This window comes from Leguminivora glycinivorella, chromosome 17 (genome assembly GCF_023078275.1).
Source record: "Leguminivora glycinivorella isolate SPB_JAAS2020 chromosome 17, LegGlyc_1.1, whole genome shotgun sequence".
In the NCBI taxonomy this organism is placed as follows: Eukaryota; Metazoa; Arthropoda; class Insecta; order Lepidoptera; family Tortricidae; genus Leguminivora; species Leguminivora glycinivorella.
This window is the reverse complement of record NC_062987.1, coordinates 9091496-9163584: the sequence shown is the minus strand read 5'-3', so window position 1 is coordinate 9163584 and position 72089 is coordinate 9091496. Positions and strand designations below refer to the sequence as shown.

The window sequence follows — 72089 nt, the reverse complement described above, 5'->3', positions numbered from 1 at the left end:
GGCGTAAGAATTTGTTAAAGATAAATATTGTTTGCATTTGTAATATAATGTGGGCTAATTACCATGGCCAATTAAATTGCTCGAGTGATTTCATAAAATAAGTCTAAATTTATCAACGCGCCATCAATTTACCTCAGTTTAACTAGTAATAATATTATTGACTACTCGGTGTTTGCGTGTTATGTATATTGATTGGTGAAGTTTTAGTGCTCCGGTGCATATACTATACTGAAATATTAAAAATAATGCCTAGAAAACCAATAAAGTTGTTAAAATATGGATTAAGACGGTAATATTCCATGTAAAAAACAGTCGCCAAACGGTCACCAAACGGTCGCCAAACGGTCACCAAACGGTCGACAAACGGTCGCAAAATGGTCGCAGCGTACACGCGTGACCGAAAGCTATTTTCAAAATGGCTTAATTCTTGTATTAATTTTTTCCAGGTATCCTCAAACTTTATAAACAATTAAATATGCCGTCGTACTCAGTTGCCCTCACTAAAGAAGATTAAAAAAAAAATGTAACGTGCGTACCGAGCTGCTGGGTTGTAAAGGATCGGGGATCATATTATTATGGTCTTCTATAGAGCAACTAGTATTTTGCGGCATTTCACAATTGACACTTGTTGAAGTAGTCGTCAATAATATTACTATCAACATTAATTTCAGCGATCTGTACTTCTTTTGTCAAGATTTTTGTATAGATAAGTGTCTACAAATTTGTAATGTTAAAGAGACATAAATAAAACGTAGTAGAGTAAATAATGTGTTTTTTTTTGTAACCCAAACAAAATACTTGTAGATACGAGTGCGGAAAAGAGGAAAATCGATACGAGTAGCGATAAATTAATACACGAACGAAGGGAGTGTTTTAAATCGACACGAGTTGTGAATGTCCTTTTCGCACGTGTATCGTATGACGATTTTCAGTACCTAAATCTAAGCTAAGAGTTTCGACCAGACAAGAAATGAATCATTGCTTGATTTGCTCGCACTACTGCGTGTAAAAAGCAGCATCTGTACTGAAAAAAACTATCATTGCGCAACAGAAATTCTATTAATATCACAGTAAATACTCTATTTCATTTGATTCCTACTTTTATTGTGTAAAGCAACACTGCACTTCATTTTTATCAATAAGAATTAAAAATTATATATTTAATACATTAAGTAACTATAAAGTGCTTATCTATTTGTATTATCATTCTGCACTTTTCTTAACTTTCCCACATTTCTATAAAATGTCGAAGAGTGCTTAAATGGTCGTCGTCGTTAATTATTATTTAATTCGCTCATATTTAAATGATTCAAAGCAACCAGTCCACAACTTCACAAGAAAGTTTGAGAAACCTTCGTATTTCAGATTGTCATTTGCGGTTACAGTGGTTTAGGAGCAGTTCGGTAATCAGACCTACACATGTGTGTACAAATTCTGTCAATGTCACTGTCAGAAACCGTTCTGACAGTGACAATGACAGCCACAAATTCGTCCACATGTTGTTACCGTTATGTGTGCAAACGTCGACTAATAAAGTGTCGTTAAAAGTCATTCTGACAGTGACATTGACAGCCACAAATTCGTACACATTTTGTTACCGTAACGAGTGCACACGACGACTACACTTTGTTATTGTAACAATACGGTCGCATTGTTTGCACGACGTTACCACGCGTTAAGTCACATTTGACAGTTAGTTACTGATTTGAAGATTTTGCGACTGAAATGGTTGTATGGGAAGTATCTTACTAAAATAGATAAGCTAGCATATTGTGTGTAAACTTTATTATTCCTTTTAATACGTACCTACACGTCCCACTAAAGTACAACGTAATACCTATTCATAATTCGCTTACAGACCGGGCTCTCCATCATGCCTCTTTAAAATCCACTTAAATCACTAAACGACCTGTATCATATCGGAATCTCAAGCATTACGCATTCAGAGAAAGCGCGTATCAAAAAAGTAGGTGTGTGAGCTTGAACGAAAAAAGTCAATTGATTGCCTCCCCGCGTACGTAAATATGTCCGCGCGATCTCATAAACTGTAAGCGGATATTTTAACAGCGTCGATATTTAATATTTATTATTTTATTCAATATTTATTGTGACACCGACACCCAATATTATGATCGTGTGATTTGTATTTTAGTCGTGCTATAGTGTTTATTCACTTCTCGTGTAAGCTCATTGCTCACGATCTAAGGTGTTTAATGCACTTTAATTATTACGAATTGATTTAATGGCGCGTGCTTGTTATGTTATATTGAATTGAATGGTGTAGGTATTTCCTCATTTGTTCCTGATTTTTAACAGCTAGTTTTAAATATAAATACCAATTATTTTAAATATACCAATCACAAAGAAACCCGATTCAGCTAAGGACACATTCAGTTAATTAGGAATTATTGATTGATAATTTCGCGATATCTTTGGTTCATTGTTTGTCATGGTATTCATAATATATTTTCAGTAAAATGATTTTGAAGTAAAATGGCGCAGTTGCATGTTTAATACAATAAAGTGTAAAAATCATGCGATTCCTAATATATTGGTAGATATCAAGATAAGTAAATTCTACGACAGAGTAGTCGGACCATACAGTTTTCCCTTTCGTATTTGGGATATGTGTTGCACGTTCTTATGTTATGGTGCTCCCAGACCGGGCTGTTATAAATGTTATGTAACACCGTGTTATATAAATATAACATTTATAACAGCCAGTGTGGGAGCACCATTATTGCAAAGTTTGAAAAATGGTTAGGTACAGTCACCGGCATAAATAAGTGATGATTTTTGTACTTTGTCGCTTTAAATCGTTTGACAATTTCGTATGACATTTCAGTCACGACGTTAAAGTGACAAGGTACAGAAATCATCACTTATTTATGCCGGTGTCTGTACACTACCTTTGCTCGAAGTTTGAAAGTCCAGCGAGCTTCGGGCATCGTCCGACCGGATTCTCTGTTTGTTGACGCACTTATTTCAATCCCTCGATAGCCTAATTGTGGCGCGTAACTCGGTGGACGACCCGGGACATTTACGACAGCACAAACAATACCAGACTTAATAAATCTTACAATACTTGATTCCATTCAACAACCATCTAAATTAGACTTTAAAACTATAAATATACGAGCGTTAGGAGCGATCTAATCAAACCCAACTATACCAACATTTGATTTCCGGAAAGCTATCGAATCAAAGCTATTCCTATTCTTACGCGAACACAGACCACTTCCTAGACGCAGCATTCAATCCAACTCAAAGTCACCACACATGTTCTCCCGTAGTAATTTAGTAAGTATGGGAACTTGAGTCAAAGTTGTGTCAAAGTTACCAAGTACAACCAGTTAGTAAAGTACAACCAGAAATCGTATAAATTTGGAATAAATAGTTATTTATAAAAAAATGTGTTTTAGGGTTGAACCTGAGCGGTTATACATACTATGTAATGGTGCAGGATTCTACTCAAATGCACTGTTTAAATCGTGGATTCGTGGCATACCATCAGTAAAATTATACACATGTTCACTGTTGAGTGTTGACCACACATTCTTTGTAAACGCTTTCATGACGCGGTGTCTGCGCAGTCTGGTACGCGAATGAGGAAGCCGAGGATTTCAGGATTGTGATAAACTGTTGTAATTGATGGATCTTTAAGTTTTAAATGTCTATCACCGTTTAGTGGGTAGTTAAGTGGAGATTTGTTGGTGGCTCTTGTCACGTATGCATTTGGTGATTAGATTGATCGTTGTTTAGGTATGTGTGTAGGTACAACGCAGTGTCTAGGGCTGAATAATAAAATATAAAAATTTTATTACCAATATCTAATACTGCAGAATTAAGTAACCGGAGTTACCCCTCCTGAATATGTTCGCAAATGGGTTCATTTAACCATGTAGTATGTAGTACCTTCATCTATTCAGTTATGTAGCTTTTGAACAGCAATCTTGTGTTTTATGTTATGATGCAGGTGTATAAATAGTAAAATATCACAGCAAGAGAAATTCCAAATTTCAACTTAAACGACACAAAAGAGAATAAGTAAAACAAAACTTAGAATTATTTTTAAATAGCTATTGCCCGCGGCTTCCCTCGCGTTAACCCTTAAATGCTTAGTGATGTAGGTATATATGCATCATGTGTTTTTGACTCTATTGAGTCTATTGACAAGATGTCGAAATACAAATTAGAACAAATTATCGTCAAGGTCATGCATTTAAGGATTAAATTCGAATTTTTTTTAGGGCAGTGGGGGGTTAGAAAGAGACAAAAAGTAGCCTGATGTCACTCTCCACCCCTTCAACTATCTCCACTTAAAAAATCACGACAATTCGTCGCTCCGTTTTGCATTGAAAGACGGACAAACAAACAGACACACACACTTTCCCATTTATAATATTTAGTATGGATTTAGGATGGACACGTGTTCTTGTACCATACGAAATATTAAATAGTTTGCATGAAACAAATGCTAATTTACGATAATTAAATGAGCATACCGACTTACAGAGCCAGCTGCTTTCAACGCTAAACAGAACAGCGGGTAGCACCAATATAAGACCCGCTACGGCCAATCATTTATTCTAATTTAATAGTCATTGCTGCAATACTACTAATTGCATAGTGATTCTAATTCTCTATTAGGTGAGTCTGACGTTTATGGCACTCATAAGGTTTAATAGAAAATTAGCGACGTTAATAAACTTGTGGGCAATGAAAATCGTTGATGAGAGAAGCATTCATTTTAGAGCATTTCTTTTTTTTTGCCATTAAAAAAATTTTGATTGTTTAGGGAATTTCAGGTCAATTGTACTCAGAATCACGAGTACTTTCAATCTCACTGGGAGACAAAAAGTGTCCCAGAATTTCCATAAGTACATTTTTGTTACTTTCCTCTTTTGTTATAATAAGAAAATAAGAAAAAATCGTATGGGACATTTTTTTTAACTACTAGGATTGAAAAAGCTAGTAATTCTGAGTAGAAATAGCATATTTTTTTTCAAAAATATCACACTTCATAAGAGTGGCAAAAAAAAAAAGAAATGCTCTTTAAAGGATCATTTAACGAGTTGAGGACGAATAGAAGGAATGCATTGGCGCTTGTCGCAGAAAATGATGACAGTTAACAATATTAAGATTTAAAACGACCTGGCCCCGTAGCCGAATGGCATTTCTAGGACGCGAAACGAAAACGAAACGCCGCGAAAGGTAGTCTGGCTCTGTCGCGCCAATACGCAAGAGCGATAGAGATAGATATCTACGAGCGTTTCGTTTCGTGAGCGTTTGTGCATTCGGCTACGCACGCTGGTTCGGAAGATACCTAACCTAACGTATGCAGAACCAACCCTGCGCATCAAACAGCAAACTCACCAGTTGAAGTGGTCAAGAAAAATCTCCGGCAAGGGATGCGGAGGACAAGATAGAGGGATGCAGTGCTTAAAGATTACGTAGGACGTAGTACGTACATAATTACATATTTAGTGTCCGAAAATGACGTCAAGGATAGGGCGAAGTGGAAGCAAAAGATATGGACAGCTGCCCCAACACCGTGGGATTCATAGAGACATTATATACCTATATTACCCCAAGAGCTATCCGGTCTTGCTACTACTGGGAAAATAACTTAATTCTATAACAGTACTTTTTATCTCACCAAAAATTAAGTTTGGTAATTTGGTACAGTTTTTTTAGTTAAGCCACCAAAATTTGTGACAAGAAACGTATAATATAATAAAAAAAAGATTATTTTAATTCACTAAAAATCAGGCGAAAATGGTATCAGGACTTTTGTTTTAAATTCGACTATTTTAATTTATGTTCTTTATAACACATTAAGAAACCACCTATTTTTGTGAATGATACTTCGTAGTAGCAAAAAGCGGAGTAATTAAATTAGTTATGACGCAAGCAATAATAGGACAAGTGAAGTTATGGTTGTTTTGTATCTACATTATGTGTTGAAACACTATTTCTACTGAAACCACCCTAAAAACAAAACGGAAGTTTAGTATTTTACTAGCTCAGAATAACATTCAGGGCAAAAATTATATCAGCAAAAAAATTGGAACAGACTTTTCGTTAAGATCAAAATAAAGAAGTATAAAAAATAATCCACCTTTAAATGCACGCCAAGAAGCGCTAAAATCTGTACTGAAAGAAGTATTTTCATATTTTTCATTTACCTACAAACTCTACTATTGACGATGTCATTTTCTGCATTATTTCAAAAGTTAGTTATTCATTCGTATTTTCATTACATCGCGGTATAATAATATATTTCGCCACCTTCACTATCGCTTAAATAGCTCAGTTATAGTAGCGTAAGACGATGGGCGCGCTCCTGACCTGACGTCGTGGGTTCGATCCTCGGCAGTGGAAATCTTTTTTCTTGTTATTTTTTTATCTTTTACACCCTTTTAAACCCTCTCTTTTTAAATATTTATTTTTTAGTATTAGATTTACAACCCATTTCATTGAAATTTTGTTAGACACATGTAATGCAATAAGTTTAAAAATTGTCTTTCAGTATTAGTATTGATTGAAGGTAACCTAAGGTTCAACATCGTGCGTCGTTCCTACTAACCGCAATACTCTGTCTTAGCTAACCATCGCTAGACGTTATGCCCTTGTAATAAGGATTACAACTGTACAGTGACAGTTGTCCGGTATGACTAATAGATTTATATATCATTAAGCTAGATTGAGTTGTTAGGCCAAAAAGTGTGTCCACATGAGAGGGTAAAGTTGGGGCTGGTGATCTCGCACTTATTGCCACTGTCAAAATTATTTGAATGACGTCATCACTGTCATTATTTGGGGATACCAGTCAATATTCAAAGTTACTACCAAATCTACTAATACCGAATTAAAGGTTTTTTTTAATTGCGCAAATCTTTGGTTTTATGGCTTCATAATAATGACTTACCAATTCATTACAAGGTATTAATATCCTTGCCTCGATATAATACAAAAATAATTTAAGAAGTTTATAAACTTAGTTATCATACATACATACATACATACAATCACGCCTGTATCCCATAAAGGGGTAGGCAGAGCACATGAACCACTCAAGTTTCAGTGCCACTCTTGGCAAAAATGGGATGGAATAAAACGAAATTGTGACATTGCAGTGACTTAGTTATCATACAGGTAAAAATACTACTACTGTAGTAATCTCTTTAACACTGGTCACAGGTGCGAGAGGGACACCAGCCCCAACTTTGACCCTCTCATGTGGACACACTTTTACTAGTCTGATAAGAACGCCTTTCTGCACCGGTGATAAAGTTCAATTTAGTATGGCAAAAAAAGTGTGAGCTCAGTCCCTATTGAAAGTCCATGGTATGAGTCAATGAAAAATTGGCTAAATAGTAATCAGAAAACAAGCAAAAAGGGTAGAATATATTTCTTATAAGTTATTTCTTTGGATTACATTACAAAATGAATGTATTATACATTATATTATAATACTCGTTGTAATTGTATAGATTTCAATGAATAATTTTATTTGTTCAAATTAATGACTTTCAAGGAACAAAAACTATTGAGTCGCTATTAGACCGTTTTCACATTATCCGATCCGATAACGGATGTCGGAAGGATATCAATAGAAGAATCCAAGATTCCGCCTGTAATGTATGGAATATCGGTCCGACATCCGATATCGGATCGGATAATGGAAAAACGTACTACATTTTACTCTTTTTAATACCAAGATTAATTAGAGTCAGTTGTATGGTCGGTACGTAGTGTAAATAAAAAGTCGAAAAGTAGGTCCTTTCTATACTTTTTGCTATGTATTTTATATTTCAATAGGCAGGCTTTTGTACCCATATTACAGTACTTTCAATATGTGCTATCCTATAATTAAATTCGAACACTCGCGTATTAGACACTTCTAATATTATTTGAATGGCATTACCAACATTAAATCTCCTTTTGAAAATAAATTTTAAAGAATATCCCACACTATCAGATCAGAACCACTGGTATTTAATTTAAAACAAATGCCTATAATAAATAAATCCGATAAACCTTTGGGTTGTCTGCTGTCGAATTTAATTGTTTTCATAGAAAATATTTTAATTTGTATGCTTCCAGCTCGAGATTCTTGGAAGCCTTGTACATTTTTCTTTGTGACAACAAGATATGACATTTATTTCAGGAAATTTACACATACATACATTACATACATTTATTGTAATAAACGGAGTACAAGTGACCAAGATAAAGATGATACAGTAGGGTATTTTTAAAGTTTATGTAATGAAGAAGTAAAATTGCGGCCTTTTTTAGGTATTTATATTTATGGAATAAATTGGAAATATCTAATACCTACATACTTATTATATATTGGTAGCGGCTCCATTCGTTCAATATTCGTTCGCAATTCATTTTGACATATAAGTCATTTGAGCATATTATGACAAAAGGTATTTTGATAAAGAGTTTTTCCCCTCACTAGCTCGGAAACACGTGTTTTGTCCTTTAATACCAGCGGGTAAAAACGCATTTTATCCACTAGTGGGTAAAGTAATTTGACCTTGAATAAAGTCAAATTAACTGCTGTAAAATTGATATAAGTAGGTGAATCTAGTAATAAAGATGATTTACCACCTGTGGAACTACTGGAAGCAGTGATAAACGCATTTATTGCGTTGTAGTTTCCTCACTATAGTGAGAGGAAAAGTTTTGTGTTACACTCGGGTGCAAATGTATTTTACTTCTCGTGTGTTAAAAAACTAGCAAGTTCAGGATTCTATTCTCGAACCACTCGCTTCGCTCGTGGTTCAACTATAGAATCCTTTCACTTGCTCGTTTTTCAATTCCACACTCGGCGTTAAAATACAACTTTGCCCCCTTGTATAACAAATAACTATTAGTGTGTGGCAGTTCCATTTGCAATTTTGATACTTAGGTCTTTATACACTATGTTGGTTATGACATGAACGATCTTTTTCCTAAGCAGATAAGAAGTTAACGTTATTAGCATCAACAAGAATGTTATAAATGCAATTTAGACCCAGATTTTTAAAACATTTTTGTTATGAATTGTGCGTCCTTGTATTTAATGTCATTGCAGTAGCTTGTACTCATCAACTTATAATATAAATAAAACCTTAAAAAATTAATTAAAAAAGCTGTAAAAACGTATGCGACGACTGAGATTTGAACTTGTGACCTGTGGCTTGTAAGTTTAACGATAATCGCCGGGGCTATACCTGGCCGTGACATATGGGTCGAAATTAGACTTTGAATAGCTTTCGCGTGTTTGTAACAAGCGTTGCTTCAACGATTCTGAAGAATGGAAGAATACATTTCACAAGATGACGGAGATCTGTCAAATGGTAGAAGAGAAAAACGTGAGATAGATGTATGTACTGACAAGTATATACTCTTTTCGACGACTGTCAAATCGCATGCCTAAAATAAATGTGTAATTTTTTTAATTACTTTGGACTTTATTATCGGTGGGAAACGTCTGTTTTTAATCTACTTAAAATATTACTTATGTAGAAACAGGCATGTAATGAGGAGGAACACTCAAAGGATATGACAGATGGCGCCACCCTATTAGTCCGTGAGACGTGAGAGCGAGAAGCTGATAATTATGTTTTTTCTCTCTCTCACATATGAATGACAGTGACATGCATAGGCGCCGCCTGGCGGGGTAAAATGTCAGTGTGCCTCCTCATTTACGTTAATGTGTAATAGAAGAACAGAATAAAAAGCATGCGACACGGCTCATCACCTACCCTCGGCTCAGCTCCACCGGCGTGGTGGTTTGCCATATGGATTCCTAAATGTAAGACACTAAGGTCCAAACCAAACCACGCAAAAAATGTAAATATATTAAATAAATTAAAGTATTAAATAAAGGTCAAACTTATTGGGTGGATTATCATGCTGTTAATATTGTTAAATAGGGACAATAAAAGTCAACCTCGTACTATTATCTGTTTCGAATTTGCCCGGTCAAATATTTAGATTTTTTTATTTCCATATAAATATATTGGTGGTTTTTATATGTTAAATATCTGAAAAATTATGTGCTATTGATTTCTGGTTAAAAATATCTGTTATTATATCAGCTCTAGAGCACGTTAGACAAAATTCAAAAATTCTATATCAATAAAAATAGTCTTATTTCCCGTCATATATTTAGGTGGCTTCGGGTTGTAAACCTTAAAACTGATTTTTTTCTACATGTTTCCACCATTAAATTACTGTGAGGTATTTTGCTGAAAGAAAACGCTTATTTTCTAGGCGTAGTTTTTTTTAATATCTTCCATTCCAAACTATTGGTGGATTCGAAAATATAGGTTTTTTAAATTGCGATTAAGCGCTGTATATGAAATAAAACTACTGTTATAGAATTATTTTCAAAAATATCGTACCGGTCTTAGGCTATATAGAGAGAGAGCGATGTAAGTAATCATTTTGTGAGGAAAACGGCATACTTTTCAATTATACTAATATTATTAATTTATTTATTATATTTTTAAACGAAATCCATAGTTCTAAAATCGGCTCCCAGATAGCTGAAATATACAAAGTAGGTTTTAAATTCCTCCAGGCTCCAGGATCAAAGGCTGTAATAGTTAAATAGATATAATAAATCGCATTAAACTTAACCATTATGTCCTAGCAATGTAAGTTCCATGCAATTGGAATAGAGTATAAAATAAATACAATTTGACCACGAGTTCAGTTCTTTTGGTTTTTGACTAACCTGCGCGTGAGCACACGTGCAATGGATGAAGGCACAGCTGCCCCTAAATCATTATTAGTGTGAACACGAATATGTTGTGATAATTGACGTAAGTAGCCATAAATGATTACTTTACGTAAAACCTATTCAATAATATGCTGATTTGTAATACCTACTTCAATACTTTATAGATTGGATTTTAAGGAGCTTTCGCGCAGCTTTAAGACGCTACGATACCCCTCATTTCTCCATACAAACGCTCTCGCCTGTTTCCTCTCTGGTTTTTGAAGCTAGATCAATGGTTTTTTCAACACAGACTTTTATTATCAATATCTGTGTCGGACCGTTTTGCTTTTTTTGATATTTTTGTTTTAAAAGGAATTAGAGCCTCTCAAAGTTGGCCAAAACGGCTTAATTGAATTTGCCAGAAAGAAAGGCGTGGTATTCAAAACTGAGATCAATTATCCAAAAAAACGAAACGGTCCGACACAGATAATTTCCTTGTAATTCTGATTTCCAAATTTCGTAACGATTGGTTAAGTTTTGGAGGAGGAAACAGTCGAGAGCGGAACCTCGATTTTTGCAGTTTTTACGCGGGATTTCGCGCCTGAGCTGCAGTTGTCCCTATCGCACCAAATTTAGGGGCGGAGCTAAGTTTTTATATACGTACACTGAAATAAAGTGATGGGAAATACTCGACATCTAATGTCGATAATATAGTGATGTGAAAAGTTATCGATATACTACGTCGAAATATCGACATACCGTGTTTGACGAACTTTTTAGTTAGAAATACGTACTATTATATGTTCATATTTAAAATTGGTGATCCAAAAAAGACCAGTCTGCTCCGAGACCACGGGGACAATGCCGTCCTTGAAACGTCGGAGGTTAGCGTTTAAAACATAGTAAATACGCGATTAAGTCCCGTTTGCAATTTTAAATATGTGTAAAAATCGTGAAAGTTTGAATCTGGTAAGATGGTTGACAGTGGATCACTCAATTTTTCGGAGGCCATATCTCAGGAAAGGTTTGACATATTTACATTTTGTTTGGACTCTTATATACATCATTTATTTAAGATTTATTGGGTTGTGGTTTAAAAGCTATATTATGAGACATGTATGGTCACTAACGCTTTTAAAAAAAAATGGAATTTGATCCACTGTGCAACAGGGGGCGTGAACAATGGATATACCAGTGGTCCACAGTGGACCAAAGAGAATCATATCAGAAAGATCAGGGGAAAAAGAATGAAACAGAACATGTATTAATTTTTATTAAAATATTCAATACTAAATATCAAAACCTAGTAAAATAGGTGTACTGATCATCTAACTAAAAGATCCAATTTGTAAGAATTTCCACTTTCGGCCATACAAGCTTAGTAAACAGCCATACAATAAAACAAAAATAAATATTTCTTGTTATCTAACTTAAACTTTATAATGTAAGAAAATTAGACCAATAATTATTATGCGTATATAAATAATTAACTACTCAAAATGCTTTTATGGGATCAATATTTCTGAAATGAACATTTCTGACCATACAACATAAGTAAGAGCCACATAAAAATAGTCTTCCAAGATTTTTTTATGGCAGCCTATGCTTTTTCCACTCGTTCGTTTGGTATTCCTCCTTCATTTCTACAGGTGTGACCCTTTTTCGAGGCAGTCTGTAACATAGGAATGTGTACTAAATCTGACCCACTGTGTACTTGACCCATATGACCCAATGTCAACCTACACGCCAAAAAAATTAAATAATTAAAAACAAATACAAAAAAAATATTTATAGCGGAAAAAGTTAAAACACACAATAGCTTTTTAATCAAGGTAGTAATAAAAACGATAACAAGACATTCAATGGCATATAATTCGAAATTATACGATAAATTCCAACTTACGTAAATATGCTACCCGCGGAGTGATATCACGTTCACACCTGCACACAACGTTCTGTTCGCGCGGTCCCCTGGGCACTGAGCTAGTAGGTACGTGTTGGCCAGAGGTATCCACGGCGCGTAGTAAATTAATAATAGTGTATTTGAATTCGTCGTAGTGTGCGTGACCTATTGTGCACCAGCGACCCACTGTCAACCACCTTACCCTATTATATATTCTGTGAAAATACTAAGTCCATATTTTTATAAGTATAGGTACATAACAATTGCATACAGGTATAGGTTTATTTTATACATGCATAACTTTTCTCGTCATTGGTTTACTAGTAACAATTATAAAGTTATGCTGTATTTTACGATAGATTCCACGAATATTAGGCAACTATTTGGTATTCGGTCTTTTCAGCCATTTTGCCGAAAATTTGGTATTCGGTCATCATTGTTTATTTATTACTATTCTGCCGAACACCAATTAGGTAAGTACTTATATTAGTCATATTATATGTACTTATTTACACACAATAAAAACAGACATAATATTAATAATTTAAGTCATGTTTTAAAATATTTAAAAAAAAAACGATGGGCCTTATTTAGTAATACCAAAGACCTATATAGCTTCTAGACGTACAAGGTCTAAGAAAAAAACGTACCCCGGTTAAAAGCTACGCTCAACCAGAGGGCGCCACACCCTTTGGGGTGGGCTCACCTAGATGGCGACTCTGATTGAGACTTAAAACATGTCAGTTTAAGGCCATGGGTTTGACCTAAATTTTTAGGTTACATACCGTGCTAAAAGTTATAACCCCGTGTCAATAGATGGCAGTAAATTGTATTAATGCACAACTCTGTCGTGGTAATTATTAAGATGTCGATAGATGGCAATAAAATCAATCAGTATATTATAGGTATATAACCTGTTTCTTGTCGTGGTCTTTAAAAAGTATGAAAACAGAAAAAGGTTAGCGATGTAATTAGAATTTTTGAGTGGTGAGAGTAAGTGCGTTTTTACATTATCCGATCCGATATCGGATGTAGGAAGGTTTTCGAAGGAAAAAAAATCAAAGATAAATATATGGGATATTGGTCCGACATCCAATATTGAAACGGATAATGTGAAAACGCACTAAGACAAGGGACAAACTATCATAGCTCTACTTAAATGTAGCTGTTTTTTTAACGTTTATAAATTTAACTACCGATAATTTTTTTGAAGATAGGCAAATAATATATTTTTAACGTTATAACGATCACGAAAAGGTGGCTCTTTTATTAAATTATTATTTCGTATCATTTATTTATTATCTTATTACATGACCGAAATGACCTTTGCGAAATTTAATAGCAGATGAGGTGACCAATGCCTTTTTTGCGTGTGCTCAATATTATATGAAATTAGAAAAAAAAGCGATGTCAATTGTCAGTGTCACTTAGAGCTAAGTATCACCACATCACTGACAGCTTTGTCACTAGTGTTTTTTTTTCTAATTTCTTACAATTCAACACGAGCAAAGGCATTCACGCATTTTCACCTCAACTGCTATTAAGTTTTATTTCAGTTACTTAAAAAAGATAATAAATAAATAATACGAAATATAAGAGCCACCTTTGCGTAATCGTTATAACGTATTATATCAGAAATAAATATTATTTACCTATCTTCAAAAATCTTTAGGTTTAGCCAATGAGGAGGCACACTCAAAGGTTATGACAGATAGCGCCACCGTATTAGCACATCTCGGACACTGGCGATCAAATATATGAAAGAAGCGCGTTCCTAGCACACATTCTAAGCTCGTGCAGGTGAACGCGTACCATGCTTGTATGAGTGAGATATGACAGGTCGATTGTTCGCGTTTTTGACAGGCGGTAACTGTCAGGTAACTGAGAGGGGGTGGGCGGCACTTTCAGCGGGGAGCGGGAGTGGCCATACTGTACGATAGTACTCTTTATTATACTGTGGTATTAGTCCGAAAATAATAGAATAATCCTTAGTCTATGTCTGTCTCTGTCTAATATACCACCATAGTACATACGAGAGAGCGATAAGATGATATATTATGTTTTTTCTCTCTTACACATATGAATGACAGTGACATGCCTACACTTGCACAGGCGCCGCCTGGCGGGATAAAATGTCAGTGTGCCTCCTCATTATGTTCCATAACACCTATTTCGTTTTAATACCTGCATTTTTTTAATACTTACAAAAAATCTTGCACTATTCAATTAATTTACTTTACCTTATAATTTTATTACCGTCGTCCTCACTCTCCACGCTTAGAGAACGTGCAAGTTTCATTCATGAAAAAAAACCGACAAACAACAACAAACACATTCCACACGTTCGTGTTTGTTGCTTGTGTTCGCTGTTTGTTGAAAATGAGGGCCTTTATTTTATTGTATTTATTACCTACCCACCACCTAGCGTATATACTAGACTTCTCTCTTCAAAAATTAACGTCATGTTTGAGGAAGGAAATAATCACATCCAAACATGCAAAAAAGTTAAATTAAAATGTGGCGACATCATAGTGTCGTCCATTTCAAATCAGTAGTAAGAAAACGGGACGACACTGATGTTGCCATTTTTCAATTTCTACTCTTGCTGGCTGTTGACTTAACTGCGTTGGTACGTTGGTAGAGTCAGTCCAAAGTAAGTTAGCAACGATTTTGATAGCCTCGCCGATGAAAATGATATTTCAACATCAAAATGCGATTCAATTCCTTAAATTGCAGGGGCAGGGCGAACAAAATAATTATATAGGTACCAACTCATTTGGCCCAAACTATCAAAGTCGCCAATTGCCACTACCGATATTGTATTTAGGAGTATTTGGGAGAGTAAACTTGTTTGCTGCCAACAAACTGTACCTAATGCAATTTGACAAATTAAGAACCTAAATGAAACTTATTGTGATCTTTACTTTTTTAATCAATAGATAAGATAATTGACCATTATAGCAACACGAATTAGTTTATTTCTGCCACACCGGACTGTAGCTCCGGTTAGGAAACTAGCCTAAGGTCAGTGTGGTGAAGACCGTCTACCCGGAAAGACCGTCTATTGACTATAACTTTTGTGTTTATATATCTACGCCTCTCACACCTCCGGAGGTATACCAATTTTTCATCCTTAATCCATTGGTTTTCAATACCTATCTCTAGGACGAACACTAGTTAACATAAAACTTCGTGTTTCGAACTCGAACATCGAGTTCAACAAGGTTCCGCAAAAAATTCAAATAAAATAGAAGCAGTCGGAATATTTGTATATTGTGTATGTAACGTAGTCATTTAATAACCGTTCTTTCTGACTAGTACTATTAATCTACTCAAAACGCGCTCAATTTCTAGTTTTATGTTCTGAAATATGTAACTTAGAAATTGTGCCTACTCAGAAAGTTCGGTATAAAAGAGAAAGGCAAGACCGGCATATGATAAACAAGGAGTTGCCAACCTTTTTTAGGCTTTATTGGAAATAAGTCAAGTGTACACAATATCAATATATAAGTACTTTTTGGCTTGTGAAACTTGTACCGTCTTTGATTTTATTTTCCAAATACAGTTTCGATAATGATTCGTATGGGATTAGAACTATCGTAAGTTCTACCCGTTTTTTATTATTTTTGTTTAAGTATATGAAGATTGTGCAACATGCGACGACAAATATTTCAAAATAAAGGTTTCAAGTTGGTCATTATTTTTATGATCAGCATTACCCAACAGGAACCGTATGGGTACCCTTTAAAACGGTTTTGACCGATTATTTTACGGCTACGCGACCGTTAATTGACATTGCTGGCTGTCACTTTGACACAAAAGTCGTCATGGGTGTCGTCAAATCGATTCACGGGGGTGCTGATACCAAAATTAATGACCAAATTAGAATTTGACTTTGCTGACTGTCACTTTGACACAAAATTCGCTATGGGTGTTATCAATAGGTTTTCGGGGGTGCTGATTTAAAAATTAAACACTACTTTGGAATCTGACATTTCTGACTGTCACTTTGACACAAAAGTGGACATGGGTGTGGTCAAATAGGTTCTCGGGGATGCTGATTCCAAAATTAATAACCAATCTGGAATCTGACATTGTTGACTGTCACTTTGACATAAAAGTTGTCATAGGTGCCATCAATAGATTTTCGGGGGTGCTGATTTCAAACATGAACGCCACTTTGGAATCTGGCATTGCTGCCTGTCACTTTGACATAAAAGTGGTCATGGGTGTGGTCAAATAGGTTCTCGGGGGTGCTGATTCCAAAATTATTAACCAATCTGGAATCTGACATTGCTCACTGTCACTTGACACAAAAGTCGTCATGGGCATGGGTGTTGTCAAATAGGTTTTTGGGGGTGCTGACTTCAAAAATAACGACCAATTGGAAATCTGACATTTCCGACTGTCACTTTGACATAGTTATACTTAAGTTGTCATGAGTGACATCAAATAGTTTTTTGGCTGTATTGGTTATTGGAATCAGCACCCCCGAAAGAATGAATGAATGATTATTTTATTTGCATAAAACAAGCGTATATACATAGGTGTTCAAAAAAAATATCCACAGCACGATTCTTGTTTTGCCCCCACAGCCGTACAAATATTGTTTACTTATGAACCGAGAACCTGTTAGACCACACCCATGACCACTTTTGTGTCAAAGTGACAGTCAGCAACTTCAGATTCCAAAGTGGTGTTTAATTTTGAAATCAGCACCCCCGAAAATCTTTTGATGACACCCATGACAACTTTTATGTCAAAGTGACAGTCAGCAATATCAGATTTTGAAGTCAGCATCCCCAAAACCCTATTTGACGACCCCCATGACGACTTAGTGTCAAAGTGACAGTCAAGAAAGTCAGATTTCAAATAAGTCATTAATTTTGGAATCAGCACCCCCGAAAACCTATCTGACGACACCTATGACCACTTTTGTGTCAAAGTGACAGTCAGTAATATCAGATTCCAAATTGGTCATCAATTTTGAAATCAGCACCCCCAAAAACCAATTATACTCGTGGTATATGCACTTCGCGCATACAGTAAAGAGTGACAGAGATATCACTATCGTTATTGAGATTCGTTGAAGAGTGAGAAGAGACCTCGCGAATGCTGCGCGTTTGCCGCTGTCTAAGTAAAACACCTCGTAATAACCGTTCAGCTCAACTTTCGGTCGGGTACCCCTACAGCTACTTGAAACATGTTTGTTCCTGGGTTGTTAAGTAAATAAGTACGGAATTAAACACTTTATTGTACCACCAAAATAAAACAGACAACAACAGAACAATTATATAAAGCGTAGCTAACATAGTACTCGTACATTCCTACTATCTAAATAAGTTGATCACAATTTACAATGTAATGTCCTTCATAGGGGGTGCGTATCGATCGATATAACTTTTTTTGATATATATTTTTAGTCATTATAACGATCATTTGATATAATTATTGAATAATATAACAACAAATAATATACTAACAAATTGTATAATTCTTATTTAATATAACGATCATCTTTTCGAATAACATTTATTATAACATACTTTGAGTATAATGCTTATTTCCAATAATAAATAAATTGTATAAGACAAATTCTTTCTAAAGCACAGATAGAATAAAAAAAAATTGCACAATAAATTAGATCCATCATTTACCAGAAAAGTAGGTTAGGTTAGAAATGTGACCACTACACACAAGGCGCTGCTACCAAAAAAATAGGTTAGGTTAGGTTAGAACTGTGACCCTTAAACATTATGTACTACTATCAGAAAAGTAGGTTAGGTTAGGTTAGAACTGTGATCCCTTCAAAAAAGAATAAACTTAATTCATGGAATGTTTTATATTGTTTGCTAGTTATATTATACTAGTCGTATATCAATAGATAGTTATACCATATAACGATTATTATAAATAAGTGTTATACGAAAAATTGATTATACAAAATAAAAGTAGATATTTTGTTGTTATACCAAATGTTGATTATGTCAAATGAGTAATTATATCCTTTAAAAATATACCAAATGTTGTTATATCAAATGTTACTATACCAAAAAAGTTATACCAATCATTACATATCCCTTCATAGGTACGTTAAAACCCAAAAACACGTGAGCGTCAGAATGGCGGGTGTACATCAAGCAATCCTGGTGTCGTATACGTCAGGAGTTAGTGCTAGCAATGTGCCAAATGTGCGCCAAAATTTGAGCAATGTGCTCTTTAAACTCCAGAGATATTTAAGAAATTAATGACACCCGCCATTCTGACGTCAGGTTGGCGGGTGTACTTCCAGTTCTAGCTAATGGCTGCTTACTCGAGGGTGAAAGTACTGCCTAAGGTTAGTGCTCGCAATGTGCTTCCACATGTATGAAACACACACTAATTCAGAGAGCCGTTGAAGAGTAATATGGGATTAACCTAACCTTAGGCAGTACTTTCACCCTCGAGTTAGCAGCCATTAGCTAGAACTGGAAGTACACCCGCCAACCTGACGTCAGAATGGCGGGTGTCATTAATTTCTTAAATATCTCTGGAGTTCAAAGAGCACATTGCTCGAATTTTGGCGCACATTTGGCACATTGCTAGCACTAACTCCTGACGTATACCACACCAGGATTGCTTGATGTACACCCGCCATTCTGACGCTCACAAAAACACAATACGTTTTTGGGAAATTAACTATAGACTTATCGTGGCATATTTAATGTAGGGTTTTGAAGAACTTTCCACGACCTTGTAAATGACAAATAATAGGTGCCGTAGCCGAATGGCCTTTCTGTAACGCGAAATGAAAACGAAACGCTGCGAAAGGTTGTCTGGCTCTGTCGCGCCAATACGTAAGAACGATAGAGATAGCTACCATAGAAACTAAGACTAAAAATGAGGTGTACCCTTGTTTCGCCGACAAACTTTTCATCGAATATCATTTCATCGACAACAAATCATCGAAAGTTTAGTTCGAGTAAAATTGTTTCGAGTAATTTTGTTTCAACTACTATTTATTTGAAATTTTCTTAGTTATTATAAATACTATTCAACTAATATTTCTTCATCGCTGATTCGTTTCAAAGTACTTCAAATAGCAGAACTACAAAACATCGCAATTCATTTATTCGACGTATTATTACAAAACTTTCTCATTTGTCGTACTACACATGTATAGATGTTTCTATTGTAGGAAACTTCAAATTGTCGATGCTACTTTTGGTTTACTGCCACTAACGTCGAGGCGCTGCGCTGACGCGACGTCGACGCCGCGCGGACGTCACTGCGACGTCGTCGTTCGAGAGGCGCCGCAACGTCGCGTCGGCGCTGCGGGAGCGCGGCGTCGACGCCGCGCGGGCGTTGGAGAGGCGACGACGTTCGCGAGACGCTAGATGTGGGGGGACCCTTACCGTGGCACATCACATACGTCCATAATTAAACTATGACCATTGGCTTAAATCCTATATTAGAGTAGGTTTAGGTTAGAAGTGTGATCACACAGAAACAAACGGCTTACCAAGTAGGTTTAGGTTAGGTTAGAACTGCGACCTTCACAACAACGAATGGCTTTTAAATTAGGTTTAGGTTAGGTTCGACCTGTGATTTACACAGAAGCAAACGTATTGCAAAGTAGGTTTAGGTTTGGTTAGAACTGTGACCACACACAAAAACAAACAGTTTACAGAGTAGGTTTGGGTTAGGTTAGAACTGCGACCCCACACAATAACGAACCTTTTCTTATTTAAAGTAGGTTTAGGTTAGGTTAGGTTAGGAGGAACACTGGAGGCCTTGGTCACTTTTTCTTTGTATATGACATTTATTTAATGTTTATAACATAATAGTAGTGTTACTACTTAAAAAATACAAGTTAAAATATTTTCTATGAAAATAATTTAATTTGTTCTTAGAGTATGAATGGCAGCGCCATCTCTCTTCGCTAGCTTGTAATCACCTGAGTTGATTCAGCTAGGAGGTCGAACCATACTGTTCTACCTCAGGGATGGCAGAGGGCGCCACGAGCCTTCGGGAATGTCATATACTTGGAAATTTCGACCCTTGCCTTCGTGCACCGATGGCCGAGTGGTTCAGGCATTCGCCCGGTAAGCGGAGTACGCTGGTTCGATTCCAGCTCGGAACACTGGAGGCCTTGGTCACTTTTTCTTTGTATATGACATTTATTTAATGTTTATAACATAATAGTAGTGTTACTACTTAAAAAATACAAGTTAAAATATTTTCTATGAAAATAATTTAATTTGTTCTTAGAGTATGAATGGCAGCGCCATCTCTCTTCGCTAGCTTGTAATCACCTGAGTTGATTCAGCTAGGAGGTCGAACCATACTGTTCTACCTCAGGGATGGCAGAGGGCGCCACGAGCCTTCGGGAATGTCATATACTTGGAAATTTCGACCCTTGCCTTCGTGCACCGATGGCCGAGTGGTTCAGGCATTCGCCCGGTAAGCGGAGTACGCTGGTTCGATTCCAGCTCGGAACACTGGAGGCCTTGGTCACTTTTTCTTTGTATATGACATTTATTTAATGTTTAAATTGTAAAATTTTAGGAAAAATCATAATTGAAATAATATTATGCGTAACGAATTGTATTTAATGTAAAACAAAATGAAATGAAAATACACGAAACGAAATACCACGATATAAAGTATACTCGGAATAACTTATCTACGAAATAAAAGTCTACGGTTTGATTTTACTCGTATCGATTGTTCTACGATATAAACTGTCGATGAAATGAAATTATTTGAAACGTTGTCTTTGAAATAGTATTCGAAGAAGTGTCTGTCGGCGATTCAATGGTAACCCTAAAAATGAACCTGCACTTTTTTGACAAGATAATCCATGGTGTCCCAGTTGGTCCACGTCTGTGCCGCAAGAACATACTTATACATGTATGGCATACACTCAGAGCAAAAAAAATATTTTTCTTAAATCTGTGGGCATACACATCCAAACTCCGAGTCGCAAGCCAGTCGCCAGTATAAGGGAGGTCGAATCCAAGAAAATACCAGTATTGGGTGCGAGATGGGCATGTAGCCAGTAACCGTCTTCCCGGGCTCCAACCTCCAAAAACCTCGCGAGTCGCGTGTTCTGGAGCTGTAAAGTTGTTCAGAAGAGTATTGTAAGATAAATCACAGTAAACATTATCCCAACAACATTTTGATTTTAGATTGTCAGGAATTGTCCAGGGTAAATCACAATAAACATTATACCAACAACTTTTTGATTTTAGATTGTCTGGAATTGTCTAGAGTAAATCACAATAAACATTTTCCCAACAACTTTTTGACTTTAGATTGTCAGGAATTGTCCAGGGCAAATCACAATAAACATTACCTCAACAACTTTTTGATTTTAGATTGTCAAATTATAAACTGACATTTTTTACGTCAAATTGGAGTAGAAAAAGGGAGTTTCTTAGAGCACGCAGGATGGTTGTCTCGCAACCACCTTTCTTGCCAAAAACCAAGCTGAATTGGTTTCACGTGCAATACAAATTTTACACACAATAAAGCAGCAAGCAAGACAGGTAAAGCCGGTCTGCCATATATTTCTCAGTGGTGATGAGAGACGCTCTTAATTACATATTATAATGTAACTTACGAGTATCGATGAACTAAATATCGGAAGGAAGTCACTAGTGTCCGTTCGTTCTATAAAAATAACTAGGTATACTTATCAGTTATCAAGGTGTTGATTAGTGTGACAGGTAACATGTCAGAATGCAATTTATTTATAAAATGTCAGTCTAGATAAACAAAAAGGTGAGTGTAGGTATTTTTTAAAACTGCTTTTAATGCTTTAATTATTAGATGATAAGGTTAAGGTTAAGGTTTGAGGAGTTTCCTCAATTCCTCATGAATCCGATTATAAGAAATCGAAGCTTGACAAACTTTGACTTGAAAATAAAACCGCCTTCAAAAAAAAGCGCGTTACAAAACACGTAGAAACTAAAAAGCAAAAAATAATAAACCTTTGAATTCAGATTTCTTATCGTATTGCAATAATCTAAACATCCAAATTATAAACAAATCAATTATTTTGTAGTCGGTGCCAGACCTGTTCGTCGCTTTGCTATATTGCCTGTTTGGCCCCACCCAGCCATACTCAGGCTGGCCCCGACTCCAAAAATAATTGATTTGTTTATAATTTGGATGTTTAGATTATTGCAATACGATAAGAAATCTGAATTCAAAGGTTTATTATTTTTTGCTTTTTAGTTTCTACGTGTTTTGTAACGCGCTTTTTTTTGAAGGCGGTTTTATTTTTTGTTAAAAAGTTTATTTATTTGTTGATTTTTAGTGGTCCCTATTGATATTATATGTATCAATCCGAATATATGTACAGTAGTGAAAGAATTATCCTTTAACTCCTAACCATTCAGGAGTTGACCTTCCATCATCAGCTCAGCCACATAAAATTATTACCATCAGGCGTAAATACTGGTGTACCTTTGAAAAATACATTAAAAACATTACATGTGCCTATAACATTTGAAGAGTTCCCTCGATTTCTCCAAGATCCCATCATCAGACCCCGACTTGGTGCCAATGGGACCATCTCGGGGTTATACCCGTTCGATCAAAAAAAAAATTTTGAAAATCGGTCCACAATTCTCGGAGATATCGAGTAACATACATACAAAAAAAAAAATAAAAAAAAATAAAAAAAAAACATTCAGTCGAATTGAGAACCTCCTCCTTTTTTGAAGTCGGTTAAAAACTCAATATGCTTAACAAACATAACTAAATAAATGTCACTGTTCTGAACTTAAAGGCATGCTTTTCTTACAAAAATACCAAAGTCACTATGAGTGTGCTGTTCAGATTTGAGGAGTTCGGTTCTGACCATCATCAGCAGTTCTACTGCACCAAATATCACTGTTCTGGACGTAAGTGCATGCTGTTCTTATAAGAATACCAAAGTCACTGTAAATGTGCCATTCAGATTTGAGGAGTTTGGTTCTGACCATGATCAGAATATCCACTGCACCAAATATCACTGTTCTGGACGAAAGTGCATGCTGTTCTTATAAAAATACCAAAGTCACTATAAGTGTGCCGTTCAGATTTGTGGAGTTTGGTTCTGACCATCATCAGCAGTTCCACTGCACCAAATATCACTGTTCTGGACGAAAGTGCATGCTGTTCTTATAAAAATACCAAAGTCACTATGAGTGTGCCGTTCAGATTTGAGGAGTTCAGTTCTGACCATCATCAGCAGTTCCACTGCACCAAATATCACTGTTCTGAACGAAAGTGCATGCTGTTCTTATAAAAATACCAAAGTCACTATGAGTGTGCCGTTCAGATTTGAAGAGTTCTGTTCTGACCATAATCAGCAGTTCCACTGCACCAAATGTCACTGTTCTGGACGAAAGTGCATGCTGTTCTTATAAAAATACCAAAGTCACTATAAGTGTGCCGTTCAGATTTGAGGAGTTCGGTTCTGACCATCATCAGCAGTTCCACTGCACCAAATGTCACTGTTCTGGACGAAAGTGCATGCTGTTCTTATAAAAATACCAAAGTCACTATGAGTGTGCCGTTCAGATTTGAGGAGTTCAGTTCTGACCATCATCAGCAGTTCCACTGCACCAAATGTCACTGTTCTGAACGAAAGTGCATGCTGTTCTTATAAAAATACCAAAGTCACTATGAGTGTGCCGTTCAGATTTGAAGAGTTCTGTTCTGACCATAATCAGCAGTTCCACTGCACCAAATGTCACTGTTCTGGACGAAAGTGCATGCTGTTCTTATAAAAATACCAAAGTCACTATAAGTGTGCCGTTCAGATTTGTGGAGTTTGGTTCTGACCATCATCAGCAGTTCCACTGCACCAAATGTCACTGTTCTGGACGAAAGTGCATGCTGTTCTTATAAAAATACCAAAGTCACTATAAGTGTGCCGTTCAGATTTGAGGAGTTTGGTTCTGACCATCATCAGCAGTTCCACTGCACCAAATGTCACTGTTCTGGACGAAAGTGCATGCTGTTCTTATAAAAATACCAAAGTCACTATGAGTGTGCCGTTCAGATTTGAGGAGTTCGGTTCTGACCATCATCAGCAGTTCCACTGCACCAAATGTCACTGTTCTGGACGTAAGTGCATGCTGTTCTTATAAAAATACCAAAGTCACTATGAGTGTGCCGTTCAGATTTGAGGAGTTCGGTTCTGACCATCATCAGCAGTTCCACTGCACCAAATGTCACTGTTCTGGACGAAAGTGCATGCTGTTCTTATAAAAATACCAAAGTCACTATAAGTGTACCGTTCAGATTTGTGGAGTTTAGTTCTGACCATCATCAGTAGTTCCACTGCACCAAATGTCACTGTTCTGGACGAAAGTGCATGCTGTTCTTATAAAAATACCAAAGTCAATATGAGTGTGCCGTTCAGATTTGAGGAGTTCGGTTCTGACCATCATCAGCAGTTCCACTGCACCAAATGTCACTGTTCTGGACGAAAGTGCATGCTGTTCTTATAAAAATACCAAAGTCACTATAAGTGTACCGTTCAGATTTGTGGAGTTTAGTTCTGACCATCATCAGTAGTTCCACTGCACCAAATGTCACTGTCCTGGACGAAAGTGCATGCTGTTCTTATAAAAATACCAAAGTCACTATCTCACTATAAGTGTGCCGTTCAGATTTAAGCAGTTCGGTTCTGACCATCATCAGCAGTTCCACTGCACCAAATGGACGAAAGTGCATGCTGTTCTTATAAAAATACCAAAGTCACTATAAGTGTGCCGTTCAGATTTGTGGAGTTTGGTTCTGACCATCATCAGCAGTTCCACTGCACCAAATGTCACTGTTCTGGACGAAAGTGCATGCTGTTCTTATAAAAATACCAAAGTCACTATGAGTGTGCCGTTCAGATTTGAAGAGTTCTGTTCTGACCATAATCAGCAGTTCCACTGCACCAAATGTCACTGTTCTGGACGAAAGTGCATGCTGTTCTTATAAAAATACCAAAGTCACTATAAGTGTGCCGTTCAGATTTGTGGAGTTTGGTTCTGACCATCATCAGCAGTTCCACTGCACCAAATGTCACTGTTCTGGACGAAAGTGCATGCTGTTCTTATAAAAATACCAAAGTCACTATAAGTGTGCCGTTCAGATTTGAGGAGTTTGGTTCTGACCATCATCAGCAGTTCCACTGCACCAAATGTCACTGTTCTGGACGAAAGTGCATGCTGTTCTTATAAAAATACCAAAGTCACTATGAGTGTGCCGTTCAGATTTGAGGAGTTCGGTTCTGACCATCATCAGCAGTTCCACTGCACCAAATGTCACTGTTCTGGACGTAAGTGCATGCTGTTCTTATAAAAATACCAAATACCAAAGTAACTATAAGTGCACTGCTTTACCTGTATTAGTGAGACAAATAAGACCTCTATAACTGAGATAAGCTTTTTCGACTGCACAGTGCACAGTCACATTTACCTCTATTAGTGAGACAGAGTGTATTTTTAGGGTTCCGTAGTCAACTAGGAACCCTTATAGTTTCGCCATGTCTGTCTGTCTGTCCGTCCGTCCGTCCGCGGATAATCTCAGTAACCGTTAGCACTAGAAAGCTAAAATTTGGTACTAATATGTATATCAATCACCCCAACAAAGTGCAATAATAAAAAATGGAAAAAAATGTTTTATTAGAGTACCCCCCCTACATGTAAAGTGGGGGCTGATATTTTTTTTCATTCCAACCCCATCGTGTGATATGTTGTTGGATAGGTATTTAAAAATGAATAAGGGTTTACTAAGATAGTTTTTTGATAATATTAATATTTTCGGAAATAATCGCTCCTAAAGGAAAAAAAGTGCGTCCCCCCTCTAACTTTTGAACCATATGTTTAAAAAATATGAAAAAAATCACAAAAGTAGAACTTTATAAAGACTTTCTAGGAAAATTGTTTTGAACTTGATAGGTTCAGTAGTTTTTGAGAAAAATACGGAAAACTACGGAACCCTACACTGAGCGTGGCCCGACACGCTCTTGGCCGGTTTTTTTTTATATAGTCTCAGTAATTAGAGGTATCTATTACTGAGCCTATATTTGAAAAATTACATTCACTTCATTGTTTGTTTAGAATGGTATAGGAATTTACCTCTGTATTTGAGACACAGTCAATCCATGACCTTTGTAACATTTTAATTAATTGTTTGTCATTAATTGTACATATATGTAGGTATAAAGAGGTAAGGTAACTTATGATCGAAAGTTATTTTATATGTCGGTGTATGAAGCATTTTGTGCAGCACTGTAGTCATTGTGAATTGATGTGTAAGGGTCTCCCCAAACCAAACCTATCGACGCGGAATATGCTCTAGCCGACCAAAAATCGCTCGTTACTTCATCTTCATAGATGCTTTCGCAACATCGATTTTTAGTCGGTGAAAGCCATGAAATCGGCTTGGCCAATAGGTTTGAGGAAACCCTATCCAATAAATAAACCCTTTGTAATTTGACGATCCAATCCAGGAGATTTATTAGAAATGGTATGGAATTGTAATTATTTACCTACTTTTAAGAACTATGCACAGTGAGCTGCAGAAGTGGATGGCGAATTTATAATATTTCCATGCAATTTTGCAGGTCACTGTACGATTTAACACATACAACATAGCGTAGGTACTATACTTGACGATCATAATATGAATTCCTTAAACGATCGTAGATTGTCATGCAAATTTTATTTTAGTTTCCGTATAAAACATAATGTAGTATTGCTTATGAATAAATAATTTACAGTCTAATTATCATAGGAGGTAGGGCTGGTAGGGCATAGCGAATGATATTCCGCTTTGTGTGTTAGGGCACAGCACAGCGGATATCGTCTCGCTCGAATCTAGAGCAGAGCCCAACTGGGGTAGTACCTCCGCCTTACAGAAGTCCGCAGCCAAATAGCACTAGACCCTACTCATAGTGCCTGCCGGTGAGTAAGGCTGCCAGAGCTCAACGAGGGTGCGGTGTGCTGGATGACGGGAGGACTTACGGAACTAACTTGTTCCGTCTATTTGTCCTTTGAGTCGTCGGCAACCCGAACCCTCCTTGGAACTTATACACTCCTTTTTGCTGTGTACCTACTTAACACAGCAAAAGGGAAAGTACAAGTTTCTAATGGGTGGCAACGCGCATGTGACAAGAATGTACTTGAGTTGCAGGCGTTCATAGGTTACGATGACCGCTTTCTATCAGGCGGACCGTATGCTTGTTTGCCACCGACGTAGTATAAAAAAATTGTATTATGAAATAAATGAATCTTGTCTAAATGTGCCTAAGATGTTAAAAAACGGCCAAGTGCGAGTTGTACTCGCGTTGCAAGGGTTCCGTACACTACAAGAAGGGCTTCCCCTTCGAGTCCCAAGCATCTATATGTACCTATTTACTTATATTTTACTGACATCATATGATGTCGCTGGGACTCGAATGGTTAATTCAATTTGAGAACAATAAAACGGGTAATTTTTGCCTATTTTCTTGACAAAAAATTATTTAAAAATATATTTTTGAAACTTAGTATCTCGCTCACGCTCTTTCATTTGATATGTAACACAATAGGTATGTATACTTCAAAAAACTTCGGTTTTTAATTTTCACTTTTAAATTACATGTCCATCTTTGGCTCAAAGGCCTGTGCCAAAATTTCAAGTTGATCGGTTGAGTAGTTTTGGAGAAAATTAGCTGTGACAGACGGACAGACAGACGCACGAGTGATCCTATAAGGGTTCCGTTTTTCCTTTTTGAGGTACGGAACCCTAAAAACTGAGTTATTGAATTATGGAATAGTTTCTTATTAGATATTCATGTAATCATTTGTGTACCTACACAAACACTGAAAATAAACATTGTACCCGTTTGAAATTATGAAATTTCCAGAATTAAGTGTAATATAATTATTTGAATTAGAAGAAACGTAACTTATTGCTGGATATAACTTTCCTCAGATGTTAATTTAATATTATAGTTCAACTTAAAACATCGAAGTGCTGGGCGTCCTTAGCCGTGTAATTCAAATTTAAAAACATGGTTCTTCAGCACTCGCTCGCTTGATAAAATGTTAAAAATAACACTGCTTCGGGTTTCATGCTTAACCATTTAAGTATTTGCTTACCAACTTAATCTTTTTTTTTATGAAGCTGTAGGTACCTGAATTTTCCACCCATAACGCCAACCTATCTTCTTCGTTAACCGGGAATCGGAACATTCGGAACACTGAAATATCTCCGGATAGATTTTTGCAGTTCACTTATGCACATGTACACGGCATTTTTACAATTTATGTCAAGTTGAAAACCAGAATGACAATTATTGTCACTGTGTCAAATTGAACAAAACTTATTTAATCTATGAAATCTGTCGACAACCCCAGACAACCCAAGTCCAGCGCCATCTGATGTGACATTTTAACAATAATTAGTTGGCTATAAAGCTATCGCAACTTAATGAATGCTTGTCAATTCCGAAACTGTCAAAGCAGCAGAAACTCAAAATGATTTGAGGCAAAAGGACGTAACTCCATGAAAAAGAACTGCTAGAGTCATCTAGCGACAGCCAAGCAATTCACGTAGTCCGTTACACAATTGACTTAGACCGTAGCGCTCTAGAAGACTATATTCTCTTTGGTAATACATAGTTTGTTCAGGTTGGTACCAGTACCTGCCCTTAATAAGGCCCAGTGCTTATATTTCTTCTAAGTTTTATCAATCATGCCGTTTTGTATATTTTCTTCGCAGACATAGAATCAAAAAATGCCCTAAATAGTTACTTCTTTAAATAAGGCCCATCGCTCGCTTCTTAAGTTTTATAACTTTGTGTAAACATTTTGTTCATGAATTCAATCATCAATTTTTGTGATAAGTATTTATACTACGGTCTGTCGTCTAAAACACATTTATTCAGGACTATGCATTTAGGATATGGTACTCTAAATTAGAGGGGTTCAAGTCTTAACAAACAGTGCGTTAAGGTCAATGTGGTCAAGATAGGCAGACTTTATTTCATATTAAGTTTAAAGGGACAAAATTAGGTACTTAATTAAAGTAGTGTGGGGTAGCCTGCTGTCCTACGGGGCAATAAATATTATAATGTATTGTGTTTATGTGTATTGTGTATCATAAGTACTGGGCGTTTGCGGGGTCGCCTTCCACTCTGAGGCCACCACTCAAATACTGGCGCTGTTGATAGCTCATCTTTGAAGATTATATCCGATCCATCTCTATTTCCGCAGCGCTACTTCTTGGGTATCGAAGGTTGTGAAAATGTGGACACATGGGCGGCATGGGCCTTATTTCATACCTGCATCAAATAAGACCCATAGTTTTTCTGTTTAATAATACTTACTTTTTACTTTTTTACTTACTGCACGAAATTTTTGAACCATTTACACTTATCAAGTTATAAAATGTACATAACATTTCGAAACTTAATAGCCGGGCCTTGTTTGCATTGACATTACATATGCCCTTAGTAGGTAGATGAAATGAGTATTACCAACGTTTTAATTTTGCGGTAACAAAAATGCTTTGCCGAAAAGTATAAATAAGATCTAAATAATAAAAGTATATAAAGTATCTATACGTTTAAATAGCCTAGGTTTAAATTTAGCTGGCAAATTAGTTAAGCATTTTTATGGTTGGTATGCATGTTGGTAACCACGAAAAAATGCACATTTTATTACATTATGGTAAGTAATTAAATTATTAAATAAATATTGGGGACACCTTACACAGATCAACTTAGCCCCAAACTAAGCAAAGCTTGTACTATGGGTGCTAGGCGACGATATAGCGCAGGACACCATCGCGAGCGCAGACTTCTGGCCGAAAGATGTGGTTTTTCGGCGATTCCGGGGCAACTTGCCGAATCCTACACCGGGGCAAACGACGCAACGGAGCCACGCTGTTACGTCATCGCCCAAATAAATTGTTTAGTTTTAAACTTTATTGTTTGTTTTTTTTTTCATGTTCTTACTTACTGTTTTTTTTTCTTTTTTGTTATCTAAGTTTCGTGACGCATTGGTTTTACTGTAATGTCATGTAGACATGTTTTTACTAATAAATAAATAAATAATACATACTTAAATAGATAACATACATACATACAATCACGCCTGTATCCCATAAAGGGGTAGGCAGAACACATGAAACTACTAAAGCTTCAGTGCCACTCTTGGCAAATAAGGGGTTGAAAGAAAACGAAACTGTGACATTGCAGTGACAGGTTGCCAGCCTCTCGCCTACGCCACAATTTAACCCATATCCCATAGATAAATACAAAACCGTACTTAAATAGATAAATACATACTTATATACATAGAAAACATCCATGACTCAGGAACAAATATCTGTGCTCATCATACAAATAAATACCCTTACCGGGATTCGACGAACGACGAACGACGACGGGAACCGAAGACAACTTAAAAATTAGGTAAGTAGTTAATTAAAGTACTTTGAAGTAACCTGCTGTCCTACGGGATAAATATTATAATATATATAGGTATCCATATATTTTTATTCTTTTCCTTCCGGCGACCGTCCTTTGTCACCCATGTTTCACAACTAAAGAGTAAGACGAAATTGACGAGTGAAGATGCTCTGACTGAAACAATTACTTTTCATATTATTAATGTTTACCATTACACACAGAGCACAATCTCATCGGTAAATATTGTCAATTTTACTTCATTTCGCCGTGCGTTTATCATAGCGCTCTTGAACACAGATGTCATATATACCATAGATCAAGCAAACGTATCTACTTAGCGTGTCAAATGAACTCAGTGAAATCCACTGAGTTGTCCGTCTTTACTCGCAGCTTGCAGCTTTCGGGCGTCAATTTTTGTAAGTTGAAGTCAACCAAAACATAAAAAATGCCTCGTTACGTGATATTCAATTGCAACAACACAAAAATTATGAACAATCAAGAGCCTGATGAGACATATTTAAAATTACAGGCAAGAATCAACTTCAGTACAAAATTTGACACACTCGGCCCCTATACAAATGTATGAATTTGTTTCTTCTATCTAAATTAAGTTCTGTGCTCTTGAATAATACGATTTTGTAAAGAAAATATCTCCTAGATACATACTATCAATTGTGTCGCTTAGTTTCAAACTTGGGTACTTAAATCCATTCTGCTTTAAGATTGAATATATAAAAAATATATATTAACCTTGTAGCAGAATGGATTTATCCAGGTTTGAAGTTAAACGACACAATTACGCTTAATTCGGTATGTAAGAAATACCTTATTTTTTGTTAAGTTACTGATGGGCCTTATTTCATACATGCAGCAATTTGGGAAAAGTGCACCTACTTAATGCACAATTGCACATGGACCCAATTTTTTGACCCATTTACACTTATCTAATTATAAAATGTACATAACATTTCGAGACTTTTAACCGGGCCTTATTTGTATGTAGATTACAGATGCCCTTAGTTGGTAGATGAAATGAGTGTTATATACGTTTTAATTCTATGGTAACAGAAATGCTGATATGTAAGTATAAATAAGTTTTAAATAATAAAAATATCAAAAGTATCTATACGTTTAAGTACCGATACCTAGGTTTAAATTTAGCTGGCAAATTAGTTAAGCATTTTTATGGTTGGTCTTGTTCTGTGCTAAGCCTTGTATTTCTAATGCTATGTATACACAACCCTAGAAAATTAGAAATATAAGATGCATATGTAGCTTTCCATAAAGGTCCTTATGCTTCATATGCAATAAGATTTTGTTTGGCAGATTTTTTGTTAGAATTCTGCTAAAAAGTTCTAATTACCTTGGAACATAATCCGGTGTCTGGTAAGTATAATAGGTACCAAATTGTTACCTAGTTAAATTTTCCTACGCTGTCACTTCTGTCAAACATGTGCAAAAAAAAAGAATAAGATTCACATACATTTTTGGTAGGTAGATACTGTCAACCAATTATGTAGAATCCTAGGCCACTCTAGAACCCTGTCGTATTGACACCGTCCTTTATTTGCTACAGAAGTCAGTTTTACTTTTACTGTGAAAGGGTCTAGATTGGCCTATGACCTAGGATTCAGATTAAGAGGGCTTTCGTGTTAAAAATAGTTAAATCGCAACCGAGCGCTCGATCATACCGTGTGTGGTATCAAATTAAAGGGCTTTGCGAGTAGTTTATAAATATATATCACATTATAGGACTTTTTCTACTTGGTCTAACAAAATATGAGAAAATGTCCAAAAGTGGTAATAATTGTACCGGTGAAGGCTCGTTTTCAAAAAAATGGCAAAAATCAATAGTAGCAATTTATAATCACTAAGGCATAACAGCAATTTAAGTAAACGTTGCAGATTAATTTAGTACAAAAATTACTTCGATGTGATGTAGATTTTCAAAGAAATTGTCACTTAATTTTAGGTAATTTCTGAAAAAAATTGAATTCGCCTTAGGCTAGTTTACTCTTTTTCAAAAAGTTAAAATAAAAATCTAGTCTGAAATGATTGTGGTACAGGATATACGAATTATAAATTTACCCGTTTTAATATTCAAAATTGTCCAAATTTTACAAATAAGATCGACTGATTCAGCTCTATACGTGCGTTTTTCTAAACGTGCATTAGAGAAAAATTCATAATTAATTTAGTGAGTTAGTTTTCAAAAATCCAGTCTTATAAAAATCAAGATAATAAGATGCTCTAACTGGAACTTGAATTAAATAAATCTATTGGATAACGGAAAGTGTAGTATTTCACCGACTAAAACTATCAATTTTACATTCTTTTGACGTTTTTTTTGAAAGCAGCCTTAATTGGTTGATTGTACGTACCTACTCCTATACTTAATATGGCTTCTCTTTGAAATCGAAAAGGTTTTAGCTTTTTACATACCGAATAACTTTATTTCGCTAACAATGTGACTATCTTAAAAGAAATCATCTTTTAAGATAATCACATTATGTATAAGATAAGGAATTGTTTCTACCATTCCTTAAAACATTACAAATTTGCATTTTAGTCAAATCAGTACACTTAATATCTTCACGGAGTCCAAAACATTATGCATGAAGTCCGAAACTAGACAAATATAGAGAGCGCTTGAGCGCGAGTAAGTACTTGCGCCGACGGCGGACGTGGGTGCCGCCCCCGTCAGCGCGACGGCGATAAAGACCTAAAAATCTCAAATTTGAATTCGTGCTTCGGTATCGTATCCTCTTAACTAGCAAACCAATATTCAGAGAAAAATAATAATATACCTTATAGTAAGACTCTCGGAAATATTAGTAGGTAAAGACTACCAGAAAATAAATATTTCTAGTTATAATTGCGAGCTTCTAATACAGGCAGACATTCGAATTTCGATTAGGTAAGTGTGCAAATTTCTGTCGACAACGATAAGTACCTAGTGTCTCGAAAGATTGGCCAAACCGTGGTCTTCTAGACGATTCGTGTTAAACGATTTGTCTGCAACTGGATTTGTCTCGTCAATATGAAAGACAGAGATAAGTACCTATATATTTTTTTTATGATAGATATAGGCAGCAAACGAGCAGACGAGCCGCCTGATGGGAAGCAGTCATCTTCGCCCATCGAAATAAGCAACATCAGGGGAGCCACTTATGCGCTGCCGAGTGCCGATCTTTGAGAACCCTAAAATCCCTAAATACCTGCTTCTTGAAGAACCGAAGATACAGAGCGTTAAGAGTTTTGTTACAACGGACTTGACCACTGACATACTTAGGTACTTACTATGCATGATGTGGCTCAGCATTCCCAACAACCAGAAATGGATCATAGCCACCAACACCAAAGTCTGTTTAAAGCAGGTTCACAGATATTTCCGTCCAGGGTACCTACGTAGCCAAATGGCACGAACGCTCACGAAACGAAACGCTCGTAGATATCTATCTCTATCGCTCATGCGAATTGGCGCGACAGAGCCAGACTACCTTTCGCGGCGGTTTGTTTTTGTTTCGCGTCGCAGAAATGCCATTCGGCTACGGCACCAGTGAACGGTACCGAGTGAACTAAGGTATTTTTGCCCTCCATCAATAGATGAATACAGGGGTGCCTAGGAAATAACAACCCGTCGTTTTTGCGTCGGGGGGATAACCCTTCGCCTGTGTCTGTCAAAAAATTGTCATAAAACAATTAACTTTGATGTATTATTTTAAAGTCCAACGTTACTTATGTTAGGATCCTTATGAAACACAGACGAAGGGTTAAAAACAAAGGATAGCGAAAACTCGATTCGACTTAAAATTCTTCACACATAGTGTATGTCGGTAAGTATCTTATACTTACCTACAAGTAGGTGGTCGGTATTAAGTAAACAGTATCGTAATGATTCGATCTATATCGGGTGAGGCCGATACACCGCAGGTGCTTGCTGACAGTCAAAATAAACTCATCCGTAATCGATTTTAGAGCTTAAAAGCGATGTTATTTCGGTCAGTTTAGTTTGTCTATGAGATGGGCTTGTGAAGATTGATTGAATTAAAATTTTGATATCTGAAGTTATCAGGGAAGTGTTGCGGAAGATACCTACTGGGTACTGGGGAATACCAACGACGTCGATTTAATATGGGACTGACAAAGCCCATACAAAAAAGCGTACCTACCCCTGAAAACTATAGGCCTTTAAGGCTTATTAACACTAGATGGCGCTGTGTCGCAGTTTGGAAGAGGCCAAAATCATATTTTCCCCAAATATTTTTGCGTGTTTTTATTTTTTATAAGAACAAAAGGCTACTTTCCTCCTAGTCAAACCAGCTTCGTTTTAAGAACTGTCAAACGATTTTGGACGTATTGCTATGCTACTATGGAATTAATATGAAATCGAATTGAGTGATGTCACGGTCAACTGATTTACTTTATATATTTCTATCTGATTTATAAAATATAAATTGGAGTTAAAAATAACTTTGTTTCTGTATTTCTTATAATTATCTGACTCTTTATTATGTGCATGGTATAAAATATTTTATTTTAAGTACAGTCAAGTTGCCTAATGACATGTTTCTTTATTTTAATATCATATCACACACATTTTGAAAAAATAAATATTTGTAGGCATCATCAGTGTAGTTATGATAGTACCTATTTAAGATTAAATATTCACACATTTTAAGAGTATAGGCCATACATAGACATAGCTTAGGTATGTAAGTACGTACCCACACTGAAACAAAATACTCCTTGTAGGTATAAAGTCGATATTTGCAATGATTTGAGTCCCGAAGTCCCGAGGAAGCGAAAGATTCTATAGTAAGTAAATCTAATTTAGAATCTTGATCATACTGCGGGGCAAAGGTCATGAAATGTAAATAATTTTGGTCTCTTGTCGCACATAGATTTCACTTCAGCAGTGAGAAGATATTAGAAGGAAAAATATACCTTGAGAAGTGTAATCCGACTTCATCACTTATTTACTGACACTTAATTTTAAGGTAGGTAATCCGTATAGCAAAGTTTAATTATCGCAGTAAAACACAAAAGGCAGATATTTTCACAGAAATTATTTGAAAATAACCAACCTCAACTGACAGTTTAAACGTCTTTTTCAGGGAGACTAGAGATAGATATATTTCTAATCTCCATAGTATCTCCATAGTCTTTTTATTCGGAAATGTCCGAATTGCGGATATACCTACTACTTAGGTACTTTATTCAAGAAGAAATTAAATTAAATGAATTGTTTTTCGTAAAAAAAAATATTTTTGTGTTTTACAATAAAGTAAGTCAGTTTTACAATAAAGTAGGTATAATATTGCCAAATTCTCAACTTTATTTAAATAACAATTTATTACATATTCATCCTTCATGTGTGTTTTGTAACGAATTAACGATGCATGCGTTCTATCTGGGGGCCGATTTTTGAATCTCACGGCGTTCGAATTCAGAAAATTGTCACTGAAAATAGTAGGCAATTCACCGTTTCCAACCGGTATTTTAGTGACAGTGAGACTCAAAAATCGGCCCCCTGATTCTGATCTGCTAGGAATCAACGTGCCAATTTTTTTGACTTTTTGTGTTATATTTTCTTTTTGAGTTATTCTACATGTTAACCAACATAAAAATTAACCCGTAGGTACAACGTCACGGGCTACATGATCAAAAAGACACATCAGCGGGCCGATTTTTGAGTCTCACGCGTTCGAATACTTCGAATTCAGAAAATTGTCACTGAAAATAATGAGCAAGTCACTGTTTTCAACCGGTATTTTAGTGACAAATTCCCGTATGCGAGATTCAAAAATCGCCCCCCTGGGGCCCGTTTCTCGAAAGGTACAAGCCTTGTATTACAAGTGCGCGAACTGTCAAATCGTATGGGTTGTCATGGAAACACAGTCCGTAGTTACAATCATGTTACAATCGTCGTAGGTACCTATTAGGTATAGTTATCGTAAGTCCGTTTTCACATTATCCGATCCGATATCGGATGTCGGAAGGATGTCAATGGAAACGATCCAAGATGGCGACTGTAATATATGGTATATCGGTCCGACATCCGATATCAGATCGGATAATGTGAAAACGCACTAAGTAGGTACATAAAAATTGCTCTTAAATAGGCAATTTCATTTCCCACTTATATACCTACCTACCTAGAAACAGATGACTGACGCAAGCATGTGGGTAATAAATTTTAATTCATCTTGCAAACTAATATAAAAATCATTAAACGGATCTTTATTGTAAACAACTGCAGTGTGTTTAAAACATCACTCAAAAGCTCACTCGATAACGGTGCGTTCGCGCACCGCCCAGTCGCTATTGACCAATCAGAGCGCCCGAAGGATAAGCCACGCCCACACCCTGCGCTTGAGTCGAATCTCGGTTCGTTGGTCAGTTTTTCAGATGCCTTAGTGGCGGTTAGGAGTGCGCGATGACGTCGCTCAGTGATGTTTCTAGTTCGAATAAGTTGAAGTTCAGTGTGGAGAGTATTTTGAGCAAGGATAAGGAAGTGACTAGGCCGGAGGCGCATGCGCCGTCGGAGCCCCCGTGTGCGGGTTGCGTCGCCGCGCTGTACCGGTGCTGCAGGGATGAACCTCCGGTCCTGCAGCTGCCGCTGTCATTGGCCTACACGCATTTACATCCCGCTTTGAGGCCTACGACAGGTATGGCATGCTCAATAAATTGAGCTTTGTAAAGTTAGTCTTAGGTACCTACTACAGGATAATAAATGTGAAAGGTGGGAAAATAGTAAAAATTATTATACCTACTTACACCTTAGGAATGCTTACAAAACCACAATAGTAAATTACGATACACCTGCGGAAAAGAGGAGGTTCGATACGAGTGGCGGTAGATTTAAAACCGGCCAAGAGCGTGTCGGGCCACGCTTACAAATTTTAACTTGATAGGTATAAGTAGGTAATCGACGTTTGAAAGATTATTTTGAATCATACATTGATGGATTTGATTTAGCTTGATTTTTTACAGTTAACCCTTAAATGCATGGTGATGTAACATAATTATATGCATCATATCATATATTTGATGGCCCGTGACTCGATATGTAGCTATCCAAAATCACATTTATTGCTTAATTATTATTCATTATTTATTATTATTTAATATACAATTAAATAAATTAAATAATATTTTGATTTATTATTTAAGGATTAAGATGAAATGGCGGAAAAGTGTGAAAAAACAGGACGATGGCGATTTTTAGTATGTGATTTAGGCTCTGATTTTTCGGAGTTAGTAATTAGTTTTTGTTTAAACATTTTATCATAAAGGGAACAAATAGTGTACCTTTTTAATAGTAGTATTTTTTTTGAATAAAACTTACCAATTACGATATATTTATATAAATAAGATTTGGCCTATTTAACTTTTAACACTGATTTAGTATAAAAATCGATCTTAATTTTTTTTTTATTATTTTTCCCAGAATCAGAAAACCATTGTCTATCACATATATTAAATATCTCGTTAAAAGAAAAATTCATGCATTTAAGGGTTAATATTTTCCTCGTGTTGGTGTAGTGCTGATAATGCTTGTGTTTATGGAGGCAAAGTTTGTTTACCCTACGAGAATTTGAAACCCTTAATAAATATTCTATACCTATTCTGACTTCACTTGCTACGCTCGCGGTTCAATATTGGAATATTTCGCAGTTCCGTTCTGGTCATCCTCACCAGTTCCACTGCACCAAATGTCACTGTTCTGAACGTAAATGCATGCTGTTATTATAAAAAATACCAAACTCACTATGTGCCTTTCAGATTTGAGGAGTTCCGTTCTGATCATCATCAGCAGTTCCACTGCACCAAATGTCACTGTTCTGAACGTAAATGCATGCTGTTCTTATAAAAATACCAAGGTCACTATAAGTGTACCGTTCAGATTTGAGGAGTCGTTTCGTTCTGATCATCATCAGCAGTTCCACTGCACCAAATGTCACTGTTCTGAACGTAAATAGAGGTACATGCTGTTCTTGTAAAAGTACCAAAGTCACTGTAAGTGTGCAGTTCAGATTTGAGGACTTCCGTTCTGATCATTATCAGCAGTTCCACTGCATCAAATGTCACAGTTCTGAACATAAATTCATGCTGTTCTTATAAAATCTATGTACATAGGCATATAGCCTTTAAGATTTGAGTTCTCTCGATTTCTCCAGGATCCCATCATAAGAACTAGGTTTTGACAACATCAAAAAAAATGACAGACGAATTGAAAACCCTCTTTCTTGAGATTTGGGCGGCGGTTGATAATAGTTATTTGTTATACAAGGGGGCAAAGTTGTATTTTAACGCCGAGTGTGGAATTGAAAAACGAGCAAGTAAGAGGATTCTATAGTTAAACCACGAGCGAAGCGAGTGGTTCGAGAATAGAATCCTGAACTTGCGAGTTTTTTAACACACGAGAAGTAATAGTTATTTGTTATACAAGGGGGCAAAGTTGTATTTTAACGCCGAGTGTGGAATTAAAAAACGAGCAAGTGAAAGGATTCTATAGTTGAACCACGAGCGAAGCGAGTGGTTCGAGAATAGAATCTTGAACTTGCGAGTTTTTTAACACACGAGAAGTAAAATACATTTGCACCCGAGTGTAACACAAAACTTTTCCCCTCACTACAGCGAGGAAACTACAACGCAAAAAATGCGTTTATCACTGCTTCCAGTAGTTCCACAGGTGGTAAATCATCTTTATTACTAGATTCACCTCCTTTTATCAATTTTAAAGCAGTTAATTTGACTTTATTCAAGGTCAAATTACTTTACCCACTAGTGGATAAAATGCGTTTTTACTCGCTGGTATTAAAGGACAAAACACGTCTTTCCGAGCTAGTGAGGGGAAAAATACATTTGCACCCGAGTGTAACACAAAACTTTTCCCCTCACTATAGGGAGGAAACTACAACGCAAAAAATGCGTTTATCACTGCTTCCAGTAAGTTCCACAGGTGGTAAATCATCTTTATTACTAGATTCACCTACTTTTATCAATTTTAAAGCAGTTAATTTGACTTTATTCAAGGTCAAATTACTTTACCCACTAGTGGATAAAATGCGTTTTTACCCGCTGGTATTGAAGGACAAAACACGTGTTTCTGAGCTAGTGAGGGGAAAAAATAATAGTTATTTGTTTACATTTGTATTAATTATGGGGACAATTTGTTGTTTTACACGTTCGGAGGGCGATTTTTGAATCTCGCATACGGGATTTTGTCACTAAAATACCGGTTGAAAACGGTGACTTATTGCTTATTATTTTCAGTGACAATTTTCTGAATTCGAACGCGTGAGACTCAAAAATCGGCCCGCTGATATTGATACCCACCCGAACAATCGAAAGATGTTCAAAATGTATAGAATCTTGAGCGTAACGAGGATTTAAAGGCACGGCACGCCTCAAATCTTGCCACCGAGAAAAACACAAAATATTTCACCACACCAACACGAGGAAAATAAAATAAGTAAGTACCTACTGATTTTAAAACATGAAACTAAATCATATCCATCAATATACACAAGCCTTCTTGAGCGTACCGTGAGACTCGGTCAATCTTTGTAAGAACGTCCTATAATATTTATTTATTTATTTAATATATTCAAAATTTCTGATTCAAAATCATAATTTAAACGTTAATCCTACCGGCTAGCTTTATTAGCCATCAACTTAAAATTTGTATGAAAATACTTTGCACACTCTTGTGAATAAAATGTAATTTCTCGTCAGTTTTTGAAGTGTTGAGTGCTCGAGTGAGCCTTTAGACCGTTTTCACATTATCCGATCCGATATCGGATGTCGGAAGGATTTCGATAGAAAAAATTCAAGATGGCGCCTGTGATGTATAGGATATCGATCCAACGACCGATGTCGGATCGGATAATGTGAAAACGCACTTAAATAGTAAATCCGATATACATAGGATATGTTTAGGAAAATTAACGATAGAGGGCGTGAAAAACAATTATATGCAAACTGGCTAATGGCTAATGCTATATATCGTGCTACTGCTACTAAATATAAATGTTTTCAGGGTATAGACTAGATAGACTTGTCCTGTCATCTTTTATGTAGGGCTTTAAAGTTCTCTGCACGAACTTGTAACTCAAGAATAACCAGTACGGGAGTAGAAAAAGATTTTTTTCGCAATATATTTTACCTGAGTTGTCCTTAAAGCACAATTTTTTTAATATACATTTAAGCAGTAACACGAGTATATTTAACTAAAATTCCCAAATAGAAAGGGGAGCTCCTTTCCATTTTAGCATTTTCGCACTGTAGCCTCTTACACGTCGTTCCATACGAACTCTATATTATTATCCCAAAGTTTTTTTCCCCTCACTAGCTCGGAAACACGTGTTTTGTCCTTTAATACCAGCGGGTAAAAACGCATTTTAACCACTAGTGGGTAAAGTAATTTGACCTTGAATAAAGTCAAATTAACTGTTTTAAAATTGATAAAAGTAGGTGAATCTAGTAAGTAGTAGTATTTACCACCTGTGGAACTACTGGAAGCAGTGATAAACGCATTTTTTGCGTTGTAGTTTCCTCGCTATAGTGAGGGGAAAAGTTTTGTGTTACACCCGGGTGCAAATGTATTTTACTTCTCGTGTGTTAAAAAACTCGCAAGTTTAGGATTCTATTCTCGAACCACTCGCTTCGCTCGTGGTTCAACTATAGAATCCTTTCACTTGCTCGTTTTTCAATTCCACACTCGGCGTTAAAATACAACTTTGCCCCCTTGTATAACAAATAACTATTCATCCTTGAGAAAATTAGGAAGGTCTTGCGGCTCTGGACTCTTAGTCTATATCTGATAATTATGAAGTTGTGTCACATATTTTTCGAAGAGAAACATTTTATTGCAGGTTACTGAATGTGGGGTTTCTGTACAGTCAGCATCAATAATAGCTTATAACAACGCACCAAAAGTATCTGACAAATGTACCTATTTTTAAAGTATCTGACAAATATACGTAAGGCACAGCGGGGCAAATGTAACTGGTCCATTTTTTCCATGTTTTACAATGTTTGCATTATGAAATAGTGTCAACCGGTTATATATGGTAGCCGTGTTCAGTGGCTACATGTAAAACTCAACATGGTGTAGGTAATAATGGAAAAAATTGATTTGTTACAATTGTCCCGCTATACCTTATTTTTAATATTAAAATGAAAAGTTCGCGGTCAGAAATATCAAAGTTTTTTTTCTATGGATAAACACACAACTAGTTTTGTTTAGAGATCCAAAATGCTAACTGCTTCTAATATAAATGTTATTTTGATGCTGCTCTTTTTTATGGCTCATAAACTTACCATTGTATTTCACAGTATACCGGCTCCCGCTGACGTCATCACCGCCTCAGCAGTCAGCGCCGCGCTGTGACGTCACGTCGACAGGCAAGAGGAAGCGGTCGTGGTCGCGCGCGGTCTTCAGCAACCTACAGAGGAAGGGGCTGGAGCGCCGGTTCCAGATACAGAAATACATCACCAAGCCTGATCGACGGCAGCTGGCGGCTACGTTGGGGCTTACGGACGCGCAGGTAATACTTAGGTATAGAAAAATATCTACCTACTAACCTAAATTTTATCGTTTTCGAGGTTGCGTCCTTAAGTCCGCTTGTGGCAAAGCTCTGCGGACAATCCAAGTCTTCCATCCTTATCAAGACTAATCGAAAAAGCACGGAATGACGTTATATATTATTATCAAATCCTTAGTCTTTTCTATTACATGTAGAAAAATATGCCGTGAGAATTTAAGGACAGTTTGTGTTTAAAAAAAACCTCATAGCAAAAAATGGCCGACGGGCCGAACTAGGTAATATGCAAAAATTAAACGTCGGTAAGAACTACATTATCCCAAACTTTCATCCTTGAGAAAATGAGGAAGGTCTGACGACTCTGGGCTCTTAGTCCATTTAGTCAGCTTTAATTAATATTTTTTGTCAACAGGTGAAAGTATGGTTCCAAAACCGTCGCATGAAGTGGCGGCATACGAAAGAGGGCCGCGCGGGCGCTCCGGGCCGGGACCCAGAAGCACCCGACGACAACGAGGAAGTAGACGTCGATACGCTTAGCGACTGATTAATTTGGAACTTAATATAACGCACGCGATGCGAATTATGGGATTTTATAGTACGGCTGATCGTCAGTATAACAATGTGCACGGTACAAAAATGTTTTCACCACAACGGTTAAAGGTTCTCTTGATTCTTCGAAAACAGATAGCAAAATTACAAGAGTGGATAACCACATCTAAGAATAATTTTGTGTCCCAAAAATTAAATCAGTTACTACGATAGGTCATTCAATTATTATTTATTGTGGCTTAACATATGAAGAGAAAATGTATTGTAATATAAATAGTTAGGTATACCAACTAGAAAAAAAAACAAGTTGTTATAAATGAACTAGTGTATTTATTTAAGACTGACAATATATAATAAAAGCTGCTTATAATATTAGGTACTAAATAAAAATGGTGTTTGAAATATTTACATATGAAGATGGGGATACGAATCACGTAAGTTTTATACATATTAACAAGAAATAGTTTCTTTCGTTAATCACAATAACTAAATGATAATTTTACATTTTTTACTTGTGATAAGTGCTATTAAACTTTGAAATTTTTTAAAAGATTTAATGTAAGTAGTTTTTTGTCCAAAAAAGGCAATATGGTTTCGGTTTTCTGATTGGATAAGGTGTATTGCGACTTTTATTACTGTCGTATGAATCATTTCAAATTTAAATTTATTGTTTTTTTATGAATTTGTAAGTTATAATTTTCGTAAATATAGTTTTGCAAACGTGTCGGTAGACATCAGTCTTTTATATCATATATGTTTTAAAATGACAAGAAAGGGTCGTCAAATGTTTTATCTTCGTCACATACGCATTTACGAAAGAGATAGAGACAACGGAAACGCCGGGACACGCGTGCGGCCCGCTAACTTTTTGAAAAGCCTCATCGGAATTTAACGGAAAAGGAGCTGACACGGGAACGACACATTTATAAAACCCTAGAGATATGAATTCGAACGACTTTATAATCATCTAATTTGGCATCGAATGTACAACCTCGGGAGTCTAATAATCGACCAACTTGACTTTGTTCCTGTACCCGCCGGAAGCGTCGCCGTCGCCGTCGTCGTCGACAGGCAGCGGGGGCGGCGGCGGGCGCGTGCGCCAGTCGGGGGGCTCGTACTCGTGCTCGTGCTCGCGCGGGCCGTGCCCGCGGTACCCGCCCCGGTACCCGTAGGGCCGCCTCCGCGCGCCCGCGTAGTTCTGGTCCCACCTGGTCTGCTGGTGGTCGTACGTGTTGTCGTGGCGGTGGTCGTAGCTGCGGGGCGGGCGGGGCGGCGGGTAGGGCGGGGGCGGGCGGTGGAAGGTGTCGGGGGGGTGGTCGTGGCGGTGCCTGTGCTCGGGCGGCGGCACGCGGGGCGCGTCCCTGTTGGTCTCCCAGACCGGAATCTTCTTCGGCGTCGGCGAGGGGCTTCTCGAGCGGCTGCCCTCGTCCTTCTTCTTTTCTCGCGTTGGCGAATCTCTGCAAACGGGAGATCGTTGTGAACCTCAAAAAATTCAATTATCATTCATATTACACGAGTAAGATACGCGGAACGCGACGTATCCGAGACTCTTTACTTGTACGAAACGTGTCAAAATTTCAGTATAACTGTATTTAGATATTTAAAAAAATCATACCTAGACGATCCACTGTGACTTGCATCCGAATCGTCATCGCTAGACCTTCTGTTCTGCTGATGCCGCATTTCACGCTGCCTGTGAACACACAAATAAATAACAATTTAAAAAATATATAATGTTACAAATACGACTTCACTTAATGCTCATTGCATAAGCACCTTCTTGGTACAGAACACCACAAAAATATTGTAACTCTCCATAAGTCGTTTAACTATAATCTACATAACGTTAAAGCTTGAAAAAGCACTAAAATATTTTAAAAAATCTCATTAGTTAAGTGTACACGTCTTACTATTATATTACATTATTCATTTCTATATAAAACATAACCCTCTGTCGCGCTTTTACCGGACGTATAGTCATGCGGTTTTCTGTTATCTGTTTTAGCAGGGGCGGCTCACTCCGCGATACTTTCACCGCGCTACAGGTACATGCCGGCGGCCGCGAGTTCGCGGCCCATTCACTGGCGACGACCTTCGCGCGGCGCAATAGAATTCAATGTCGTTTGCACGCGTGCGGCCCGTTTGTTAATGTAGGTAAGAATTTAGAATGGCGGCGTTTTGTGAACATCAAAGGAGTGAGCCTTCTGTACTTGTACTATTATATATTCTGTGGTTTTAGAGGAAGGTTTAGGTATGTAATTTGGTAAGGTTCAAAGCCAGGGTGGATAACCAATAACATAGAAAAGACATATTTCCTGGATTCTTCCGTCAGCAGGCATTATTTTATCACCTCACCACAGGGAGCAAGTATATAAATAGTGTAAGTAAAGGAGACAGACTTGCGTCGCAGCTTGATGGCGAGTTCGCGCATCTCCTCGTCGCGCCGAGCCTGCCGTCGGGATTCCCGCTCGAGGCGCTCCGCCTCAGCCCGCTTGTCTGCTCGCACTATAACAAAATATTACATTATCAAAGAGATTTTATTACAAGTTTTCTTAATCCAGGACTCTAATCTCGTAAGACCCATTTTTGCAAAGTTGAATTTGAAACTTTCTTGTATCCCAGTCTAGTGTAAAATTTCAATTTATTTTGTTATTTTTAAAGAAACTCGGGAAATCTTATTTACGTATAGGTGGTTTCATAAAAGCATGCACAAAGGGAATGAGAGAACTTTGATTGTATGAGTGACATTTGTCGATATACAGTCATAACTGCCAACCGCCACCATTTTTCTGGTTTACTTATTACTTCCATTTGACCAGCTCTTGCGGATTGACCTGTGCCATAAGGTTCATCGTCACCTCTTTTAACTTAACATTTAACAGGAGCAATTTTTTGCAACATGGCAACATTAGGGTGGGTACTTAGTTTCTCCACAAAATTTACTATAGTGTGATGCACACCTACCTAGTTTAAAATGAGACTAGACACAACAACACTCTTGTTAGTTATAAAACACAAAAATAAGTAACGATATTGGAAAACACTAACAAAACTAAGCTTTAAATCAATTTATTCCCTGGAACAATATTTTTCTTATAAATACCTCAATAAAAAGAAAAATAGTTTCAATATTCAAAACATATAAAACTCACGTTGCCTTGATAACTGAGCCTGCATCTTCTTTTTGAGCTTTTCCTTGAGGGAATTTGTTTGTCGCGACGAGCCCTGTAAAATAACAAATGTTAATAGATGGTAAGGGACGGAGAACCAAGCTCTATTCTGAGCCCGGCTCTAGTAGTAATATATGACTTATTACGGCTGTAACTATACTAGGGGTCAGTCAAGGTATTCTATATCGAAAGTGTCAAAAGTGTACGATCACATTACTCTGTATGCCTTGTATGGGTACTAAAGTCGCGGGTAGTCATCAAGTCGTACGTAGCAATTTTGACATCCCCGTCGGAACAAATGTTGTTGGGCATTTTCGCGAGAACAATCACCTAAAATATCTTTTCTAAGGTAGGTAAACTTTATGTTTTTCCTACTCAGAATCACGAGCCCTTTCGATCTACGACAAAACACGAGAGAAGAAAAAATGGTCCCAAAATGTTCTATTATTTTGCATACTTTCCACTTTGTAACCGCTGTACAAAATATTTGAAAAATGGTAACGAAGTGTTTTTACCTAGTAGGATCGAAAGGGCTCGTGATTCTGAGTAAGAAAAACATTAAATTTACCTATTTCGGAAAAAAGGTTTTGAATCTCTTTTCGCAAAAATGTCCTGTTATAAACGTCTGACTGTAGAAGTATGACATTTACTTAACCCTTGCGTAGGCTTAGTCTGACGCCATATCTTTGGCACCGTCCGTATCAATATCGAATACATGGACTGTACAGCACAGATGTCAACACTTTTGGAACAAACTATAATTACATGTTTTGGGTTTTACAACTGAAAGGAATGGTCACTTTAAGGTTAAGTGTCTATAAGAATCAGAAATTACAGTAATAAACTCGATCTCATAAATCATTATGCTATACATATAATATGTTTTAGAACTCGAAATTAAGGGATTATTAGTTCTTAACCTGTCAAGCACTAATCACCAAAATAGGATAGTTTGAATGACCAGCGGCTGCATTATGTTATATGCCGAGTCACATAGTGAAGACCTGACAGGATGAGTTGAATTCTCACGCGGGACTTTATTTATGGACTCGTGCGTGAGAACGCAACTCATAGTTGTAGTTGCAGATTCCGCTGAGCAGGGAAGCTTCACTTGGCATTTAAAAACAAAGAAAGCAACAAATATGATACCTTTCTTCTTACAGTGCAGACTTTAGAAATTAGATAGGATCCAAATATAACATCAACCAGTTAATTTGTCATCCACATTATGAAAACAACTCGTATTAAAAAGATTTCAGTCAGTTTTCAATGGTTAATGGTAAAATATTTCGGTGAATGTAGTTCCAGTTTGTGCATAATTTTGTATAATTCGAGTTAGGCCAAACCTTTAGGTCTTCAGCTATCAAGACTTAGACTTAATAAAACCACATCTACAATAGTGTCTTATAAGAATGGTGATTTAAGCCTTGACGGTTCGAGTATATAAAGCCAGGGATACACTAGGCGGCAATTTTGCCACGTACCGCCAAAGTCAGTCAGGCGAAGTGGTGCGACGTTGCCAAACTTCGCTCGACATGTTTGCCAACATCGTCAGTGTGTCCTAAGGCGCGTTATGTCGCAAGATGTCTCAAGCGAAATCGCTCATATTGGGAACATTTATCGCCTACCGGTACCGCAGTAATTGCATGTCTCTGGCTTCAAGGCGGCGCGAGCAACTTTTTGGATAGATTATAGTGTTAGTCCAAAATATGTTGGCAACAATATTGACAGCTAGCTGGTGTAAATGTTACTTTAAAAGTCAAACTTCGACCAAAAGATGATGTTTACTTAACCCTTGCAGAGGCTGGGCTATCAAAATCGTTGCCAAAGTATCGTGGCCTGACTATATCATACAATTGCGAGCGCGTAGTGTGTATCCGGCTAAAGGCTCAGCCTAATTGTAATTTGTTTCGTAAGTTCTAAAAAACTAAGCAACAAAAGATTGTCGGGTTACTACTAGTCTGTAAGTCAACTGATCTAATGTGAAAGCGTACAAATTCAAAAGCAAAATGATTCTTACTGACTTTGGAGCTGGATCCAGTTAATCGTAACTGATTCTGGTTTGTGTTGGATTTAACCGCCGACCTGAAAGGAGAAATGAAGGGGAAATGGTAATTACGGTATAATGGTAAGAATCTCGCTTGAGAATACTTTTAACCCTTTAATCGGTACAACGGTAGTGGCAAAGACATATCGTCACTACTTTGAAAAAAACTTGTATCTTCTTCTGTTAATGAAAAGAAAATTGTAGTAAGTATGTATGAAATGCATATAGACTTACTGCATTTTAACTTTGAGGAGCAGTGTAAGATACGAGATTTTTTCAAAGTAGTGACGATGTAACTCCGTATAGACATATAAAGTCTAAGAAAAAAACGTACCTCAGTACCATACAGAAAAAGGTCCGGTGGCCTAGACGGCATTACACCTTTGGGGGACGCTCGGCTAGATGGCGCTAATATTAATATTTGACATTTTAACACATATCAAGCTAAGAATATGAGCCAAATTGTCAAAACTGAGGTTCAAAAGTTTTAAGCCTGTGTCAAGAGATGGCACTGTGATTACACATTTTACTTCGACAGTAACTCTCTATAATAATCGATCCTCTTTGGTAGTGGCAAAATACTTTCCTTCAGACAAAACAAAACGCATCTCTGTGTGAAGAAAATTGAATTACTAGAAACAAACGCATAGTTACGTATTTTACGATACCGATCTCAAGAAGCAATGAATTAATAGATTTGATATTTTAATTCGTTCTATTTTATTTTCGAGTTATATTTTATAACATGTATTAATTTTACCGATGCTGTAATAAGATCTTAGCTAAAACAAAAAGAAAAAAATATTAGGGTGGTATTCCACCTGTCCAACTTTTCCCTTTGCATAGCCCGTAGTACCGCAAAAGAATACTTACCTATTACTGGACCTTATAACTAACAATAAGGTTTACTACTCACGTGCATTTCTCGTCATCGGGTGTGTCAAAAGAGTCGGAATCTAGCGAGTTCCTTAGAGGACTTGAACTCCAAGCTGCGCCCTTAGTACAGTCAGCTGCAGAGAAAAGTAAACCCCCTGCATACAAATTTGTATGCAACGGGGTCTACTGTTCTCTGCAGCGGACTGGACCACACACAGTCACCTGTTGTCAGTGATAGATTCTGTCACAAGGTAATAAGGTTTAGTATGGTGCGTTTCCCGCCATCGGGCGTGTCACTGGAGTCTGAGTCTAGCGATAGTTCACTAGACGACTTGTCCTCTTTGCGGCGCCCGTGGTACTGTAGCACCTTGTCATTCATGAATCTTGAGCCCTGATCATAAGACATAGGCCACAGTGCACAGTGTGTGTACTCACGTGCGTTTCCCGTCATCGGGCGTGTCACTTGAGTCGGAGTCTAGCGATAGTTCACTAGACGACTTGTCCTCCTTGCGGCGCCCGTAGTACCGCGGCATCGCCGCCTTTGTTGCGCCCTTGTCATTGCTGAAACACAAAACGACATAAAAATTTAAATTGTGAATCCATTCTGCTTTAAGGTTATATAAAAAATATAATATGATCTGATAATCAATTTTATAGCAGAATGGATTAACCCAAGTTTGAAGTTAAGCGACACAATTTATAATGCTATACGAATCACTATAATAGTTATATTGAGCTGAGAGTTGAGGCTGTATTTCGAGATAACAGGGGCCCATTTCTCAAAATTGAAAGTTACAAGTTACAAGCGGAAGTCTCTTTCCAACCTGTCATATTAGACATTGACAACCGCTTGTATATTGTAACTTGTAGCTTCGAGAAATGGGCCCCAGGTAGACAGAGTGTGGCCCTCTGTTACCCTGTCTTAATAGCGAAACTACCGTCCCCCTCAGATATTCAATCTTATGAACACCATTGACGAACGCCAATCAGCATAGTTTACCTTTTCAATTTCTCAGAATAAAGACTCAAATATCATCATTATCAGTAAAACAGCTTTATTGTCGTAACACTAACTACCCAAATCTGTTAGAGTGCTAACTGCTAACACGAGTTTAGTTCTCGCGAGGGATCCATATATGAATGGAATTTATTCTGTCTGTTTTTGTTTTACATACCTGGTCGAACTTACCTAGAAGTCTGCAATAAGGCAATACGTACGCAACAATAGAACACTATCCATTAAATATAATAAATATAACTAGCTTACCTTTCATAAGATATGGACCTGGAGCGATTACGTTTACCGTAACTGTGGAAAATACAAAAGTTTCACATAAATCTCAAATTAGTCATACTTGTTAATCTTGTTATATCATTAAAATTGACATTTAATGGAAAAATATCTCAAATTTCGAAATATAGGTATACTACTAGAGTAAATTCAATAATTTCACATCTCTATTTCCCTTTGTAAACTGTCTAATATGTTATCCTCTTCCCAATTTTATCGTAGCAGAATCGAGAAGTCTATAGAAAAAGGCTCGTGTACTCGAGAAGCGCTAAAAAGGCACGGCACGCCGACATAGGTGCAGCCGTCCGATCGGCTATTGCGGCATCTGTTTCAATAGGTGTCAGAAGAACAAATTTGAAATATATTAATACCGAAACCCATACAGTACTTAAAGATCGCGTCACAAATCCTATGAGTAAAATAGTAATACAAACTTGGGCGGGCTTCTAGATCGTCTGTTTCTGTACTGGCGCGGCCTCGAGGCCGACCGCGACCTCCGCTGGGGGCTGTAGGAGCGAGACCTCGACGACGAGTAGCGGGAGCGCGACCGTGACCTTGACTTCGAGCGAGAGCGAGATACGGAGCGGGAGTAGGAGCGAGAGCGAGAACGTGAGCGAGAGCGGGGGCGGTGCGGGCCCATGAACGGACGCGGACCTTGGTAATCATTGTATTGAGGCGGTGACCTGAAACAAATTTAAGGTTATAATTTTTAAAATATCTTAGGTAAGGTTGGATATTATAAATATGAGATCTTGTTCGAAAGTGTACGTGAGATTGGCTCTTTATTCACAATTATTTATTCAATATTCTACACTAGAACACTATCCTGAATAATAGCAAGTATAGTGAAATTGTTAAGATACACAAGAATAGCAGAACACACAATCACAACTCAAGGGTGAGTGAGGTATGGCTCAAACATAACAAGTGTGAAAGTATGCTAAGGGCCGGTTGCATCAAACTGTATGTCACTGTTAAAGCATTTGTTAAATTTTATTGTATGGGCAGTTCCATAGTTCCATAGACGTCTGCTGTGTGACGAATTGACGATGATGTGTCTGTCAAATGCGGTTGATGCAACTGGCCCTAAATCTACTTGTAAAATCAGTTGTCTTTTGATTGACTAACCTTGCTGGCGGTTTTCTTGCAACGTCGGAATAGAGTACTTCCGGTTTCAGGTTTTTTTTCAATTTATCAGCATACAGAGGTTTAATTGGAGGTGCTGTAACAAAAAATACAATTCCAGTCGTTTCCGAAATAATTATACAGCCAGCCATAATTAGCAGCCAGCCAGCAATAATTATCCAAAGTAATTACTAAGATCCAATTTGAAATATTTTTTAGAGCTTGCTGTCTGAAATCTATGTTGAACCTGTTTGTAAATTTTGGTTTGCTGTCCTATAGTCACCGGCATAAAGAAATGATGATTATTGTACCTTATCATATTAACGTCTTGTTTGAAATGTCATACGAAATTGCCAAACAATTAAAAGGTACAGAAATCATCACTTCTTTATACCGGTGACTGTACCACCACATAAATATATGTAGGATTATGGACCAGATAAACGGAGTAATGAAAGGCATAAGAAGGAAAACTGGTCTAGGTTCAGAGCTAGTTTTCTCAAGTCTACTTTAGTTTCAGGTCATGTAGAATTTGGTAGGTTGACTAGGCAATGCAGAGCTACTGCAATGCGGCTGACTAGGCAATGCGCCTAGCTGAGCGGCTGATTAAGGGCCGGTTGCATCAAACCGTCTGTCACCGTTAAAGCATTAGTTAAAAAAAATTGTATGGGAAATTCCATAGATGTCTGCTGCCTGATGATGATGTGTCTGTTAATTGGTTGATGCAACTGGCCCTAAGTGTGCCGTTCACGAGATACCTACTGATGTATTACGTACAGTTGTACTCTGAAGCTAACTACCAATGTTTTATAGTGAAAGCAGTATGACAATGCTTGTGTGTGTGTCAGTCGTGTTTGACTCACGTGGTTTGACCTCATCGTCGTCCTGCCCGAAAGAGGTGATGAACTCGATCTGCGGAGCGGGCTCGGGGCTACGGCTGGCCGAGCGACTGACTGAGCGCGCCGTTTCCGAGTTGGTGCGAGGAGCTGCGTACGCCGGCGGGCTTACTACGCGATGCTGGAGCTTTTTGTCACTGATAACAATATAAATATATTATCAATAAAACACTAGAATAATTTGTTGTAAATGTAAACGCGCAGTTGTTTTATGGCATCATCGCAGCGTTGAACGCATGCGAACACAATCTAGGGAAAAGGACAATTACAATCTAATAATCGGATATTCTTATACACGACGAACGCAATGGTACAGTCACCTGCAAAAACATGTTCGAAGGAAAAGCAAAATATGTGACACGCATTGATTTAAGGTGACACGCTCATATGTTGCTTCACTTCATTTGTTGTGCGCGTGCCGCGCACGCTGCAGGACACCATCGCGAGCGCAGACTTCTGGCCGAAGGGTGTGGTATTTCGGCGGTTCCGGGGCAACCTGCCGAGTCAGACGACGCAACGGAGCCACGCTGTTACGTCGTCGCCCAAATCTAATGTTTAATTTGTTTATTTTTTGTATGTCTTTTGTATTTTTTTTTTTTTGTAAGTCTTGTTTTGTATTTTGTAGTTTCACAGTGCCTTGGTGTAAACTGTAATGCTGTGTTACTTTTTGATTAAATAAATAAATAAATAAATATGGTTCTAGAAATCTTATTTAGCACAACACGTGTCAGATGACTCAGAAGTTATTGCCGCCTTCGAAGAGTAACACGTTATTGCAGGTGACTGTAAGCACCTTGTAATTGTTTGAGATATTCCGTGGCCCTATTATGATACACGTCTATCGCACTATAACTATCGTGCGGTTAACTATGTAGTTTACTGATCCATTGTTGTGCACTGGCTTGAATAAACTCACGATGGAGTTTTATGTCAACAGTGCATTCCAGTGTTGAACATTACTATCAGAAAATCATAGTAGCTATATATTTCAACCGGCCAGTGCTGTTAAATGTCTCAAGAAGATGTATAGGTGTACTTTTGGACTTCAATTTTGTTTATTTATTTATTCAATTCAACATTAGCATTAACAGTTAAACCTTACATGCTAACATTTGTATTAAATAGGTACATTTATCTTATTCTATAGGCACAATCATGTTTAATTAATTATATTTAGACTTAACATCTATTTATTGAATTTAATTATTAGGTCTGAGTATGACAAATGATAAATCTGTTTATCATACTATTCAAATTGCATTTGGTTTTCACTCTTGGATAGCTACTGGTACCTAGTACAGGTTATACACGAGTGAAAAGCTTTCAATAGCAACAGTACAGTCTGTGTAAGAATGTCCTATAAAAAGAAAAAAGAAAAAAAAAGAAAAGAAAAAGTACCACCAGTGGGCAGTTAGTAGACTTAATTAAATATAAGATGGTAACTCACCGATGGGCTCTCCTCTCCTTCCGACTCTTCCTTCCCGAGAACATTGCTTTCTCCTTCTCCTCTCGAAGCAGCTGCTTCTGATGCTCGGCGTCGTCAGCGTCTCCCGTGAGGAAAGAGAACAGATCGCATCCAGCCATGCCGAATAGTGGGCCCACGCTGTTCAACTCATGAGCCTGAACTCAGAGAAAATGTGTTTAATTTGTGATATTAATATTAAAATTGTTAGAATATTTGTATTACAGCCTAAAAGCACAAGGGTGCTGCACCAAATTGTAGACTATGTTGGCAGCGATAATTGTAGCATAGCTTATGCAAGTGTTTTCTAAACTCAACTATGTCAGTCCACTATCTGTGTTATCAAAATTGATGCCACATTAGATTGGTCTCTTTAGTATGCAGATTCGATCTGTGATATGAGGTTGAGTCATACAATGTCACGTAAGTATAGGAGTTTGAGTCACAAAACACAATCCTCAAGTATCATGCTGCTTATTTTTCTGTGATGATGAGGCATCTGCATGCTTTTCAGGTGTACAATTTCGACAGGCCTACTATGTAAAATGGTGTGGCATTAACTCACCTGTGAAGCCTCCATCTTGTTGACATCAATACTCAGATCCACATCAATGATTTCCAGATCCGAGTCATCGTCTGAATCCTCCTGTTCTGTTTTTTTAACGTCTGGGCCTGTAAGTGAACACTAAAGGCATCAAAATTGCCAACAAAACTAGGTTATATGATGTCCTTGTCTGCAAGCGTCACGGCAGATTGAGTTTTATATGTATAGTAAAGTTGAATCTACCAGTAGGGTTGGAGCAAGAAGGTTGTGCTCCGGGATCATTATAATTGTATCCTATAGCAGCACCCGTCCCTTTCTTTTCGTTTAACCTCTCTTTTTGCATCTCCTTCTCTTCAATAGTTACACCAAATTGTTCCTCAATTGCTAATTGTTGAAGGAATTTTTCTTCACCTAAAATAAAGCAAAAAAATTTTTTATAATCAAACACACTTGGAGCACCCACACAATAGGCCAAGGTGAATTGGAAGACCTTATACAAAGTATGGTTAGTTACGAGTTAGGGGCTGTTCAAGTATCATGTAAGCCAATTAAATTTATTACAATTATTTTATTAACCCCCAGTCCCCCTTGTCAGCAAAAGTAAACAAAGCTCATACCCCTCTCCACCATGCTTAGGAAAACATTTTCCTATTTATGTATTGTTTTTTAAAGCAAAGACATTTATTTGTTTGATATTCCTAGGAAGTTAAAGACAAAAATAATTTGTGATAATACTTACTTATTCCAAGAAATGCATTCTGCGCCAGAATTCTGTAGCTTTCATAGTTACATTGCCTCTCTTCTTGGCTTAAGTCTTCAGGGGCAACATACGGATTTTTCACTTCTGGGATATAATCTAAATGTGCTCTCACATCAAATCTATCAATCATGTTACTTGTGTCTCCTTGCCAGGGCATCCTGAAATATTAATATTAAAATATTTTTAATTATTGGAATCTCATATTTCCAGTACTTGACTAGAAGGATATGTTCCTGGTTGTAAACAAAGTCCTCCAAGTAGACATGGCAAAGTTTAGCACTCTTAGCGCTCATCACTGGTAATGGAGTTTAATATTAGAATACAAAAAGAAGTAATTCTTACATTATTGCGGGTCCCTCTCCTGCTGCAGCTATAGCAGGGTCCAAATGTATTTTACATGGCCTGCCATGTAGTTGTAGAAATTGTGTTGGTTCAGCTTTCTGTAACAAGTACCAACCATTAGGCGCAAGTACGCATAAAAACAGGTGCTTAAGCGTTCTCTTGGCACTCCTTATTGAGACTAACTTGTATTTTATTGTCATTGAAATACACACCTATACAACTATAAGAAGCAATTGAAACAAAGAATTGAGGAAAAACAGTACATATTAGAGTCTAAACAGCTTGGCATTAAAATTAAAGATAATCAAACATACAATCTTCTCGTAGAAATCTTTTCTACGCTCTGCCCGCCTTCTGTAGTCCACAATCATCCCCCGGATCATCTTCTCCTGCTTTCTAGCCTCGTGCCACATTTTGGCAATTATTTGAACAAAATCACATGAATAAAAAATATAAGTTAACAATTTTAAGATTGTATCCCATTAATCCCATTTATAGATAAATTAAATTTGGCCTCTCCGGACAACACGAACGCCATTTTGTTTTTTTTCATACCGAATTTGCCAGGCATGAACATTTTTTATCATTATTCATAATATCGTGATAATATTTCATACAATTAATATAATCATACACAGAACTGTATTTCATTTATGTTAACTTATAAACCAAATTGTTTTGATATTGAAGTTAATAATTTAAATGATTACATTTAATTTAATTTTATTTTAGACATGGCAACATTTATTTTTGCAACCATGTCCAGAAGCGGGAAATGTGGAAAACGCGGGTTGGTATATAGTAAAAGTTTTAAATTAACTTAGACATTTTCGGTAAGTTTAAGCAAAGAAACACAAATGGAGATTATATAACTTTAAATGGCTCGTCTTCGCTTATGATGCTATTAGATGTATATTTTTATATTAGATATATCGGATGTATCCATACTAATATTATAAATGGGAAAGTATGTGTCTGTTTGTTTGTCCGTCTTTCACGGCAAAACGGAGCGACGAATTGTGATTTTTTAAGTGGAGATAGTTGAAGGGATGGAGAGTGACATAGGCTACTTTTGTCTCTTTCTAACGCGAGCGAAGCCGCGGGCAAAAGCTAGTATCTTTATATTTAGGATTTTATATCCCGTTATTTACTTGTAAAAAGAGAATATTATCTTTGCCGTGGATTTATCCATCAATAACTTCAAATGCTCACTAGTAGTAAAAACATTTAGCTGACAGATGTGGTAACAAATAAGTAAAAACAAGCATTTTTTCATTTATCAAATTTAATTAACAACATACAAAAATATTTCATGTAAATCTTCTACATCAAAGAAAATCTCATTTTCTAATTGAAATGGTCTACATATGCTTAGCCAGTCAATAAATTCTTCAAACATGTCTAATGCAGTTAATGTATCTGCAATACTTCTGTTCAAAACAATATAACTTCCTTTAGTTAAATGCTTCTTGAAAAAATACCACAGTTTTTTGTGATCCTCAGTAGGTATAAAAAAATCAAAACAGTTCATGATGCAAATATTTGATTTCTTGACCAAGTCATCTTTATCAGTCACATCAGAGTGAACTATTTTAATTCGGTTTTTATCCATTCCAAATTGTTTTATTATCTTTTCTTGTATTTCACAACATTCTTTATTCATTTCTATGCCAATAATGTTTGATGCATTTGTAAAATAATATGCCTGAAAGAGATTACAAATATTTTAGTAAATTTATTTAAAGTTTTATTTAAATCATTTAAGATTGTAATGTGAAAATACATAAAACTGACAAACTTACAGAATACAAAATACCACCAAACCTCGATCCCACATCCAATATCTGTTTATCCTCCAGATCCTTTGGAAGCAGAACTTTAAATATATACTGAAGTTGTACCCTTGACATAGAATGTGAAATTAGATTTAGCTCCTGCAAAATAATGTTGAATAGTTTTAAATAATGTACCTATATGCAAAATAATTTTCCAAAGTTCATGGAATAGGCCAGAGGACAACATTCTTACTTTAATATTTTGTGAATTGCAGTCAAGACAGTAATGTCTTGATAATTTTCCATCTTTGACAAGTTCATCAACTTGTTCTTCATCGTACAGGAACTCATCCACATGACGGGTATTCACTTGGTTGCAATCTGCTTGATCTCCGACAGTTGGCAACATGATGTTTTCTGAGGGCAACTCTGCTTCAAATGGTACCATTTCCTTTATTGTATCTCCTATCTTTTGCAGTAACTTGTCTGACCTTATAATTGATTTCTTATTTTCTAAATCTGAAAAATTCAATACAAATAAGTTGTCTATTTTAGCTTATCAGAGTATGAGAATGTCACAAATATCCATGTACATTAGCAAATAAGAATAGGAGGGATAAATGGTACCACCTTTTCTATATTTTTTACTGCCTAACCACTGTTCCAGAGTCTTTAATTCTTTGTCATCTAGCTCAGCAAATAAGTCTAAAATGCGACTCTGAGCATTACTTATAATATCTTTTTCCTCGTCGATCATGGTTTATGATATCGGTGGACTTAATTCTTAAAAAACTCTTTAAAGAAATGAAATGACAACAATTTTTTATATTGCGAGGAATATTAATTCTAACATTTCTAACCTAAAACCTAACTTTGAAATGTCAGTGTCGTTTTCACGCTTTTCACGCCTTGCATACGTTCAGAAACTATTAAATGTTTTGTGTTATGGCTATGGAACCAATGAGTAAATTATAGGTCTGTGTATGGAACTTATGGACAATATGAATGTGATATGAATGATATAAACGACGAATAAAAAAAAACAATAGTATTTTTGACATACGTTGAGTTTTAAAAACTGTCAGTTGCGAAACCCGCATTAAAAATGTTCTGCACCACTTCACATGCATCCTTTCAAACACGCTGTACCACACTACCACACTCAGTGCTGTCTAGGCTTGTGCCGTTTCGTTCGTTGATCGGACCGCTCCGATCTCGTTCAATCGCTCCCACGAACTAGTTCGCTCTTTTAGGTCTTTTGCTCATTTAGTTCAGCCAGACCAGCGACCACTGCGGTCGGAAAGATCAGAACGAATGGGACCGAATAGTGTCAAAATTATATGAATAGTCCACAGATAGTAACATTCCGGGCCGAAAGGTTGTAAGTAACCGAAGTTTAATATGAAAACTTGACTTTTTTTGTTGTTCTGCTAAGTAGCTCTCGCTCTCGGTCGGCGCAGTCACACATTCGTTCTCGATCCAAACCGCTCGCGCTCGCCGATCCTTTACTGAACTAAATGAGCAAAGACCGATTCTCAGACCACGGAAAGATTCAGTTCATTTCGGTCATTGATGGGATTTTATTCCTAACAGTTCATAGTTCGTGAACGACACAAGCCTAGTGCTGTCAATGTCAAAACATCGCTTCGCTCTTCGCTTCACTTTTCGTTCGGTTGTATTGTACCATGTCGCTTGTGTAAAGTGGTTTTATCATTTTATTGGCAATTAATTACTTCGTGATTTAATAAGTGTGACTGTGGATATTTTAGATACCCAATTATAGCTTTTTAACAAGTAGGCTCGTCGGACATTGACGTATAGTAATAATTTGAAATCTTTGGGTTTATAGTATAAACTGCCTCTTGGTTTAGTTCTCAAGCCTTGAAGTGGTACTTCAAGGAAATCGCTGGACCAAGAATTTTAGTTTTTCTATGATTCAGTTAATTGGAAAAAGTTAACAAAGGAATAGGTAGTTGTTATACCTGATTCAGTTAGTTTAATTAATTCTATTACATTGTGCAACGTTCAAATGAATCATTGTTTACTGTGCTAACTCGGCAGTATCTTTCAAACCAGCAACATGGAAGATTGTAAGCCACTTACTAAAACTATTGGAGTTTGGATGTCAGATAAGAAAAGCCAGAAGTTAAACTGGAAAGAGTTGATTAGTGCAGCTAACTCACATGGCTACAAACTTGTGAAGGTATGTTTTAATTTTAATATTATTTTATTTAGTTTAATATCGGTTTCGGTTTAAATATATTATTTTATATATTTTTGTACATGATGAATCATCATCATGAACTTTCTCAATTTTCTTATCCACTCATCAGAGTGGATAAGAAAATTGAGACAGTTCCCTGCTTCTAGTGCTTCTAGCAAAAAAAAGCTCAACAATTTGTAGAATGGTCACAACTGTAAAAAACTTCAATTTGCTATTTGTAGCTAAGTTCAGGTGATCTGATTTTTTAAATATATTTTTTTTATAAATATGCATTTGAACCCAAATAACTACAAAATATATTTTACCTACCTAGTGTAATTCAAAACATATTAAATTGTTTTCTCTGTTGAGTGTACCTCAGAACTGAACATTCCCCACCATGATTGGGAATGTTAAAATTTGCTTTGAAGATTCCTGTAACTAAAGTGTATCCTACATATAATAACATTAAAATTATATGCATAGAGCATATACTGACTATGTACTTAAGTATTTACAAGTATTCCTACAAATAAAAGTTTGTAGATAATTTCTCTAGCTTGACAAGAGTTGGTAAATTGCCTAAATTAAATATTCAAAAATGTACATACTTCGTTTCGTACATATATAACTTTGAAAAACTGCTGTTTTTCCCCAACTATGATGTTCAATCCAAGGTAACATCATGACTACTGGGGCTTGCCAACATGACTCATTGATGACCACTTGTTGATTGAATCAAGATGGTTTCTTAAGAGTATAAGGAAAAATTCAAGACCCTGTTAAAAGTGACCTTTCTGTGAGATTAGACTACCAAATAATGTTGATAATATTTTGTCTGTTTCCTCATGATGCCATAGGTTGGGAAATAATTTCTGGCCATAATGCAGAATTAGCCTTGCATGTTATACTTACATTAACATTCTAGTACCCATCTATCTACCTTTCCAATCTGGCCCAGAAAAAAAATTTTTTTTTTTTTTTTTTTTTTATAATATGAATCCTGATCGAAAACAGTTGGAAACCCCTGTTGTAGTGCATATATGACTTTATCATACAACTGTATTGCCACTCTTTAAAGTTCAAAGTTTAACAGTATCACACACAATTGAAGATTAAATGATAAAAAATATCTCTTAATTGGCTTAATCTTATATGGCTTTAGGTCTTTCCAACTCTGAAATACAAAGTCCTAACTAGTATTACAAGTAAAAAGTAACTGTGTATGTATGCATGTATACACTTTATTGCACATAAGACAAGTTAGGACATAACAATACAGTATAGTTATAGAATACTGTGTTTGCCTATTTGCTTTTAAAGTTTTAACTGTTAGATATGGATATCCTACATTTTTTCTTTTCATATTTCAGATATAAATATAAATAAAAGCCATACAAATAAAACAACAATTGTTTATTTTTCAGGTGGATTTGGAAAGGCCATTGGAAGAACAGGGTCAGTTTGATGTGTTCCTCCACAAATTGACTGATATCATAGCGGCAGCAGATTTAGGTGATCCTAAGGTAAACAAAAAATATTAACTGTGGTGATGTGGACTATTCTGTGTCCGAAAATTAGTGTAATATTTGGTTGTATCAACCAGGGGCAGAAAATGGTCAATAATGTAGCCTAAATTTTCTTACAAATTACATTTTTTTAATGTTATGATGACAACTGGGCCCATAACCTGTATTAACACAAATCAACATACCTGCAAACTTTATTTAACATTCTCAGAACAGAAAAAGCTATATGATTGTGACTTTCTTTAAAAAAGAAACATGCTATTAACACAATAACAATGACAAATCCGATGAGGTTGGCTGGTCGACATATTTTACAAGTCCAAGGTTTTCTTGCCAACAACTAAAAATGTTACAAATTCTTGATTTTTTTTGTTAACAACCAGGCCATAATATAAAAAAGTATATCCATAGAATTAACCAATCGCGTACTGGCGGTATGTAGGCATGCTGGCGGCATCTGTAAAATACCTTTTCTCAAACATGGTATGAAATATTGATGTTATGTGCCTTATAATTGGCAGCGAAGTATGACGTTGCAGGTGCGGCTAGGACGATTGATAGATAATGGAATTTCATACAAACCTTGCAGGCCAAGGCCGGCAAAGTCTTCTTTTTTAATTTCCAAACACAGATAATTGTGACATAACATCCAGGTATTTAGCCAATTAAAAAAAAACTATAAGGGGCTTTATAGACGTGCCAACTGCAACTGGTACGGGCCCTAGACAATATTTGATTTTGGGTGCGTTTTCATACAAAAAAAATTTTTTCGTTTTTTTTAATTTATTTTTTAATTTTTTGTTTTTTTATACGAAATATAACGAAAATTCGATTATTTTTGCGCTACGACGCACCGTTTAGGAGATACAGCCATCCAAAGTTACTATTTTCAGTAGACTTTATTTATTTCATACCATGTTTGAGAAAAGCACTCTATACATACCTATACCTCGGCGGGAAATGGGGTTGCCCGCCTCAGACCTATCCGGCCTCGCTTCGCTCGGCCGTCTATATGTCTTCGGCCGGCAACCCCCTTTGTCCCGGCCTCTGTAGTAATGTACTATTACCGGACAAACCCATTCATGGGGCATTCTACGAGAATGTCGTTTACGACATGTTTTTTGCCTTGTATGGTAGCTACTTCAATCAAATCTGTAACGCTCGAGACACTACTGCCAGTTTGTTAACCAAGTCATGAAAGATTGTCAGACACAACTTCGCTTTCTTAGCGTTGCATGTCGTAAGCGACATTCTCGTACAATGCGGACAATGCCCCTCATCTGGTCATACTATTCTTGTTTTTATGTAATTGTTTTGTGTAAATAATTGAAGATACCATAAACATACTTAAACTGACATTTATAATGATTGCAACCTTTTATTTTTAGGCATCACAGATCATTAGCAATGTAGAACAGTATTTATCAAATCATCCAAATATTACGGTTATCGACCCATTAGACAACGTCAGAATTCTGTTGAACAGGTGAGTGTCACATTCAAAATCATATATTCTCGTTTTTAAAAGGAAGTTCCGAGACCTTACTGCCAAGATCAAAATTGGAGAAACGTGACATGTCTCTCCGTCACTGGAATATGCATAAACACTTATAAAATTTTAACAGATATTGTGAATTCCACAAAAATATGTCAATTTAATTGGAACTTTCTATTAAAAGGAAAAGTCATTATTTTAAATGGCAACTTTCATATGAACCTAATGCGGAGGCACACTCAAAGATTATGACAGATGGCGCTACCTTATAAGTCCATTGCACAGATAAAGAATTTCATACGTGAGAGCGAGAAGATGATATGTTTTTTCTCTCTCTCACATATGAATGACAGTGACATGCCTAAGGCACTTGCACAGGGGCCGCCTGGCAGGATAAAATGTCAGTGTGCCTCCTCATTGTATTACTAAATTGCCTTTTCACGATTTCCAACTACAAAAAATATATTTTCTTTTTCAGATTTATTTATTACTCAATATTACAAGACGAACCTACATTCATTCGACAGGGTATTTTCACACCAACTTTCGCTGAATTTACAACTACCAATATAAAAACAAATTTGGAAATCATGAGACAAAGAGGAGTAACATTCCCTATTATATGCAAACCAACTATTGCCCATGGCTCGAAGTCTGCTCATGAAATGATTTTGGTATTTAATGAGAGGGATCTGAACGTCTGTAGACCACCCTGTGTGGTACAAAGTTTCGTTAATCACAATGCAGTTCTACATAAAGTGTTTCTTATTGGAAATAGGTAAGTAATTTGTATTAAGTTGTGATGAGCTACCTGTACTATTTGGGACATTTCAAGCCATGAAAGGTTTAAACACGAATACAAGCTAGAGTTACGTTTACCTTTGAAGATACAACTAACTTTACATCTTTTTTTTTTTCAAAATTTCAGGTATCACATATGCGAAAGACCAAGCCTCAAAAACTTCTACGCATCAAAAGACCTAGAACCAATATTCTACAGTACAGGAGAAGTGTGTAAAGCAGATAGCCAATCCACTCTATCTATCTTGGACCCCCACGACGAGGCGGACTTACAAATGGCTATAAACGAAGACAAAATAAAAACAATCATTCGAGCGTTAAGGAAAAGGATTGGACTTCTATTAGCTGGTTTTGATGTAGTCATAGACAATGTGACAGGGAATCATGCGGTCATAGACATCAACGTCTATCCTAGTTACGATAACTTCCCAAATTTCTTTGAAAACCTCATGGACTGCATTGACGAAAATGTGTGTAGGACCAACATAGTGAAGGGAGACAGTGTGTGTCAAGATTACATTTTCCATAGGATAAATGGGTTAGTAAATGTTGCATTTACTGCCAACAAGCTTGGTGTTACTGGTATGAACATAAATTAGTTAAATAAGTGTAATTTTTTTGAGGTGACCAATGTTAAAACAGAAGAATCCTCCTGTTAATGGAATGATCGTATTAAGGATGGCAGTAATCCTATTATGCTTCCAATTTTATCACTTATAAATTGGATAAAGCATCTGTCACGTTCTGGCAAGTATGTCAGTGTGAGAGTGACAGGTGTCTTATCCACGTAGATAAGTGATAAAATTGGAAGCATCATAGGCCTGCTGCACGGGAAGCATGGTCGCGCGATAGACGATAAATTATCAGGCCGTCCCTATCGCACTTACAAATAGTGCGATAGGGACGGCCTGCTATTTTATCGTCTATCGCGCGACCATGCTTTCCGTGCTGGTTTAAATAATATGTCCTTATGAGTACTCTGTTAATGGAATTGTCTTCTCCATTAACAATCTCAATTGAAAAAAATACATGTGTAATATTTTCTAGTTTTAAGATTTATAACATAACCGTGTAAGTCTAAGTTCTAGAAGAATGTATTATGTGTGTATCTAATTTATAGTAAAACTATAAGACTAAACAAAACATTTAATTATATCTATTTAGCTTCAAGCTATACATAGGTTAACTTTTTAATGGATTTAAGTATTGTAATGTGTCAAAACCAGCAAGTATTAAGTCTATTTGTAATCTGTGTAATCAGAGAAATAAAAAAATGAGTAAGGATGTATTTTCTGCCCAATATGATGATTATGATTATGCACCTTTGCAAGTCATTTATTTATTACAAGATGTCTAATTTAAATGTGAATGTAGGTAATGTTATCAGTGTGGGTATTTATTTTAAATCGGAAATAATTTATTTGTGAAACCTGAAGGTGCCAATCAAATGTCACATTGTAAAAGATTTTGATTTATGGTATTTATTTTTATATTTGCTAATTGTTTAGAAACAATCGTTTATTTTAGAATATAAATAGGTACCTATATTTATTTTAATGTCAAGGTCGAATATTCAATAGGTAACAATAATGGCAGGTCCAAATAATTGAGTAGGTAGGTACCAGTGGCGGCTGGTGAAAATTTCTGCTAGGCAACACTGAGCAAAAAGAAACCTACCTTAACATTAGGTACTTTACTAGTAAATAGTAATCAATTTTAGGCAAGCCGGTGGGAATCGGCTTGCATGGACCAGCCGCTGCTGGTAGGTACATACATTTATACCTATATTTAGGAGTAAAAAAATAGCCTTAGTTTCTACGTCGATTTCTTAAGTATCCTTTACACACTATCAGAAAAATAAAATCAATGATTTACACTAATTGTATTCATTGATTAATCTTTAACAACTTACCAGGTTATGGGCTCAGCACACTTCCACTAGATGAAATTTGATTTCACTAATTTATTGTGTATTAAAGACTGAATTAAAATCTCTTTGATCTAACTGTAAACTATAAGAGGTCAATGCTTATTATAATACGAGCCCCAATGCAAATGATATCGTCTAGTATGAAAAAAATATTATGTCCTAACTTCGACCTCAAAATTCAGGATGAATTAGATGATTAGTAGAACATGTAACATAAAAACAAGAGAGCTTATAATGCATATTTTATTTATTCAAAACATAAATTAACAATTTTCCTCACTAGTAAACAGAAAAACATAATTTCACCAAATGTAACACTCGCAAAAATGTTCGTCTTCAGCGTAGCCGATGCAGAAAAGAACAACTACCACTTGGTGGCGTCACCTTTTGCATTTAAAACGGCCTTAATTCTGAGCGGCATTGTATCTACCAACTGTCTATACTCCTCAGGGGTTATTCCATGCCAGACACCCACAAGTTTCTCCTTAAAATCAGCTTTGGATTTAGAAGGATCTTTTCGCAACTTTTTCTTCATTTACCACTACAAAGTTTTTATGGGAGACAAGTCTGGACTGCTGGATGGCCATGATATGGTAGGAATTTGTTTTTGTTTCAGCCACTCCATCGTTGTCTTGCCAGTATGACATAAGGCACCATCTTGTTGAAAAGTAAATCCATTTATATACTTAAACTTTCTTATAGACGGTAGTGAACTCTATTCCAAGATGCTTTTGTATTTCTCTGCATTGACGGTTCTATCTATAAATTGCAGACATGCCACACCCTGTGCCGACATACAGCCCCAAATCATTTAAAGATGCTGGAAACTACACCTTGCGTTCAAGACAGTCTTTGTGAAATGCATCTCCTTTTTCTTGAATGACTTTACTTCGTTCATCGCCAACTATGACCTCAAATTTGGATTTGTCGCTCCATATTATTTTTCGCCACTGATCGGCAGTCCAGTTTCTGTACTTTTGTGCAAATTTCAACCTGTTAGTTTTCTGCTTTTGAGTAAGTAATGGTTTCTGTTTAGCGGTGTGAAAACCGAAGCCCATTATTTTCATTACTGTCTTTCAGGTATCGACTGAAATGTTTATTTTGATCGCGTCATGCCATAGTTAGATAAGTTCTCCTGCTCTTGCATGACGATTTTTCCTGATGATGCTCCTCAAAATCCTGTTTTCTCTTTGGCAGTTATTCTTCGACGGCCAGATTTATTTAAACAGGAGACGGTTCCGTGTTTTAGTTGATGCTGGATGATTGTATGCGCCGTAGATCTTGGCAAAAAAAGGTCTTTGGATATTTTGGAACGTAGATTTGCCGCTATTGTTACTGGAAATTATAATTTTCCTCACTGATTCAGGCACCGACTTACCTCTTGCTATTTTGGTATAAAAATGTTGTAGAATAATTATATTTTTTACAGAATTTACCTTTTTATGTAGCCGTATATCATATCAGACGACTTATAATATTATTAATTCAATTTAAAATATTATTGTATAATATAAATCTTACTAAACTATTTTTATTTAAAATAGACGACCTATTATGCCTCAAATATGAACTAGGCGTATTTTTTTGCTTTAGATATGTTATTTTTATGATATGATTATATTAAAACATATAACATTAGGGCATTTTGTACGGCGCAAGATTAAACTAGTTTTAATGGCTTAGTGTGTCGTGTATTCCATTTATCATCAAAGTCAATCTGGGTTTAAACACCAGTTTCGGAAATAAATATCGCACGTTGAAGTGTGACTAGACGATATCATTTGCATTGGGGCTCGTAGAAACGGTAGGACACATGAATATATTGTTTGCAGTAATGTTTAACATTACTACATATTATAATTGCCTTGCTTGCAATAATAATTGTATCCTCCATAAATGATTAATATTAAATTATTCCGTATTAATATTAAATGGGCATTTCTCAGAGCGTTTCAACTTTTTTGATTTCGGTGGCAGCATTATTACCCAAACCCCGTAAGCGTAGCATGAGTTTTCTTTGTTTCTGGTAGAAATCCGCGACTTCTATTTAAATTGACAGAATTTCATGTGACTCTTACAGGATGCACGTAAAAATGTTGCCACCGAAATAAAAAAAAAATTAAACGCTCTGAGAAATGCCCAAATGTATATTGGTAAGACTAGTGAACTGTAATCCTTTATTATCAGTATTTACTGGAAACTGCCGATGAATATTAAATAAAAACGTTTTAACTTGTATATAATTATATATGAGTGTTTAGTAAAACGTCCCACTTAGTCGGTACGGTTACCATTAAGACGATACGGTAGGGGTCAATTCTCCATACAAACGCTCTCGACTATTTCCTCCCTGGTTTTTGAAGATAGAGCAAAGATTTTTTCAACACAGATTGTTATTATTTTTATCTGTGTCGGACCGTTTTGATTTTTTTGATATTCTGCTTTTTAAAGACTAGAGCCAATCAAAAATTTCCAAAAACGGCCTTTTTCATTATGGCGCAAAAAAAGGTGTGATACTCAAGATTGGTAACAATTAACCAAAAAAGCTAAACGGTCCGACATAGATTATTTCATTGTTATTCAGATTCTCAAATTTCGTTCCGATTGATTAAGTTTTGAAGGAGGAAAGTCTAGAGCGGAACCTCGATTTTAAAGATTTTTTTTAAATATCTTTTGACTGAGTTGTTTTTAATGGACAATTTTTTTTCGATAAATCTAGTTAATAACACTTGTATATTTAACTAAAATTCCCAAGTTGAAAGGGGCGCTCCTTTCCATTTTAGCATTTTCGCTACCGTATCCTCTTAAGGCGAGATTTACTTGTACATTTATATGAATAAACTGACAAAGCGGCTTTATAGCTATCGTTTTCCCGTGCACACTCACATATGTGGATGACTGTATTTCGCTAGCATTTAGTTTATAAGCATAGTTTGGTAGTTATTTATGTATAGGTACTGAAATGATTCCTTGGTTGTATTTAATACAATGTTAAAAATAGAAAGGTTAGTGATTTTACAGATCAGCAAGACGCATACTATTTCTGTATATTTGTTATTGTTGCTACATCACTCAATACCATGCTTTATTTGTGCACAGTTAACCCTTAATCGGATAGACAGGTGGTCAAAATTAATGAAATTTGAACCAAACAAATTGTATGATATTGATAGAGTCCAAATGGTAGTACATATATTTCAATATTTGCCCCTTGTTTGATTAAGGGTTAAGTACGTATCGTTACGCCGCGGCCACGACATTGGTCTAAGGCAGCTTCGAGCGACTGCCATAGGTTGGAACGAGACACAGCGATCGGACCTTTCGTTCGCACCTATGACCGCCGCTTGCCGCTTTCGCCTTAGAGCAAGTGGCCAAGACGTTAGTCACTATGCGTATTGTACGGTAAGCATTAGTCCGTTTTCACATTATCCGATCCGATATCGGATGTCGGAAGGATTTCAATGGAAAAAATCCAAGATGGCCTCTGTAATGTATGGGATATCGGTCCTACATCCGATATCGGATCGGATAATGTGAAAACGCACTTTAAGCCAACCATACGTCAAGTATCTAATGCTGACTGTACTTACCTAGTAATTTAAATATTGTTTGTCATTGCTGGTGTAGGTAGGTACATCTCTTTCGTCTAGAAGAGACGTGTGTAAGTAAGTGCCAAGTATGTACAGTAAGCTGCAGGTGACCCACAGAAGTACCTTCGCAAAAGAAAGTTCTAAAGTTTGCTTTTATAACTACCCAAATCAAAATCCACAAGAATAAATCTGTAATATTTCGTCCCGGCTTATTTCCCAGTGTCAAATTTTATTTAATAAAATGTTCGTTTCAGGATATTGAGGTTAATTTTTCGCTATTTTTCCAAATTAGTTGTATGGCTGTGTATTATTTAAAGCACGGCGGTAGACACGAACTTCCTAACTATAATAATAGATATGAGCTCAGGCTTTTCACTATTTTATAAATATTTTATGGGTATATGTAATATAATTATGTATCATTCATGTACGGACATGTGGTGGCATTCTGGACAGAGCGGGTAATGGAGTCGTAATTATCTACAAACTTTTTGGGATTAAATGAATAAATTAAAATTTTATATGATATTTACAGTTGAGATCAAAAGTATTTTGACAAACGTAAAAAATCGATATTGCATTTGGCACATTAATGATCACAATTTAATTCTTATTAAAGTAATCTTAATTACACTATCCTAACTAACTAATCTAACCTAAAAACAAGTAAAAACTAATTATTGAGTGTCCCATTTCTGGGTAATGGCAGGTCCTCGTAGCTTAAATTTTCAGTTCCTTTTTGGGCTGTTTTTGCCCCTATTGATGATATATACTTTTATTAATTTAAAAACTTTGGCACTACTTGAATAAGAATTAATAAAACCGGCCAAGAGCGTGTCGGGCCACGCTCAGTGTAGGGTTCCGTAGTTTTCCGTATTTTTCTCAAAAACTACTTAACCTATCAAGTTCAAAATAATTTTCCTAGAAAGTGTTTATAAAGTTCTACTTTTGGAATTTTTTTCATAATTTTTAAACTTATGGTTCAAAAGTTAGAGGGGGGGGGGGGGCACTTTTTTTTCCTTTAGGAGCGATTATTTCCGAAAATATTAATATTATAAAAAAACGATCTTAGTAAACCCTTATTCATTTTTAAATACCTATCCAACAATATATCACACGCTGGGGTTGGAATGAAAAAAAATATCAGCCCCCACTTTACATGTAAGGGGGGTACCCTAATAAAACATTTTTTCCAATTTTTATTTTTGCACTTTGTTGGCGTGATTGATATTGGTACCAAAATAAATCATAAATCATAAATAAATCATAAATCATCATTTATTAATAATATAAAATTACATGTCAATTGGTACTACAATATGTAGGTATATAGAATGTTACTTAGCTTATATTATTCACATTCTATGACATATCATTATCACTAAAAAGCTCCTTGTGGTCATAGAACGTCTGCTCGATAAGCCATTTTTTAAGTTTGGTTCTAAATATTGATAAACTTTTCGCGTCAATAATATCTTTCGGAAGGTTGTTTACAACTCTTCGACCCATTACATGGCTTAGTTTTTTAAAATTTCAGCTTTCTAGTGCTAACGGTTACTGAGATTATCCGCGGACGGACGGACGGACAGACGGACGGACGGACGGACGGACGGACGGACGGACAGACGGACAGACAGACATGGCGAAACTATAAGGGTTCCTAGTTGACTACGGAACCCTAAAAAGTGTAATATTTATGTTTTAGATGAATCATTTAATCGTTATTCATTTAATCATTAAATGTACCTATGCGAATCCATTGCCCGCTCTGTCCGGAATGCCACCGCATGTCCGTACGCTATGTATCACTATCATACATCACTTCATAGATACTAAACTGTGATATAATATTTTCTTCGTTGCAAAACGTAGATGTCCAAGTTTACAAAATACGTGTTCTTGTAAGTAAATACGTGTAGGTATATAGGTATATTACTTAGATTAGGATGTATTAAACATATTAGTGGCGAGGCGTCCATAGAATTCATTTCCTACACGATTTTCACACGGATGTATCTGGAATAAGGAGGACAGTAGAATCGTAGAGATTAAATTCTGCTTGTTTGGGGATGTTTATGGCACTCGCCACTGATATTAAATTTATTTACCTAAGTGTCTATCTAGTTTTAAAGCTACACTATTGTACCTAATGCTTTTAAAGCATTCTTGTAGATATAGTTACCTGCAATAATGACTTGCACAAGGAAGCACGCAAACATCTATTTATATAAGAGCTATACACAGAGAAAATACAACCAGTTTTCATGTTCGTTCAACAAGTTTTTTGGTTAAAATAGCGCCTACGTGCTCTTTGGTTCAAACAACAAGCTACTTGTCATTTGAATCGGCAATATATTTGAATCAACAAGTCAATTTTATGAAAACAACCTGACACATATTGTTTTAAACATACGTTTGGCTGATTCAAACGGATAAACCGCAACAAGTCGAACTTGTTAAGAGGGCATTCAACGAAAACGTCGTAATAATGTAAAATTGATAGTTTTAGTCGGCAAAATGCTACACTTTCCGTCATCTAAAAGACTTATTAAGTTCAGGATTCGATTAGGACATCTTCTTAACTTACATGTTGTGAGACTGGATTTTTAAAAACTAACTCACTTAATTAATTATGATTTTTTTTCTGGTGCATGTTTAGGAAAACCCGCGAAAAGTGCTGACTTAGTCCGTCTAATTTGTAAAATTTGGATAGTTTTGAATACTTCAAGTGGTAAATTTGTATTATGTATATCCTGTACTACAATCATCTGAGACTACTTCTTTGTTATAAGGCTTTAGAATAGAGTAAATGAGGATATGATGAATCCAATTTGTTTCAGAAATCACCTCAGAATAAGTGTCAATTTCTTCGAAAACTTACGTGTTTTTGAAGTAGTTTTAATATAAAAATAATCTGCAACGCTTACTCATACAGATTTTATGCAAAAGTTTTCTATTAATTGCAATTTAATAGTTTTGACGATTTTTTAAAAATGCCTCCTTATTACCGGTTACGCGCGCTTGCGATGTCAGTACCGCGGCAGAGCTTGTAGAGGCAGGACGTATGTTAGTCCGCTCCGCACGCGG

At 36.4% G+C, this 72089-nt stretch overlaps 4 protein-coding genes across 6 annotated transcripts; 2 read left to right on the top strand and 2 right to left on the bottom strand.

The window, feature by feature from the left end:
- Positions 1 to 37493: 37493 nt before the first annotated feature.
- Positions 37494 to 43725, top strand: LOC125235287 (H2.0-like homeobox protein). The gene is made up of 3 exons (XM_048141798.1): positions 37494 to 37733; positions 42409 to 42620; positions 43030 to 43725. Exons 1-3 carry the CDS (start codon positions 37502 to 37504, stop codon positions 43159 to 43161), a joined length of 576 nt encoding a protein of 191 aa, XP_047997755.1. The 5' UTR covers positions 37494 to 37501; the 3' UTR covers positions 43162 to 43725.
- Positions 43726 to 43854: 129 nt separating this feature from the next.
- On the bottom strand, positions 43855 to 56191 carry LOC125235286 (CLK4-associating serine/arginine rich protein). Of its 2 annotated transcripts, none has more exons than XM_048141796.1 (16): positions 55994 to 56191; positions 55680 to 55777; positions 55317 to 55495; positions 54821 to 54988; positions 54599 to 54705; positions 54019 to 54191; positions 52539 to 52708; positions 51679 to 51772; positions 50985 to 51233; positions 50527 to 50568; positions 49695 to 49820; positions 48361 to 48421; positions 46319 to 46391; positions 45570 to 45671; positions 44782 to 44859; positions 43855 to 44623 (listed from the first exon to the last, which is right to left on the bottom strand). In XM_048141796.1, exons 1-16 carry the CDS (start codon positions 56090 to 56092, stop codon positions 44130 to 44132), a joined length of 2313 nt encoding a protein of 770 aa, XP_047997753.1. In that variant the 5' UTR covers positions 56093 to 56191; the 3' UTR covers positions 43855 to 44129. The 2 variants fall into 2 exon arrangements, with proteins under 2 accessions (XP_047997753.1, XP_047997754.1); XM_048141797.1 differs by having other exon boundaries at positions 45566 to 45671; positions 55994 to 56190.
- Positions 56192 to 56931: 740 nt separating this feature from the next.
- On the bottom strand, positions 56932 to 58340 carry LOC125235472. The gene is made up of 4 exons (XM_048142041.1): positions 58085 to 58340; positions 57708 to 57973; positions 57482 to 57613; positions 56932 to 57384 (listed from the first exon to the last, which is right to left on the bottom strand). Exons 1-4 carry the CDS (start codon positions 58209 to 58211, stop codon positions 56965 to 56967), a joined length of 945 nt encoding a protein of 314 aa, XP_047997998.1. The 5' UTR covers positions 58212 to 58340; the 3' UTR covers positions 56932 to 56964.
- A 773-nt stretch (positions 58341 to 59113) lies between these two features.
- Positions 59114 to 64279, top strand: LOC125235376 (inositol-tetrakisphosphate 1-kinase-like). Of its 2 annotated transcripts, XM_048141928.1 has the most exons (6): positions 59114 to 59423; positions 59516 to 59657; positions 61085 to 61183; positions 62575 to 62672; positions 63160 to 63459; positions 63610 to 64279. In XM_048141928.1, exons 2-6 carry the CDS (start codon positions 59535 to 59537, stop codon positions 64079 to 64081), a joined length of 1092 nt encoding a protein of 363 aa, XP_047997885.1. In that variant the 5' UTR covers positions 59114 to 59423; positions 59516 to 59534; the 3' UTR covers positions 64082 to 64279. The 2 variants fall into 2 exon arrangements, with proteins under 2 accessions (XP_047997885.1, XP_047997884.1); XM_048141927.1 differs by having other exon boundaries at positions 59114 to 59657.
- Positions 64280 to 72089: the final 7810 nt, after the last annotated feature.

Excerpts from the sequence above, each read along its gene's own strand:
- LOC125235286 (XM_048141796.1), bottom strand. The coding sequence starts at position 56,092 with ATGTGGCACGAGGCTAGAAAGCAGGAGAAGATGATCCGGGGGATGATT. Across the intron at positions 44,860-45,569 it reads ACTCGCCATCAAGCTGCGAC|GCAGCGTGAAATGCGGCATC; the intron begins GCAAGTCTGTCT and ends GTGTGTTCACAG. Across the intron at positions 44,624-44,781 it reads AGTCACAGTGGATCGTCTAG|AGATTCGCCAACGCGAGAAA; the intron begins GTATGATTTTTT and ends TCCCGTTTGCAG.
- LOC125235376 (XM_048141928.1), top strand. The coding sequence starts at position 59,535 with ATGGAAGATTGTAAGCCACTTACTAAAACTATTGGAGTTTGGATGTCA. Across the intron at positions 61,184-62,574 it reads CAGATTTAGGTGATCCTAAG|GCATCACAGATCATTAGCAA; the intron begins GTAAACAAAAAA and ends TTTTATTTTTAG. Across the intron at positions 62,673-63,159 it reads GTCAGAATTCTGTTGAACAG|ATTTATTTATTACTCAATAT; the intron begins GTGAGTGTCACA and ends TTTCTTTTTCAG.
- LOC125235287 (XM_048141798.1), top strand. The coding sequence starts at position 37,502 with ATGACGTCGCTCAGTGATGTTTCTAGTTCGAATAAGTTGAAGTTCAGT. Across the intron at positions 37,734-42,408 it reads CGCTTTGAGGCCTACGACAG|TATACCGGCTCCCGCTGACG; the intron begins GTATGGCATGCT and ends TGTATTTCACAG. Across the intron at positions 42,621-43,029 it reads TGGGGCTTACGGACGCGCAG|GTGAAAGTATGGTTCCAAAA; the intron begins GTAATACTTAGG and ends TTTTGTCAACAG.
- LOC125235472 (XM_048142041.1), bottom strand. The coding sequence starts at position 58,211 with ATGATCGACGAGGAAAAAGATATTATAAGTAATGCTCAGAGTCGCATT. Across the intron at positions 57,614-57,707 it reads GCAATTCACAAAATATTAAA|GAGCTAAATCTAATTTCACA; the intron begins GTAAGAATGTTG and ends ATTATTTTGCAG. Across the intron at positions 57,385-57,481 it reads TTGGTGGTATTTTGTATTCT|GCATATTATTTTACAAATGC; the intron begins GTAAGTTTGTCA and ends AATCTCTTTCAG.